This window comes from Manis pentadactyla, chromosome 4 (assembly GCF_030020395.1).
Source record: "Manis pentadactyla isolate mManPen7 chromosome 4, mManPen7.hap1, whole genome shotgun sequence".
NCBI classification, from domain to species: domain Eukaryota; kingdom Metazoa; phylum Chordata; class Mammalia; order Pholidota; family Manidae; genus Manis; species Manis pentadactyla.
The window spans coordinates 174,617,226-174,674,439 of record NC_080022.1 but is presented as its reverse complement, the minus strand read 5'-3'; the positions used below and the strand labels follow the sequence as shown (position 1 = coordinate 174,674,439).

General features: G+C 45.9%; 1 protein-coding gene and 1 long non-coding RNA gene across 3 annotated transcripts; one reads left to right on the top strand and one right to left on the bottom strand.

Moving 5' to 3' along the window:
- Nucleotides 1-4,885: 4,885 nt before the first annotated feature.
- Nucleotides 4,886-51,028, bottom strand: ITGB3 (integrin subunit beta 3). 2 transcript variants are annotated; one of them, XM_036899833.2, is made up of 15 exons: nucleotides 50,871-51,028; nucleotides 37,128-37,213; nucleotides 29,592-29,787; nucleotides 28,457-28,709; nucleotides 27,049-27,211; nucleotides 26,271-26,432; nucleotides 24,881-24,976; nucleotides 24,388-24,477; nucleotides 23,538-23,672; nucleotides 21,601-22,030; nucleotides 16,536-16,758; nucleotides 15,518-15,618; nucleotides 13,674-13,793; nucleotides 9,228-9,394; nucleotides 4,886-7,739 (listed from the first exon to the last, which is right to left on the bottom strand). In XM_036899833.2, the coding sequence occupies exons 1-15, from the start codon at nucleotides 50,935-50,937 to the stop codon at nucleotides 7,674-7,676; spliced, it is 2,355 nt and encodes a 784-aa protein (XP_036755728.2). In that variant the 5' UTR covers nucleotides 50,938-51,028; the 3' UTR covers nucleotides 4,886-7,673. The 2 variants fall into 2 exon arrangements, with proteins under 2 accessions (XP_036755728.2, XP_036755729.2); XM_036899834.2 differs by lacking the exon at nucleotides 9,228-9,394.
- On the top strand, nucleotides 29,809-36,026 carry LOC118919688 (uncharacterized). The gene is made up of 3 exons (XR_005027606.2): nucleotides 29,809-31,444; nucleotides 32,202-32,305; nucleotides 32,573-36,026. It is a non-coding gene; the product is annotated as an uncharacterized LOC118919688 (long non-coding RNA).
- Nucleotides 51,029-57,214: the final 6,186 nt, after the last annotated feature.

The window sequence follows — 57,214 nt, the reverse complement described above, 5'->3', positions numbered from 1 at the left end:
AGAAATTTGATTACATTAGCAAAGTCTTCTATTCCATGTAAGGTGACATGGTTCTATGACTGGTTCTGGGGATCAGGACATGGATATCTTTGGGTTGCAGGGAAGGGCAGGCAGTGATTTGTCTACCACACTGCGCCTCCATTCAAGAAGTGACATCTAGTCCCCTCCTCTTGGATATGGGCTGGATTTAGTGAGCTACTTACAATGAATAGAGTGTGGCAGGGGTGATGCTGTGCCGTGAAGGACCCTGCAGCTTCCTCCTTGCTCTCTCTTGGAGAACTCACTTGGGGAGGAGCCAGCTGCCATGCCACAGAACCTGCAAGATAATGTTGGTTGTGTTAAGCTGCTAACGTGTTGGGTACTTTGTTAGCAGTAATAGATAGGTCACGTCTTGATCCATGATGTCTGCTTAAAAGGGGAGGAGGCGTGCTCCCTCCCTTAAGTGACACTTGCTGGAAGTTGTCAGCACCTCCTTCATTTACACCTCACCGTCTATGAGATGGCCATGGCACACCTAGTTCAAGAGAGGCTAGAAAACAGTATTTATTCTGGGCAGCCATGTGCTCAACTAAAAATGAGAAGCTCTCATACTACGTGAGAAGGGGAAAGCAGATATGGGGGCTCAGTTAGCAATCTCTGTCACAGTGAGTGATTATAGAGGTCGGGAAAAGCAAAGTCTAGCATGCGTCCATCAATGTTTTCCCTTTCTCTTAACAAAGTATTTCCATGTGCCAGCAAATGGTATTTACACACCCATCTTTCTGACCTCTTCTAAGAATCATGACGATTGTATATGAGTCATGAGAAAACCCGACTGATATACTAGATAAAACACAATTAATTGTGAACCTTTTCCTTGCAAAGTTCTTCTTGATAAAGAGTAATTTACAATGGAATTTTTGTCTTAAATTTTCTGAATGTTGCTATCTAGATACTTATATTTTGTGTACATTGGTGGGTTTTCAGAAAACACACAACTTATGACACATGCTTCCCCCATGTGAGAGGTTGCAGAGACATTACTATGACAGCAGTTGCAAAGAACACAATCATGTTCTTGACCTATAATTTTCATTCTTGGGTAGTCACATTAAATGAATTATTAAAATTTTACTTAACAATATGGCTAACCCTGCTCACAAGCTCTTAAACTACCTGCTTGTGTGCTTTAGTCAATTTAAACAAAAATATATATTTCCAGAAATAGATTACAAAACCAAACAAATTATTTTTCAAGAGAAGTATTAAATAGCTTGTTTGCAAAGCATGATGTTGTTTCCTTACATCTGTGTGAAAAATGAGTGCATTGGAATTGCAAGAAAATCTGCTTATAATTGTTCCCAGTGGTCATTAGATGCCTGTTACTACAGAGTTCAGGCTATGGAGGCTGAGTTAAAGGATTACAAATATAATGTGACATATAGCTTTTCATTTTCCCATAAAGTGCTCCATTTAGTTATCAGTTACCATGATGTAAATAAAACAGTGTATGTCACAAAATTTTACCATAAAAGACCTCAGTGTTCACATAATCTTATGATGTCATGCACTGCACTGTGTTAAAAAAATGTACATTATGTAAGGAATGTAAGACTCAAAGGCAAAGACTATGTGTGTTCTATAAAGTACTTCAATCCTTACTGACGGTGCTCAAAAAATCTTAAATAGCAAAAAGCGAAGTGAAAAATTTTCAAATCTTATTCTGGCATCCTGTAAGATGATAATGTTAAAAATTAAAGATTTCAATCCCATCTTCCATGAATAATATTCTAAGAATATTGTCTTGCTTCAGCTTGGTACACATAAAAGGTTATCTTAAGTACCTGCCAAGTGTCATGTTAGTTGTTTTCTCCCTGTGATTCTCACCTGCTTCTTTTAGTTTTTCATTGGTATTTGTGGCTGTGAGTGAACCCAAGAAGCCTGTGATCACTTAACATGGAAAATGGATCAAAAGTAGATTTTCAATTTGTTTGTGGGTGGATGTTTGGTTTTCTTAATCTATCAGTCAAGGTTATGTTCTTAATCTTTTTTTTTTCCAAAACAACAGAAATTTATTTCTTACAGTTCTGGAGGCTGAAAGCTTAAGATCAGGTAGGGTGCCAGCATGGTAAAGGTCTGATGAAGATCCTCTTCTGGGTTGCAGATTCCCTGCTACTTGTTCTGTTCCCACATGGCCGAATGGGCTAGGGAGCTCTTTGAAACCTCCTTTAAAGGTGTACAATTCCAGTCCTGTGGGGTCATCGCTTCATGACCTAACAATCATTTCTAAGAGTTCTCACCTCCCAATGCCATCACCTTGGAGATTAGAATTCTAACATATGAATTATGGGGACACAAAAGCATTCAAATCATAGTATTTAAAGATCTGTGCCTTATTTTATTTGAGAGAGAAGGAATTGCTAACAGTAAAGCATGCCATTTTTTACTTTACTATCTAGGGTAAATAATCACCTTTTTATTTTTTTTATTTTGATATCATTAATGTACAATTACTTAAAGACCATTATGGTTACTAGACTCCTCCCATTATCAAGTCCACCCCACATACCCCATTATAGTCACTGTTCGCAGTGTAGTAAGATGCTATAGAATCATTACTTGTCTTCTCTGTGCTATACTGTCTTCCCCATGACCACCCCCCTACATTATGTGTGCTAATCATAATGCCCCATTTTCCCCCTTAGTCTTCCCCTCCCACCCATTCTCCCCAGTCCCTTTCCCTTTGGTAACTGTTAGTTCATTCTTGGGTTCTGTGAGTCTGCTGCTGTTTTGTTCCTTCAGTTTTTTTCTTTGTTCTTATACTCCACAGATGAGTGAAATCATTTGATACTTGTCTTTCTCTGCCTGGCTTATTTCACTGAGCATAATACCATCTAGCTCCATCCATGTTGTTGCAAATGGTAGGATTTGTTTTCTTCTTATGGCTGAATAATATTCCATTGTGTATATGTACCACATCTTCTTTATCCATTCATCTACCGATGGACACTTAGGTTGCTTCCATTTCTTGGCTATTGTAAATAGTGCAGCGATAAACATAGGGGTGCACATGTCTTTTTGAAACTGGGCTGCTGCATTCTTAGGGTAAATTCCTAGAAGTGGAATTCCTGGGTCAAATGGCATTTCTATTTTTAGTTTTTTGAGGAACCTCCATACTGCTTTCCACAGTGGTAGAACTAGTTCACATTCCCACCAGCAGTGTAGGAGGGTTCCCCTTTCTCCACATCCTTGCCAACATTTGTTGTTTGTCTTTTGGATGTTGGCCATCCTAACTGGTGTGAGGTGCTATCTCATTGTGGTTTTCATCTGCATTTCTCTGATGATTAGGATGTGGAGCATCTTTTCATGTGCCTGTTGACCATCTGAATTTCTTCTTTGGAGAAGTGTCTGTTCAGCTCCTCTGCCCATTTTTTAATTGGCTTATTTGCTTTTTGGTTGTTGAGGTGCATGAGCTCTTTATATAATTTGGATGTTAACCCCTTATCAGATATGTTATTTATGAATATATTCTCCCATACTGTAGGATGTCTTTTTGTTTTACTGATGGTGTCCTTTGCTGTACAGAAGCTTTTTAGTTTGATATAGTCCCACTTGTTCATGTTTGCTTTTGTTTCCCTTGCCTGGGGAGATATGTTCATAAAGAAGTTGCTCATGTCTATGTCAAGAGATTTTTGCCTATATTTTTTTCTAAGAGTTTTATGGTTTCATGTCTTACATTCAGGTCTTTGATCCATTCTGAGTTTACTTTTGTGTATGGGGTTAGACAATAATCCAGTTTCATTCTCTTACATGTAGCTGTCCAGTTTTGCCAACCCCAGCTGTTGAAGAGGCTGTCATTTCCCCCATTGTATATCCATGGCTCCTTTAGCATATATTAATTGACCATATATGCTTGAGTTTATATCTGGACTCTCTATTCTGTTCCACTGGTCTATGGGTCTGTTCTTGTGCCAGTACCAAATTGTCTTGATCACTGTGACTTTGTAGTAGAGCTTGAAGTCAGGGAGCATAATTCTGCCTGTTTTATTCTTCCTGTTCAGGATTGCTTTGGCTATTCGGGGTCTTTTGTCATTCCATATGAGTTTTAGCACTATTTGCTCTAGTTCATTCAAGAATGCTGTAGGTATTTTGATAGGAATTGCATTGAATCTGTAGATTGCTTTAGGCAGGATGGCCATTTTGACAATATTAATTCTTCCTAGCCATGAGTATAGGATGAATTTCCATTTATTCGTGTCCTCTTTAATTTCTCTTAATGTTCTTAATATTTTAAATAATTGAGCTGACTTACTGTAAAACTTCTTTCTAGGCCAGAAGGACAGGTGTGTGACTCTTTAAATTGGTTGTTCTCAAACTTGAGCATGCCATAGAACCTCCAGGAGGGCTTCTTAGAACAGAACACTGGACCCCACTCCCAGATTTCCTGATTCTGTAGTTCTGGAGTAAGGCCTGTGGATTTTCATTCCTAATAAGTTTCTCTGTGATACTGACACTGCTTGTCCTGGGGCCACACTTCTGAGATCCAATGACTTAAATAAAAGTTGGGCATTGAAATGGTCCTGTAAATAACTTCCCTTTGGGCCTTTATTGTCCCGATTTATGCTTCCTGCAAACAGACCCTCAGTGAAATCAGTAGTCTGTTCTATTGAGATTACTCCAATTTAAAAAAACAAAAAAAAACTCTAATCCTTAGAACAGTCATAACTTCCTCATTTTCGAATGTGATTAGAGTAAAGAAAAGCCCCAGGTTCAGGAGGTAACTTCGGTTCCCAGAGCGGTCAGCATTCTGTTACATTTGGAATTCTAAAATAATCATTTGTGAGGCAATGACTCTTATTCTTTTCACCCAAAGGAAACAGAAATAACTACACAGGAAGCACTGGGCAGCCTTAGGCCAAGTCTTTTTGGAAAGCATATTTAATTCACGGGTTGCACAAGTCCAACAGAGGAGATGGTTAGGAAATAAAAAGGCACTTAAGTAATTTCAACCAGGAATATTAAACAAGAAGTATCTTGAAATCATGGATAGTCTAGGCATATCTGAGAGGTAAAGAACAGACTCCTTATCGACAACTTGTCAGGGATGTTTCAGAGTTTCTCATTATTGTCCACAGACCCTGAGATTGAACATAAATTATCTCCAAAAGAACTGGGCACAAATAACCTCTTTGGGCTGTGTTGTCTAAAGCCAAAATACTATTTAGATGTCCACCCTACCTGATGCCAAAACTGACTGTCATTTGCTATCTCATGAACACAATTCCAGGTTCTCCCCACATGTAGACAAACAGTACTGGTCTTCAAGGCCTAGGAACCGCATTCCAGAAGTTCAGACAAGATTCTCACTGATTTTTTTCATCCTTTGGATTCAGGTTCTTCCTCCTTTGATATAGTTTCATCATATAAACCATCTTATTTCAGGAAAATATCCAGCTACTACTATAATGGATCCTTGTCTCATTATGTGAAGGTTATGGTTAGGGTCTAAACTTCTTGGATTCATTATCATCCCTCCTTCCTCCTTCTCCCATTTATTCCTCTCTGACATCACCATCCCCTACAGTAAAGGGCAATCCATGGCTGAGACAGGGCTTAGTCACTCATTAGTCTCCATCCCTAATTCCAAGGCTTATTCTCAGTGTTCACACATGAGTGCAGAACACACACTTCAGCTACTTGCATGGATTGACTCCCCTTCTCTAATACATGGATGCAAATATGTGCAAAATGAACTAAGAAATAATAACTAAGTGGAAGAAATAATAACTAAGTGGAACCTACATCAGAAGATGTAACTGCTCACAAACATTGGAGAAGGGATTCTGAGAGAGGACCAAATGAGGCTTTTTCACTGAGAAAGGTGATGGGGAATGACATTTTCTCCTGCCAAAGCCAGGATTCTCAGCGTTCCTGACTGAAAAAGTAAACAGTACCAGCATCCCATAGGACCCTGACTTCATGTGTGATACCAAAGGACACCCCATTACTTAGAATGTTGTTATTAAGAGAGACCTTCTAGACTGACTTGTCCATCATTTTTCAGACTAGAAAATTAAGCCCCAGGGAAAAGAAAGTGACTTGCCTTAGTTAAGGTTAAAGGTTCCTTAGCTTGCAACACTGAGGCCAGGACTTAGATTTTCTGATCATCTGACCATTGTCTATAGGTCCTTCCCTTTTTCTTGGGGAATGGGAAGTGGTTATTAATATTGGACTAATGTAAACACCAATGGAGTAACTGTTACGGCTAAGAAAAAGACAGCCCTTTCCCTCCTTCTCAGAAAAGGCTCAGCAGGCCCAGGGGTCCATCCCCACAGGATTTCAGGACGAGGCAGTCCTTGCAGACCCAGCAACTCAGCAGTAACTTGCTATGAATGGTGCCAAGTCGGGGTGTCTCTATTCAGCCTGAGTCAGTGTGGTTTTTTTTTACACTGTCCTTCTTCATCATCAAATAAAATTACAAATATAATGCCAGTGTGTTTATATATGTGTTCTTTAGATTAAGCAAGCCTCAAAAACAGTTTCAGGAGCCCCTATGAGAAAAATAAAATAAAATTGCACTTGTGGCCTCTCAGATTAAAGACTGAGTTAAAATGAGGTTGCACGGCCCATAGGAGAACAGACCTCCGGTACAGTTACGGCTGGCCCATCATTCCACCCAGCCACTCAGAGACCCATGGGAGTGACTCCTTCATGAAACACCCACGAGGTAGATAAATACAATCAGCCCCATGGATGGAATAGCACCCAGAAGCACAGAGATGGGCGTGTGGAGGTGCCTTGGACAAGGGGCAGGGAAGGTCTGGAGGGTGGGGCCAGACCTCTGCCTCTAACCACAACACTCCCTGGGAGGAAAAGCCTTTGGTCATTGGGGAAATTCCCGGTATGTAGCAAATACCTATAGCAGGGAGAGTGTGGAAGTAGGAGGTAAAGAGGTGGTGGTCTAAGGATGACACACTTCTTCTAAACGAACCTCTAGGGGAAGCTGCCAAAGAAGCAAATCTGAAGGGTCATGATCATGAACTGGTGAACCTGGCACATTCCTCCAGGCCATGCAAGACCACTGGGTGGCTGTGACATCTTCCCTCCCAACAGACCCAAGAATTAGGTGGCACGGCCTCCCCTCCTGAGAGAATCGTGCTGGGCTGAGGTGATGGCAAAAGGCCCAGGCAGCACTGATGGCCCAGCTCGCCCCTGACTTCCCCTCCCGCCTGAGGGAGGGGAGAGGAGATGAGGCCTAGAAGGCACAACAAGGCTGCAGTTCCTGCCACAGCAGCCGAGAGCCAGGCCCAAGAACCACAGACTCAGGGCAGGGTCACACTCCCTACCCTTCGCTCCAGGGAGGACGGCCCGAGAAGGAAAGCCAGCTGCCCACTGAGGTTCTGAACACCACCTGCTCAGCTACGCAGGCCACCTTTGGGTTAAGCAGGAAAGATCCCTGAAGGAGGCATGTTGAGGACAAAGGCTGAGGAACTCTGTTTATCTGGGACACATTCCCTGCCACGCAGCACACACACACACACAGGTGCACAGCGACCCACATACTGACATTCTTCCAACCCACCCACTCCCAGCCCCCAGCCCGCCCCACAGGTATCATTCCCTGTAAACACGACTGCAGAGACACCCACGGTCCTGGAAGAGTCTGACAGTGATCTGCAGGTGACTGCTCGTCATTAAGTGCCCCGGTAGGTGATGTTGGTGAAGGTGGACGTGGCCTCTTTATACAGTGGGTTGTTGGCCTGTGGAGAGAATGGAAAAGGCTCTTACAGTGAAGTCCCTCATTCTTGCCTACCCCCAAGGCTTGCATTTCATCTACGTTTACCCAAGACACCCTTCCCCTGGAGAGATCATCAGTGAACCACCTAATGCCCACTGTACTCACACACTCACTTTCAAGATGGGAAGGGATATGAAGTAAGAGGGCAGATAACGTGGAATGCCACCCTGCCACTGTTTCTAAGGGGTTAAATTCAGCCTGTCAACTTTCTGGTGATCTCAAAACATTTCAGAGTACCTTTTAGTCAATATCTCCTATTTTCTCTCTCTCCTGAATGCTCTCTTTTGCTCTTCTCCCCATTTCCCACACGGAGGGGTGTGGACAGGGAAGAGGAGTGTGGTAGGTGGTAGTTGGAACATATAGGACAACTTTTGCTCAAAAAATTCTTAAGTTGTTTTCATCTCTTCCCTTTAAGCACTACCCATAAACTGTCATGGCATTAGGAAAAAGCAAGACCCTCATTGTTTCCCACATTATTTCCTAACAAAAAGTGACAAATCCCATAAGATCTGGTAGTCCTTAGTGGTAGTTTCAAGAAATACAACACATTCTCATAAACCGCAGAGGTTCAGGATTTCTACATTGTATTAACAGAAACATCTCAGTTTCTTGGGACCCTTGGGTACAAAGGCTGAGTTCACCATCAAAGAGGAACAACTTTTCAGCCTACCCCTGGACATTCATAGAGTAAAACAGCCATTTGGGGGGGTCCAGAAAAAAGTGTTAAAATGTAAAAGATGAGCCGAAGGAGAATAGAGCAAAATTAAGTATATGAAAGTGTCTCAAAAAATGATTATTTGATTGAAGTTAATCAGAATAAACTGCAAGGAGTACATTTTTAAGAAGGTGATCTATCATAACCTAATTCCCTCCTACCCTCAGACAAGCTGCTTAACTTCTCTGGGCTCAGTTCCTTTATCTATAAAATGGGAATAAAAAAACCACATAGCATTGGTAGAGGGATGAAATAACTTAATACATAAAAGGCATTTAGAACAGTTCTTGGTACATGGTCAATTCTCAGTAAATATTAGCTAGCTATTATTATTTTTTCTGTATGTTTAATGCCTTGGACTTCATTAGTATATAGTGAATTCCATGCTCTCAGTGTAGGATTTCCACATTTGTCCCGTCTCCCTCAATTGGAAACTCCCTCAGTTTCGTTTTCACCTCTTCGCAGTGTTCAGAGCAAAGCTGGGCCCCCTCTGTGGTCTAGCAGTACTCACTGATGTGGCCTGTGCTCACCATGTGGTAGAGAGAGAATCGGGTAGTTTCCAGCAAGCATAAGGACAGTGGAATTGTTAGACTATCTCCCAATTTCCAGAACAGAGGCTAACTGGGAAACTATGGTACCGGCTGAACTTGGCCACCCTAAGCATCTGTTTCCGCTTCGGGCTCTTGAAACAATGTCTTAAGAAAATGCCCGGCCCTGCCTGGCCAAGCCTCTTACTGTGTCCCACTTTGCTCTGGCTCGCTCCTCCTCAAATTTAGCAAACTCCTTCCGGTCATGGATGGTGATGAGGAGCTTCCAGATGAGCAGGGTAGCAAGGCCGATGAGCAGAATGGCCCCCATCACCGAAAGCAGGACCACCAAGATATCAGGGCCCTTGGGACACTCTGTCAGGAGAGAGCACAGGGCAGGGTGCTTGTGAATGGAGTAGGACTCACTTGAACTGGCTATGAATAAGATCTTCTGGACAAAGTAATCAAGTTCTAGAAAATTCTCTGATGGAAACAGAACTTGGAAAATAAATCAATTAAATTTTAAAAGAAGGGAAGACCAATTTTTAGGACAGCAATAATCTGTCCTGAGTAGTTTAAATCAGTGGTTGTGAGCTGGTCTCCCACAGCAGAATCTAGCCTACTTGGTGTGAGTTCACACCAGTGTAAAAATTTGATTTTTTTGGAAACTTTGAATAAGGTGATTCTCTGCCCTAAAATTTCAGATTCATCTTCTTGTTTTAAAAACAAAAAAAGATCTAGAAACACTGAACCCATATTTCTACAGGGCAGCACCTGGCTCGTGGTGAGGAGCAGCCACCCCTTATAGATGGGATGTGTTTTCTAATTTCCTAAATTCTCATCACTCCCTCTTTTCTCCACTAAACAGAGGCAAAGTGTGGCTTGTCATTGAGTCTGTGTTACTTGGGGCTCTAGAGCCAGACTGCCTGCGTTTGAATCCTGGCTTACCACTTACTTTGCTATGAGACAAATTACTCAACCTTTCTGGGTGTCTGTTTCCTGCTTCTCCATCTTTAAAATGGAGAAAGTAATAGCACTGACTTAAAAAAAACTTGTTAGGAGAAATAGGTTAAATATGTTTAAAGATCTCAGTGCCCAGCACAGAGTCAGTGCTCAATAAATATCAGCTACCATTATTATTAATATTCTTGTTCTACTCCCTATTTTCACTAATTTATCTACCTAGCTCCAATAGGCATTTGAGTTTGTTACCCTGGTTCAGATCTTTATATCCCTAAGGACTGGGAACCTAATGATTTTTTTAGCATCCTAGAGACCAGGAGGTCTGCCAAACAAGACAATATTTAGGATTCCTTCCCAAAAAATTTAGTCATCTAAAATCCTAACCCTATGAGAGCCAACTTCCTGTTCAACTCCAGTCAACAACCAACACACACAGAGGTGCATCACCCCTCCGAGGGCCAAGCTGAATTTGCTGTGCAGAGCTCTGCTTCCCATAAAACACAGGGGCCTGATGGGTGACCTCACTCCAGTAACTTCTCAAGTGTTACGTAATTAGGTGTTTGTATATGTGAGTACTGATGAGTCTGGAGAGGAGGTCATATCTGCTTTCCACACTGTCTCCTACCTTCTTCTCTAAACATACACCCTATGCTTACCACACACTCCCCAAAAACAACAACCACCACCACAAACCCAAGCTGGCTATTTCCCAAACCACCAAATTATAACCTGTCTATAATAAAAAGAGTGTCTGGAGAGAGGCTGTGAGGTTTCAGTGTCTGAATTCCAAAGAGTGAAGAGCCCCAGTTCCTCTGGGAAAAGCAGTAAAGAATTGTCTGGAAGACTGAGGTAGGCCCACCCTCAAACCTCAAAGTGCAATCTCTTCAGCTTTGCACATCAGTATGGGCAGGACAGTTAGAATGCCAGGAGGTCTTCAGGGGGTAAAAATTGAAAGGGGTGGATGGCAGCCTTCTTGGAAGTGAAGGATAGGATCAGGTGGTCCCTAGAGAGCCTTCCCAGCCACAGTGATGAGGACCTATGGAAGGTGACCCAAGGTCAGGGGACACTGTGTAGGGTTAGCAGATTTGACAAAGAAAAGCACAGGAAGTCCAGATAAACAATGAATAACTTTCTAACATTAAGTATGTACTAAAGATTGCACAGGACATATTGTATTTTTTCAGGCAGCCCTATCAGGAACGATAAGGGGCCGGCTCGGGGGAACCCAGTCCTTGTGGGCTGAACCCCACTTAGGCAATGCCCAACCCTTTGGCAGTGCTCTCTTTACTGCCCTGCAGTGGCTCAGCCCTCCAAAAAGAGCATCTGCAAGTGCATGTGTTGCGGAAAAGAAAGAGAATAATCTCCTGCTGTACTCTGGAGCCCCATATGCTACATTCTACTCAAATCCACCACCCCTGAAAATGGTTGGGAGTCTGGGGTAAGAAGAGAGGGAAAACTTGGAATTCCAGGGCAATGAGATGGGAAATATGGATCTGGGTCTCCCCTCCCAGCGTGAAGCAAGAGGTCCATGGCCATAAGCGTGAGCCCTACCATGGGAGTATTCACACACCCCCAAGCTGCCATTGTCCTTGTTCCCCACAGCTTCAGGCAGTAGATTCCAGGCTCAGCACCCAGCCGAATGATCCAGCAAGGATTGTTGTAGCAAAGAGATGAAGTAATGCTAAACCCAAAAGCAAGACGCACCAGCCTTCTGAAATGAGGAAGGACAAAGGTATGGACAGGGGTGTGTAGACAAATCCATGAAATGTGTTGACACTGGTGAACGGGGAAGTGTGAGGAAGCCATAGCCAGGCAGCCAGCATCTGCTCGCCACAGAGACGCGCTCAGCCTCCTTGTTCTCCCCTCCCCATGTTGGCTTTCTTTTGAGTCCCTAAGTAAAGCTCAAGTGTTGCCCTTTTTTTACCTTCCTTCCCCCTTATAAAGGGTGAGGGCCCTGGCAAAGGCTGATGAACAGGTCCACAGATGGGGGCGCCGTGCCATCCCAATCCACAGAGACAGCAACACCTGGTGACAGATGTAGGAGCTCTCTTCCTGCCACCCCCTCCCTTCTCCAAGTAGCCAAAATTTCCCCTGCAGGTAAACCCACCTGTCTCCTAAGATTAATCAATCCTATTAATTCATTCAAAAACCATTTATTAAGTATCTTCTCTGTAGATGATTGAGCCAAGTTGGGGATATAACACAGATAAGACAGACACCATTCCTGTGTTCATGGAGCTTATGATCTACTGATTAAACAGTAGAGACATGAGTGATTAAACAGCAATTTAATAATAGATGAAGGCCCTTCTAAGGGAAGCAGAGCAGTTTGATGGGAATCAACAGGAGCACCAAACCTCATCGTGAAATGGAGGATGGAGGCGGTCTGAGAAGGTTCTTCAGGGCAAGTGGTGTGTCTAAAGCAGTGGCACTCAAATATTGGGGTGTATGACAATTACCAGCAGTGCTAACAAGGAACCAGAAGCATAGGCTTGTGGAAGGAGGACAGAGCTCAGGACTCTGGAGATTTTAACAGACGAACATACAAAACTTTAACAACCAGTGCCCTAAAGCAGGGACCAACAAACCATGGCCCAGGAACCAAATGCAGCTCACCACCTATTTTCGAAAATACAGCCAGGTCGTTCATTAAACATAGTCCCTGGCTGCTTTCCCGCTACAGTGGCAGAGTTGAATAGTCACAGCAGAAACCATATAGCCCACAAAAACTAAAATATTTAACGTCTGACCCTTTACAGAAAGTTTGCTGGACCCTGGTCTGAAGGAGGATTTGAAGAAATTCCTACAGCTATAAAATGTGTCAGGCAACCAACTGATTCAGCCTCTGCCTTTCAGATGTTGTTCCTTCACTCCCAACGTTCTTGTTTCACCCGCCTCCATACCAAAGCCCTTATCCCTCTGCAGTGTCATTATTGATCTACATGCCTCTCTCCCCCATGGCCTTGTCAGTGCCACATCTGCCTTTTTACTGTTACAGTCCAGCACCGAGCCCACTGTCTGATATACAATAAGTATTAAAAATGTTTTCCAACGATTCATATCTTAATCTATTGTTTAAGAGAAAAGAAGGAGACGAAGGTGACTGGGGAAGCAAGCCAGTGTCCTGTGTTGGATGGGGCAAACCTGCGATGGCCTGTGTAGGATGCGCTGAGCTCCTCCTGCTCCCAGAGGGCCCTGAGAGCAAGCGCTATTGTTTTGGTGTCCAGGGCACCTTGGGTTGGCGCCTCCAGCCCTTCACCATGTCTCATGGTGAACCTGGTAAGGACAGTGCCTTGAACTATCAGGCCTTCCTCTGAGGCAGCAAGCAGCTGCTCTTGGCAACCCTTTAACTTTTAGTAAAGCAAATGCCTTGTGTTGGAAAGTCCTAGATTTTAAATGTCTTTCCTTGCAACATTATCACCTCGAAAAATGCCATGATATATTTTGTTCCTTGATGGGATTCATATCTACTTGCTTCCTCTCCTCACTCACCTTATTTTTCTATCTCTTCTTTCTCTTTACTTTCTAATTTCTTGCTGATACTGCATTTAGATATCCCCCACACCCGGATGATAGGCCCTAACTGATCACTTGTAAGGTGAGGCTTAGCCTGGCTATTCTGTTTAAGAGGGGCGATGGGTGGGAGTTGCTGCCTACAGTGCAGAGCCAGAGGCTCTCCGGGTTCACCCACCTGGTTCTTCTACCACGCAGAGAACGGACTTCCCACTGGAGTCTTCATAGTACTGGAATCTGACGACACAGTCTTCCTCATTCTTATACGTACAATTGACCGCATTCTTGCCAGTGTCCCCTGGGGGAGAGGGGAGAAATAGGAAAATGAAGAACAAGTCAATTTCTGGAAGATGGAGACACCGCCAAAGACCAGCCATGGACTTCTGAGAAAGTATGCAACAGGAAGTGCTGACATTAGGCAAGGTGGCTGCACTTGAGGTGGCTGTCCTACCCGGCAATTGCCTCCAAATATATTTTATCCCTCATAGGCCCTTCCTGGTTCTTATCCTTCCTCTGCAAGGCACATGATATAACATATTACACAATCTGAACCAGCTGGCTCCACCACCTGCCTGCTGTGTGATCTTGGGATCTGCTGTGTGATCTTGGGTAAGTTACTTGACCTCACTGAATCTCCCTTTCTTCATCTATAAAAGGAAAATGATACCTCCATCTCACAAAGCAGGGAGAGAACTAAATGGTGCAAAGGAAACAGTACCTAACACAGAGTGGGTGTTCTCTCCCCTCTCTTTCTTTTCTCTCTTTGCTCAAAGATTCTCAATGGTTTGTTTACTCAGCTCTTAGATTTCTGCATCTGAGCCAGTGTTCCTCTCTAGAGTCAGGGCCTTCCTCTCTTCTTTTACTATGATCATTTTTTGTAGATCTCATCCTTTCTAATTCTAAAACCTGTTATTCTGACTGGAAAACTATGGATTACCCTCCTACACTGATGAAATCTGATGAATAAAACGGACTCACAGTGAGATTAAGCAAATATCCTAAGGTCACACAGGAAATAAGTGATGGAGCAGGTCTAGACGGTGAGTCCCAAAGCATATCCTACAGACTTGAACCCAATAAACCTTCAGGAAACGGTGGTACTGGAGTACAGTGGAAAGAGTAAGGATTTCCTTACTTATTGCTAATTTGCTTTAGCAAGTTATTTAACTTTCCTGAGATTCAATTTCCTCATCTGCAAAATGAAGGTAACAATAATACTATAGTTCTACTTCACTAGGTTGTTGGGAAAAGAATAAGATAATGTGTATGAAAAGATACTTTCATTACTTACAAAGTTCTGTACAAATATGCCTTCCTTTTTATGATTATCATGGCATGAGGAGGGGGATGGGGAGAAATACTTATCAACTAACTCATAATACCCTTCTGAGCTAGATAATAAAAACACCTCACATCTCTGCAGCCTGTCTCCCCCAAGCTAGTCATAGCAAACCCAGTCTCCTCCAGAAGACCACTGTATTTCTGTCTATCTTATTCTAGGAGGGGCCCCAGAGAGCCAAAAGGGATTCAGGATAATGGTTTTGATTACAGACCCCTAAGGGTGAATGAAGCTTTCCCTCCAAACCAGTAAAGCTGATTCCTGGGCATTGCTTAATACTCTCAGTTAAGTAAACTTAGTAAATGCTTACTAGCCTACTAAGCACAGACTGTCATGGGCAACTGCTTCCCCATTCTGTGCCTCAGTTTCTCCATCTGTAAAATGGGGTGCATTATCTTGCTTTCCTTGTGAAGTTAGGGTTACCTGATTTGAAAGTAACTTGCGGGATCTTGCTGAGTCTGTGGGCTCTGGGAAGCAGAAGTGGGAGGGACTGCAGAACAAATGAGTAGAGGGGCAGGAGGGCTCTCTTATTAAGTGCCTCCTGGGCGTTGGGCCTGCACAACATGTCTCTGAGGTAAGAATTACCCTTCCTTTTTTTAGAAATGAGAGAGGGATGGCTTCTGGAATTAAACCGGAAAAACTTAGAAGCTGGGTGTGTGCAACACTAAGACATGCTGACTTACTGAGTTCCTTCACAGACTCAATCTCATCACGACAGTAACGGTTGCAGGTATTTTCCTTGAAGAGGGCTCCCCGGTCAAACTTCTTACACTCCACACACTCCCTAAAGGAGAGAGGACACAGGGATTCAGGCAAGGGAGATGCACCACTGTTTCAGTCCAGCTCTGACCTCCCTGTACCCAGGAAGCTGCTCCACCACAGATGAACCAAAGGAAGCGTCTGTAAGGCAATTCTGGCGGCGCAGATAGTCGGGTCTGGAGGGCATGGGTGGGAGTGCCCTCCCCACCTATATAGGAAGGGGCTGGCAGGTAGAGGCCCCCATGTAACCTCTTTAAACTTCTTCATATCCCATCCAAGACTGTGAGGGGAGGGTGAATCCTTAGAGTCAGACCCTGTCATGTAATTTGGGGGCCCAGGGCAAAATGTTCTATTGGGTCTATTGTTCAAAAATTACTGAGAATTTCAAGATAGTAAAATCGTTAAACAAGTGTGGGGCCTCTGTGCAGGGCCCTGTGCATATGCACGGGTTGCGTGCCTGTGGATCCGGCCCTGCTTACTGTGGTAAGTGAAGTGACCGTGCGACGGGCTTGGGCTGAGGGGCTTCCTCTGACCCCCATGGAGTGAAGCTTGTATTAGTGAAATTTTATTTCATATAGTGTCCTTCACAACTTCACCTCTACATCGCCCGCAGAATCAGATCAGTACTGAACATTCCCCCAGAGCTGTCCAGTTTAGCCTTCCTCTGACCCTGGGATTCAGGATCTCACCCTAGAGGAGGGACTTCTCCAGCAGGAGTCTGACTTACTGCTGTGGCCCTGTAACAGCTGGCTCTGCCTCCAGCTTTCCTCCAAGCGTTCCAGGGAAAGAGGAAAGCTGACCATTTGCCTGACACAGACTCTTCTCCAAAAAGGTTTGATGTGTGAGAGGCAGAACCTGGAGAGTTTGGGATTCTAATCTGGGAGACCCTCTCCCCAATCCCAGACACCCAACTCTCCCCAGCTCACTTCTCTGCCCACTCACTTCTTAAAGGTGCAGGCGTCAGGGCAGGTGGGACACTTCTCACAGGTGTCCCCGTAGGAGCCTGGCTGGGTGCAGACACAGATGCCACATTCACAGTTGCCACGGCCGCTGCACAGCAGCCCGTTGCTGGACATGCAGGTGTCCGTGCGCGTGGTACAGTTGCAGTAGTAGCCGGTCCAGTCGGAATCACACAGGCAGTCCCCACAGCTGCACTGGCCGTGGCCTGGAAGCACACAGCCCCAGGGGCAGACAGCTGGTGAGGGCCCCACCCTGAGGCAGCAGCTCAGCCGGCTTTCCAGCTTCACCTCTCAGCCCCCTCCTCCCACCACCACCCATCAGCCACCATCCAGTGACGGCTACGAGCATGATCAGCAGGACTGGTCACCACCTTCCATGCCAGCCTTCTATCCTCATGCTTCTATTCACGCTGTAACCACTGCCTCGGTACCCTTTTGTCCTATGACTACTACAAAACTCTCACAGGTGAGTAGGGGCTTCCTGTGGCCTCAGCTCGAAGGTTCCTTCCTCTCTGTAACTTTTTCTGATCTCCCCAGGCCAAATCAACTGTCTGCCCCTGTGCTCTCCCAGCGTGTACAAATGTCTCTATTTCAACCCTCATGTTCAACCCATCTGCTTGCCTATCTAGTTTCTCTTTCTAGATTGTGAGCTTCTTAATGGGGGAATCACATATCATAATTAACTTTTCCATCACTAGTGATTAGCATAACATCTTAATGTTTGCTTATATCCATTCATTCAACAAATATTTCTTGAGTTCATACCACATGGTGGGCACTGGAGAACCAGCAGTGAACAAGACAGGCAAGGTTCCTCGTATCATGGAGCTTAAATCCTAGTTAAATTCCTGGCATGCACACATACATTAACCACCAGCATGTGCCCTGTGTTGTATTATCATAGAATTACATAAAGCCACCAGCCCAGGTAGGAAAGACGTATTCACTTTACTTCATGAGTATAGGAACGCAAGAGTAAGACTGGGGTGGGGGTTAGACTGTTTACAGTCTCAATGCTATAAACCCCTATTATTCACTTAACAGGGCTGTAAAACATGGCTTCTAACTCCTCAGAAAGGTGACTCATTCTCCAGGACTCTGAATCAGGAAGAAGAGGATGAATAATAAGAATCTGATTGTTAATCAGAGGAAAGGCAGGGAGCAAGGGGAAATAACCCAAAGTCTGAAAACCATGCTACTGTGTGAGCAGACGGTCTTTAAGATGATAGAGGAGAAGGAGGCAGGCACATGACAAGGCTCCAACTGCAGCAAGCAGGCACCCACTGCTCCCCAGTGGCCTCCGTGGGCCTGACCGGTGGCTCCTGGTCATGATGGGCCCATACATACAGCAGTGACCCCAGTACCATTCTCTAGTGAGTGCGTGGTATTCAAGGCTCAGACACACCTTCTCTGGCTCAAGAGAAATGTCTATTTCCCAGGAAGGATGGGACACTTCACATCTGCCCCAGCTGCCAAGTGTATCTGAAGAGTAACAATACTGGGCTGGCAGAAAGTGGAGACAGGAAAGACAGCGTTTTGAGGGTAAGCTCCCTAGAAGTATGGCTTGTGGCATGGGTTCTTGTTCAGGTAACTTACTGGGGAAGTGGAAGGGCCTGGGGGAGGCAGGACAGGGCAGGAGGCAAAAGCCGGCAGGAATGTAGTCTCGGCAGAGACTCCCTGGAGCCTGACCCCACGGTGGGCTCCAGGGCATGAATGGCACTGCAGACCTAGCCCCACCCTGGGGTCTTTTGTAGGCCCTTGTCCAGAAGTCACTGACCAAAGTCTGAGGGCAGGACAGCTCCTGTGAGCTGAACGTAATTCTCCAGAGAAGGGGCAGATGTAAGCCACTATCAGCAGCCCTAACAGCAGCTGGGGGATGGTTATGCTGGCCAGTAGAGCGGGACCCCACAGGGTCCACTATCCCCAGCTTTTTGCCACAGCTCCCGGACAGGGAAAGGCCGGCACCACAGAGGCCTGATCTTCCTCAGAAACCCTTGTCCCATAGTGTTTCCTTTGTGAGCCCAAACAAAGTGATCTTTGAGAAGACAGTCTGCCAGGCCAGCCAGGGAGGGAGGCTGGGAGGACAGAGGCAGGCTAAGCCCTGGCAGGTCAGCCCTTAAAAGGAAGCCACAGTGTGGTAATGTCACAGGACTGGCACCCCTCCAGCAAAAGGCTGGCTGAGCCTGGGTTCATAGGAGAGTTAGGGGAGCGGCGTGAGACAGGAAGAGAAAGTGTAAGAAAGAGGAGGAGGCAGGGAAGAGGGCAGCAAGGGGTGGGGGCGGGGGAGGAGGAGAGGAAAGAGAAGAATATGTATTTCAGGTCAGAGAGAATGCAGCCACTCTCCCTATATAGCTTGGCCTCCTGGGCTGATGCATCACTCTGCTCCTCTCCTGGGTGAGCCAGCCCTTCCTCTGACATCCCCCCTCCTCCATGAAGCCACCCTGGCCTCCCCCATCCATAGTTAAGTCTCTCTCCAGTGGACTCTTATAACACTCCCTGGGGATGGATACCTTACTTCCGGGGTCTGGCAGGTTCTGCCCCATGTTGTGAATTATCCTCAGGTAAGTTAATGAAGGATAAAACTGTCTTGTTCATGCCTCTCTACACCACAACACTAAGACACAGAGCCTGGTGTGTGGACTGCCTCATCAGTCTTGTTCATGGATGTCGCAGATGAAAGAATCCCTTGAGAACAGGGCACACTCTCTAATGGTGGAGGTGGGGATGCTGGCAATGAGGCACGCCTCTGGCAGGGAGGAAGGAGGGGGAAGCCAGGGGCTAAGGAAATGGCCAATCATGGTGCTCCTGCCTCCCGAGCGCCAGGTGTAGCAAAGAACAGACCACAGACCAGCAGCTCTGGAGAGAGACAACGGCCAGCTGGGCTCCAAGCTCTGAGAGGTCGGGAATCCCGCATGACCCCAGTTCACCCACATGGACCGCGTGCCTGGCACAGAGCAGGTCTTCAGTGAGTGTGTGTCCCTGAGAACCTGTCACTGGAGAACATATAAATGATGGCACCACACAATCCAGACCTGAGGGCTGTGGGCACCCAACACCCTGGCAGGAAGTGGTGGGGGCAGCCTGAGAGGCCACAGTGGCTGCGTGGGTTCCCCGGTGGATTAGACTGCAGCCCACTGAGGGCGAGCTGTTCTTGCACCAGTGCGCAGCGGGAACCGGGGCTGCTGACCCAGGCAACTTCGTTTTGTGACTTCAGTGGGGCCAGCAGCCAAAGGAAACACACTGTGGCTGGAATCCCTCCCACACCGCTTCACACCAGAGCAAGAACAACCAGGCCATGGGGGAGCAGTGGGCCTCGGTCCTTAGTGTCCCCAGTAGGCTATCTGTAGGCCTCTCCTAGGGCAACCTTGCCCCCCCAGCCCCCCTTGTGCCCATAGGTCTCCCACATCAAACTTACTTGTGCCCTTTGGAAATTTGAACATGATGCAAATGCTATTAACTTATAAGAAATTCCTGCTTCACCTTCTAAAACTGCTGTTTGTATGTGTACATCTGTGGGTACCTGATCTCTCTTTCCCCTAATCTGTCTGATAATGTTTTTCTCTAAGCTCTCAAATTTTGTTGGTCAGAGTAAAACAAACAATGTTGCACATAATCAAAAGGAGCCATTTTTATGTTATTTGGGAACGCTCTAGAATAACACATTTCTAATGAAAATTTTTAAAGGGTGATGTCAAAGTGAACATCTGGGTGGATCAGCTCACGTGGTCAGAACCCCAATGCAAATGAAGCCAATCTGTATTATGGATTTGATCACTATAGAAGCCAATTATAATAATCTCTGTTCCTGGGTTAATTGGCCATACAATACACCCATAAACCAGTCCCAACCAATTCACAAATGTCTTCAATCTGTCTTTCCCAAGGGGAATTAAGCCACAGTGATGACAGCCCAGCTCAGACCTATCCCCAGGGCCCCAGGAACAATTCAGCCTGCCTGTTTGCCACTGAGAGTACTGTCAGGGTCTGCACACAAAGACTACATCAACATTAGCTCAACTTTCCTAGCTGGGGAAGTGGTGTTTGGGGCAATGAAAAAACCTACTTGAGATTATTAGTGGGTCTCAAGATTTTGCTGAATTTCGTAATGAGAAAGACCAACTCAGTATCTTGGCAGGTAGAAGGACTCAAAATCCTAATCCCCAGTCTGAAGGCTGGGACTCTGTGCCCATGCTCCCCTCTGTAAATCTGTGCTGTCCAACGTGGCAGTCACAGGCCACACGTGCCTCCTGAGCAACAGAGGAACCACATTTTTTATTTTAAATGTAATTAATTTAATTTAAATGTATTTAAATGTTAATTGAATTTAATTAATTTAAATTTAAGTAGCCACAAGTGAAGTGGCAACCATATTGGTCACCTCAGATCTAGAATCCAAAAATAGTGTACCAACAGTGATAACAAAATAATGCCAACGTTTAATAACAGCTTACTGTTTTCCGGTCATCGTTCCAAGTATATTAATCCATTAAATGTGCTCCAATGTCTTGCATATATGCTACTATTTTCCAAGTCTTTTGTGATAAAAGATAAGTTCAAGTAAAGTACTTATTACTAATTTTACTATATATTCTGAAATCATGTATTTTCCAAATCTGTAACTATTAAAAATTTAATTACCATCAGTGAGTGACTTTTCTTTTTACCTTAGAAAGGGGTTGGTCCATATCCTCGAAAATCATAGGAATCAGTAACTTAAAATATTACAGAAGGTCAGGTGAAAGAAAAGAAAATGACTGTCTTCATATTCAAGTTTCCCCCTCCTTCCTACACTATTCTAGGAGAGAAGCCCCAGTGAGCAGAAGCTCATTTCTGCTTCCTTGTACCCCACAAGCAAGGACACAAGGAGCCAAGAGGAATTAAAACAGACCCTTGTTCCTGTTTCCTGCCGTTGGAGCAGAACGCCATCTACTCAGCTCCGCCCTCTGGGCCCTCTGGCGCCCACCTGAAGCCCTGGCCTGTTTCCAGGGGTCAGTGATGCGTGAGTGTGTAGTTGGGGATGGGGTGGAAGGGGTGTGCAGTTCACTCACCTGAGCACATCTCCCCCTTGTATCTGACACAGGAGAAGTCGTCACACTCACAGTACTTGCCCGTGATCTTGCCAAAGTCACTGGTGTGGCAGATGCACTGGCCACAGAGGCACTCGCCCCGCTGGCTGCAGATGGGCTGGCCATCCCGGGGGCTGCACTCGTCCTGCTGGGAGGGGCGGTAGTCCTCCTCCGAGCACTCGCACTGGGACCCCAGCCAGCCGGGTGCGCAGCGGCACACCCCACACTCAAACGTCCCGTTGCCGTTGTTGCAGTGGTGGCTGTACGGCTGGGCCTGGGCCTGGCAGGCACAGTCGCAGTCGAACGTGACCTGGACAGTAAGGCTGTCTTTGAAGCCCACGGGCTTGATGGTGAAGGACTTCTCCTTCTCCTGGGGGCAGCCGCGCACCTTGGCCTCAATGCTGAAGCTCACCTGGATGGAAAGTAAGATCACAGTCATACACAGGTGGACTCTGTTACTCTCCAGCCCTGGGGGAAAGAAGCCGTTTCCTTCCCTGCCCATGAATATCCACACTGGATGTCTCATCCTCAGCCGTCCCATTACCAAGGCCTGCGAATTGAAAATAAGAGCCCAGGGCTAGTTGTGCAGTTGTGACATACCTAGCCGGGTGCAGAGACATGATTTACAGTCATGACATAGGTTGTTGTTTATGTGGGTGTGGGGAAGTTGGGGTTCCTATGGCCAGGATCCTCACTGAACTTAAACCACTTGATGATGTAACTGGCCTGTGGCTAGGCTACCGCTTCCACACCCGTAGGCAATAAACTGTTATTGCGCTATATAGAGAGCTCGGCCCAATGCTCTGGGCGGAGGCAGAGATACTAGTGCTCGACCTACCGCCGGAAGAACAGGCTGGGTAATAAACCCTTTCACCCCAAAGAAACGTTCTACTGTCATTTCTTTGGTCACATTGAATCCATAGAGAACTTGCCCGGGGCTGAAACGCATTAGCAAGACAGTGGGTTTTTTTATTCCACGTATGAAATAAACTATCTCTAGCAGAACAGAACCTGTGATCTGGTGAACACCCTGCTCTGGAAAATGAAGCTTGCTGGACCGACCACATAATATCAGCAAGGCACATGGGCACCCTTTGTGTCACAAAATGCCACATAGTGGCCGACCACAGGCTCAGGAGCTACTGTTCAATTTCCATGTAACATTTCATCACTTATGCAATCAAACTTGTGCAAATCAAATCCAGGCCAATATTTCTCACATGGGGAATATGTACATGGGCCTAGACTATAGATAGGCAGACGGAAGGATGGATGGATGGATGGATGGACAGAGACAGATATGATATGGATATATACACATATATAGATGCATCTATAGATAGAGATACTCCCCTCTTTTCCTCCCTCCCCAGGCCCCTCGGCCCTTAGGCAGAAGCATAGGAGAACCAGCCACTAAGGAAGGAAGGCCCTGGAAGGACTGGAGGGGTAAAATGAACACTGGCATTCTAAAATTCTGTGAGAGGGTAGGTATTCTTGCCTATTCTGTTTGCTGTCGAATCTTTAGTAACTAGACAAGTGCCTGGCACAAAGTTAATGCTCAATAAATATTTATAGATGACACTGCCATTTGACATTGTGGAGGAAAGAAGACATTATCTTGGGGAAAGTTGGAGACTGGTTAGGGGCCAAAGGTAAGAAATATTTTCTTTGCAATCGACACTAACAAACTGAGGCAACCTCAATACAAGATTTTTAAAATCCTGATGCTGAAGTTCACTTAACAGATAGAGAAGGTTTAGGCAACAGAAGTCTCAGAGGAAAAGCTTGGCGGCTCCGTTACATCTAACTTCAGGAAGAAGGTACAGGCAGGGAGTGTGTGGGGTGCCCAGAGACGCTCCAGGGCACATGCCAGGCTCAGAATTGCAGCTTCAGCCCCTGCCCTGCCCAGCCCACCTCACCGTGTCTCCGATCTTGAGTCCTACACAAGACTTGAGACCTGGGATGACCTCGTTGTTGAGACAGGTGGCATTGAAGGATAGAGACAATTCCTCAGGGAGGTCACGCACTTCCAGCTCCACTTGAGAGCGGATTTTCTGAGCAGGAAAGGGCAAAAGAAGGTATGGAAATGGGCTGAGAGGAAATGGGTGGGAGCCAATTCCTTCTCAAGCCAAGTCTACCAGGTGGCCATGGACTCAGCCCGCCAGATGCTCAGGTTTGCCTGGAAGCTGCCAGAGGAGAACACTCCCAGGAGCCTGTTTCCCACTGTATTTCCTGCTTGGGACCTGCTCCCTCACTCCGTCCCCACTTATGTCTAGGTGACTCTGGGTAAAATCTAAGCCAGCTACACCCTCCTGCAGGCCCCATGGATGTGCACCAGGTAGGCTGATACTGGTCACCTTGGGTAGGAGCCCTTTCTACCTAATTTTTAATCAACACCCCCTTGCCTGGGGCTCAGTTCCCTCTTTTCTGTATCATTGGAGCCCACCTCTCCCTCATCCTGTCCCCCACACACCAATTTCAGGGCTCTGCTCCTTCCTTATCAACATCCCCGTCCTCTCTCCCCTTCCACCTGCTCTAAGCTCTTCACCCGTTGTTCCTACGCTCCCTGGCATTCCTCTTGGAGCCATTACTTCCTCAGAAGGCTGCACTCCTCCCAGCACTGGCCATCACCTGACCTCTGGAAGAACAAAAGGAAGGCAGTGAAGGCTGCATGGTAGCCTAGCAGCTAGGACCCCCCAGCCTAAACTCTACTGGGTAATATCAAGTGAGGGGGACTCTTAGCAGGCTCTTCAGACACAAAGCACTTACCCCATAAGCATCGACAATGAGCTGGAGGACATTACTGGAATCAGTAGACAGAACCCCCACTGTGGTCCCTGGGATAAGCTCACTGTAGTTCTAGAAAGGAAGACAAAGATTTCCATGGCTGACTGAATGTAGCTGATGGTCTCCAAAAGCCCTCCCCAAATCAGACTGAGGGTCTTGAAGTGAAGATTGAGGGAAGAATGGGATAGTCTATTTGTTAGGGAAAAATCTAGCAGCTTTTCGGCCCTGAGAAAAATTATAGAGAACTTCTGTTACCCCTTATCCCACGAAATTACTTCCCACCACCCCTGAAAACATCAGCACACCCATCCTGCTAGATCAAGACTGGAGCAGAGAGGGCACAGAAAGGAATCACCATCCTGGGAAGAGGTTGGAGGAGGGTCTTCCCTGGTTCAGGACCATGACCTGTGCCAGCACGGACCGTTCCCCTGAGCAGACCCACACCCACTCTAAGAAACCCCAAAGGCATAGTCACCTGGTAGAGTCTGACTACATTTTCAGTCACTGCAAAAATCAAATTGATGTTTTTCTGGGATAGCTTCTCAGTCATCAGCCCTAGGGATGGATAATCCTATAAAAAGGGGGCATGTGGCAGTTAGTTAAGAGGTTTATTCACATACATTCCTGGATTCTAAGCCTTAGAACTTGGCTGATTTGAGCCGTGGTCTGGATAGTGGTGCTTAAACCTTTTTATTCTATGATCAACGTGAGGAAAGGGGCTAAGCAGTAGCACAAACCCAGCTGTGAACTCCAGGGATAGTTAGAGAGGTACAGGCTGGTGATGTCAAAACAAGCACTTCTTTCTTCCTATTAGAATTCGATGCATTCCTACCAGGGAGAACCTCCCACGAGCCAGGTACTGTTAAGCTCTGTTGTTTTGAAGCTCCTTCCTGTTTTGCAGCTTTGGACAGGTTTCGCAGTCCCTCGCCGTGTGGTCTCAGCTTTCCTTTCCAATCACCATTCTCCCCTCCCCCTCTTCCACTTACCGCTGAGGCCCATCCCTTCCTCCCACATGGAGTGGTCTTCTTTTTGGTAATCCTCTTCTTTCCTTAGGACCCAGCTCAGGCCCCACCTTCTCCGGGTGGCCTTTCTTGACCATCCCAGCTCATGATGAGCTTAGGCTCCTGCCTTTACACAGGTGTGCCGTTAAGCCACCTAGACAAGGTAGTCGCTATTATTGTCTTTAAGATGAAGAGTTCACACCTCCCCCAAATACCAGATTAACAGCATTCTGAGGATCTGTACATGTCTTTTATGGCTTATAGCAATTTCTCCTGTTAATTTAAACCCCTTTCCTCTCATTTGACCTTCTCCAGCCATAGAAAACAACTTAAGAGAAGTCTTCTCATGCCTTATGTCTAAGTCATCCTTTGGCTTTCTTTCTTTCAGGCTAAGTGACTCTGAGCCCTTTAACCTTTCCTTACAGAGCTCATGGACTGGCTCTCCATGTGTCCAGTGATCTTTGCCTCGTTTCCCTCTGTCCTCTTCCAACAACCACAAGTGAGCATGGTATTCCAAGAAGGGGCTAATCTGTGCACAGTAGATAGGAAGGCCTGCCTTCCAGCTTTCCAAAAGGCACTGTGAAAGTCCTTTGGTCCGTTCTGGGGGCCATGCTGCTGGGGCTGGGACTGGAGGTGGCGGGGGTAGTGGTAACGCTGACCTCAGCCAGGGCCATTTCTCATGCTCGTGCGGGGTGTACCATGGATGAGGGTGTCCAGTTGGTGGGGGCTGAAGGCAGGCTGAAACAAGCCCTGCGCCCTGCCCCGAGGAAGGGCTGCCACCTTCATATTCGCAAAAAGACTCTGCCTGGGTCAGAGGATCCCTAGCTGCAGTAAACAGGGACCCAGTGGTACCAAGAATCTCACCATGGTAGTAGAGGCGGAGTAATGGTTGTCACTGCCAACATGACACTGCCCATCATTGGGCTGGACAATGCCTGCCAGCCTTCCATCCAGTGCTATATGGGTCTTGGCATCAGTGGTAAACACCAGCAAGTGGGAAGCATCATTCCTCCAGCCAATCTTCTCCTGTTTAAAAAAAAAAAAAAGGCAAAAGACAGAAAGCAACTTTAGCCACGTCATTGGTTGAAAACAGAGACTCAAGGACCTCCTTGCCTGAAGGACTGAGCAGGTCGTCTTGGAGAAGGGCCTCAGTCCCGGTCCTTGGAACACAAACTGGAGCTTTCCAACTCAGGGGTTCCTGCTATCTAGGAAAACAGTCTCAGAGCTGATTAGTTCAAGAGGCTCAAAGACACCTACCTCAACTCCAAATGTAATTTTTCCAATGATACTCACATGGCCCATCTAGAAACCCACCTACATCCTCAGAGCCGGGCTGGGCTAGAAGAAATAACATCTGAACATCTGCCCACTTTGTTGAAGTTAAGTTAACCCAGCCTTGACTCTGATACACTTCCAAAGAAGGTAGGAAAATGCTCTCCCCAGGAAACATCTGGAACTGCCAAGATTCAAAGAAATATCAGCTCTGGCCAGGGATACAAGCAGAGGTTACATTTCAGGAGGGACTTATTGCTCTGACTTTCTGAAGCTCTGCTTAGTTCCTATGTCTTATTTCACACAGAAATCCCCACAGGCGAGCCACCCCCTTCTCCATTTTGATCCGCATCAGCCACCCCAAACTCACATCACACACTGTGGCCTGCATGATGGCATCAAAGCCACCCTCTGGGGCATCTCGGTTCCGTGACACACTCTGCTTCTTCACCTCCTCATTGAAGCGGGTCACCTGGTCCGTTAGCGTCAGCACATGTTTGTAGCCAAACATGGGCAAACAGGTGGTCTTCATACTGGGGAGGGAGGGAGATAATTTAAACAAATACCCTGATGGAGAGCAGGAGGAAATGAGAGAGGGATGAATATGGCCAGTGGTATGCCCAGCCAGTTCCATGTAACCACAGTTACCCAGGCAGTTCAGACTCCAAACCCCTCAAATTACCTGAGGCATCACCTGACCTCCCCTCCCGCCAGCCTGAAGGGTATAGAGTGAGCTGTGGAAACAGACTGCCGGGGTTCAAGTCTCAGCTCCCCCACTTACTAGTCACAGGACCCTAGGCAAACTTCTCTGTAACAAACCTATAAAAATGCGGCATGACAGCACATATCTTATAAGAACTGTTGTGAAGCTTTAGTGAGTTAATATATGTAAAACACTTTGATCAGAGTGAGGCTGTAATTATTGTTGTTATCATCTTATACTGAACACATCTCTAAAGTAACTTTAACACAATAAAGCAAAAGTTCATCAATAATTTTATGTCCCTGGACCATCAACATATTGATACTTTTGTGCCAGACAGGAGCATTTCTGTCCCCAGCCCAGTGGTTTGTTTCATGGGTGGCTGACATATTTACTGGGGAACCTATGAACGCAGACAGAAGGTTTGAAAAGCATATCATATAACTTTAAAAGTGAAAAAGTAAACTCATACATTGTCAGGTTCAGTAAGCATCATTAAAAATATTATAACCAGTGAATTTGCATAGTCCCCACCAACTAAATAAACAAGCCACTCAGGTATAAGCCAAAGTGTCAACAGAGCACACTTATCAACCTACAGACTATTAGAGGGCTCAATAAATATTATGGCCACTTATTTATATTCTTCTAGGACTGAATTCCTTGCATTTTAATCCTGTAGGACTCATACTTTTGAGGAGAAGGAGGACAATGCTGACAATAACAATGGACTTAATCCTTCCGAAATCGTAATTCCTTTATACACTTATCTGCGAATTTAACTCTACATTTGATCTCATTTCACTTCCATTCTCTCTTATCTCCAATTATTTGTACCAAGGACAAGAAGCTGATGAATTTTTTTTCTAGGTCTCCAAACAGCCTCAGATTCTATTGACACAACACTCCAAATCAATTGGCTGGCCCGCTTGCCAGACAGGAAGACCAGCACAGAGCGGAAATTTGTCCAGAAGGCAGCAACAAAGCTACGTTAGAGCTAGAAGTGAAAACCCGGACTTGGACCTGGCTGGGGCAAACAGGAGGGATTCTGCTGGCTTCTAGAGAAGGGACTTACTCATAGCAGGGGTTTTTGACGGCCTCTTGGGGGGAGATGTACATGTATGGTGACACGGGCTTGTCCACAAAAGCCCCAAAGCCAATCCGCAGGTTACTGGTGAGCTCACGCATCTGGGAGGCCAGCTGGGTACCCAGGTTCTGGATGTTCCGCAGATCATCCTTCATGGAGTAAGACAAGTCCATCAAGTAATAGATGTCCACAGGGTAGTCCTCCACCTGCCGGACTTGGACGGAGAAATTCTTCGAGTCATCTGGAAGGCAGAAGGATGTTAGTTTTTCTCCTCTTTTCCCTCTAAAACTTCGTAAGTGGATTTGGGCACAGCTGGGATTAAGCAACTTCTTGATCAAACCAACTTTGAAAGCTCTGCTCCCTTCTCCACTCCCCTTACAATTCTATTCCTCTTCCAGTCTCTGGACCGTCCTATTTCTAACCTCTTCTTTTCCATTCTAAAATCCTCCACCCTCTCTAAATGTCCATCTATCTAACCCTCTGAGTTCCAAGGTCTACCACCCTGAGTCACAGAGGTTTGGGCAGGCACTACATTTCAGTTCCTGTAAAAGGCAGGAACTGTGTCCAAGCTTCTCTGAATCCCTAGCTCCTAACACACACCTTGCATGTAGAAGGAAATTTCTTAAATTCTGGATTTAATTGGAAAACTAAAATTAATGCTTCATAAAGCCTGTCTCTTAGCCTAATACTTCCTCCTTCTGAAGGTCTCTGTCCCCATGCCACTGCCCTAATCTCACATGGAAAGGGGGCTTACAAATTGCTTTCTCATCTTATCTCTCATTTGAGTCTCAACAAAAAGCTATGAGCTAAGTAAAACAGGCGTTAGGAGGGGAGAAGAAACAAACATTTTTTGAGTTCCTCCTCTGGTAGAAGGGTTAAGTAGCTTGCCCAAGGTCAAATAGCTAACACGGGAGAGTCAAGATTTAAACTCAGGACTTCTGACTTCAAGTCCCAACACCTTCCATTTTCTCCCATTCTCCTGCCCACACCTCCCACAACAACCTTCTTCTCCCACCCCTTTCCATTGTGAGCTGCCTCCCCCGTGGCTTCCTGCTTAGACTCCCACCTTGTGCCCCATGCCCATCTGTCTGAGGCCTCTCCCTGTGACGAACCCCATCCCTACCTGGCCGGAGCCGGAGCGCAATCCTCTGGGGACTGACTTGAGTAATCTGGGAGCTGTCTCCAGAGCCCTTGTCGCTGAGGGGCCTGGCCTCCAGGATGCTGGCCTCACTGATGGGGAACTCGATGGACTCCAGGGGACAGTTATCCTTCAGCAAACTCTCCTTCAGGTTACAGCGGGGCGACCCCACAGGCAGGGCCTGTAAGACAGGAGCCCAAGGGGAAGCCCTGTGATTGGAGGGGCCGCGGTGGTTCTCTGCCTCCCACAGGCTCTGTCACCTGCCGGGGGCCTGGAGCTTGTCCAGTGTTTCAGAGCTAAACCAGCACCAATGAACTCATGTTGGCCCTCCTAAAATAACCCCTAGGCCTTTTGTACAGAAGGGGAAAACTGAGGCATCAGAAGGGTTGGGTGAGTGCCTGCTCACAGATTGGTAGCTAGGAAGAGAGTCAGTACAGTAAGATGCCTGTTAGACCATTGTTCTTCAAACCGTGAAATGCAACACACTCGTGAATCTCAAAATCAATGTAGTGGGTCTCAACCATCAATTTATTAAATGAAATGCAATAGAATAGAATAGAAAATATCAATGTGTATAAATAGTAGAAGTAAATGTTTTGTGAAACTGTTTACAGATTGCAGATAATATGTACAACAAATAACGATATACAATGTATTTCTTTCTGCAGGTCAGGATCAAAACAGTTTGGAAGCCACTGTGTTAAGACCCTGGTTAGTGTGTGAGATCCATGATGGCAGGGACTGTTCCCTCCCTACCTGCAGCACCCACCAGGACTTCCCACACAGGTGATGGGGGAAGGAGGCTGGAGAGGCAGCCGAGAGAAGGGGCTGAGTGTACAGGAGCACATTGGCCGAGATGACTCAGCATCATCTCTGACTAGCTCGTTACTGTGGTGAGTCATCCAAACGCTCCACACCTGTTTCCTCACCTGTAACGTGAAGATAATAACAGCCCCACCCTCAGGGATGTTATGCAGGACTAAATAAGAGAATACATGTCAAATACATAGCATGGTGCCTGCCACAGGGTAAGTGCTCAGTAAATGTTAGCAATTATTATGGGATGCTCTATAAATCATTCCTAGATAAATAAATTATGAAAAACAAGCTTGGGCTAATCCCATGATGCCAGGCCACTGACCAGAGCCTGTCCTGTCACTTTAAGTTTCCTCCTCACCCTGTACAAAGGGCAAATTTAGTACTCTTCCCAAAACCCTGGTGTGTATCCCACTGTCCTCTGGTGCTCTGTATGTGTTCATACCTAGGTACTCAGTGGGGGACACAATGTACTGGAAAGAACACTGGAAATCAGGAAACAGGTTCAATTCTAGGTCAGCCACCAACTAGCCATGTGACCTCTGAGAGTCATTTCACTCATTTGAGCCTCAGTTTCCTCACCTGTCCAATTAGGGGGTTAGATGACAAGGGTGCTTTCAGTCCCTTCCTGCTCTGACGTTTGGCAAATTTATCCAGTGTTGTGTGGGCATAGCCCATGAGGCTTCGTGCCAGGCTGCAGGGACTGGCTGGAAAGCTGGAAAACCCCTCCCTGGACATATTTCATAATATCTAGGCTTTCAAGCCCTCAGGCCCCCACATCCCTGCCCACTCCCTCTCACAACCACTTCCAGAAGTCAGCTGAAAAACCCATACCAATATCCCAGAACAACTAGTGCCAACATTTATTGAGCACTGACAGCATGTCCGCATTGTGACAAAACACTTTACATGGATTATTGTAATCCTCCTGACACGGCTCTATAACGCTGGAACTACTATTGCTTTGTCAGTGAGGAACCTGAAGCTTGGAGGCCTCACAAGTAAGGAACCCGGTCTTAAAGGTAAGAAATCGAAGTAACTCACCCCAAGTTACAGCACTAGAAAGTGACAGAAGTGAGATGCTAACTAGATTGTCTGACTGTAATTATCCTCATAAGATGATAAGTTTATTACATTCTGTAGAGTGAGACCCAAAGTGGGGAACCAAGTGTGTAGAAGCAATGGTCCCAGGAAGAGCCACAGCTGAAAACGCCCCTGCAGGGAACAGGAGGCGAGATGGGGAGGTGTGGGGAGGAGGGAGAACACTGCCTCTCCGGCTCCCTCAGGTGCCTGGTCGCCATAGCTCCAGGAGAAGGGCTGGGCCACAAGGGACCATCGATACTCAAAGGATCAGAACTGTAGCCTGAATGAGGCTCCTGATGCTCGAAGTCTCTCCCTCTCTCCCACCTAGCCCTCTTCTGAGAGGCTGAAGGGCTTCCCCACATGGATGAGAACATGAGCAGTGTTATGGACTGAATGTCTGTATCCCTCCAGAATTCATATGTTAAACCCTACCCAGTGAAGTGGTGGTCTCAAGAGGCGGGGCCTAGGAGGTGATTAGGTCATGGGGTGGAGCCCTCATGAATGGGATTCGTGCCCTTATAAAAGAGGGCCCAGAGAGTTCCCTGGCCCTTCTGCCATGTGAGGACACAATGAGAAGATGGCCATCTGTGACAGAATTTGCTGGTACCTTGATCTTGGACTTCCCAGCCTCCAGAACTATGAGAAACAATTGTTAGTTGTCAAGCCACCTAGTCTATGGTGTTTTTGTTATAGCAGCCTGAATGAACTGTGACAAACAGCATGAGGACCACTTGGCCCAGGCGGAAAGTAGAAAGCTTCTAGAAGCCAGCAGCCTCCTTCTTTGTCTCTCAGCTTCACAGGTATGAAGTAGATCAGTAATGGGACACAGTGCATAAGACTTAATCTTCCTGGCTCAAAAGATTCCAACAGGGACACAATAAATCCTCCAAGTCCGAGAGAGCAAATCCCCTCCCACACCCAGCCCTGGCTGAGGACAGAAGTGCTGTGAGCCCTTGGCTGTTTTGTGCCCAAACTCCTCTTGCTGCCTCTGCCCATCTCTCCACCTTTCCTCCAGGAAGCAGTTTCTTTCTTGCTCAAAACACTCCCTACCATCTCTCTGACTCCAGCTGCCCACAAAGCCCCAAGGAGAAAGCCTTCCAAAAAAGGCAGTGACTTGGATAGAACAAGCCACGGGACAGCGCGGAGGAGCTGATCTTTTCCAGGACTGAGCCGCGTGCTGATGGAGAGAGGCAATGGGTACCGTGAGACTGGTGAGAACAGCAAGCTGTCGTGCATATTCAAGCTGCATCAGCAAAAGGAGAGGATGTTTTAGATGGGGCTTTCCTGACCCCCATTTTCTAACATGACAATGCTTATTAGAAGAAGGTTTGAAGTGCTAAGCCTCGATGACAGTCTTTATGGTTTGTTATGAATTTCCTTAGAAATATAAACACTTAGGAAACAACTGTCTCCCTCCCTCCTTTTGTGGTCACTGACATCAGAGGTCAGGAACATAACAGGCCTGCTGCTCATCCCTGTGCTCCCTGAGAGCCTCGTGGCCCAGCAGGTTACCACGGCAGTGCCCTCACACACTTGGGCAACATGCCCTAAGTTAATAGCCCAGGCTGAGAAGGTAGAAGGAATATCTCCAGGTTATTCAGAGAAAACCGGAAGGAGGGAGGAGGAATATTAAAGTTTCAGTTTCCAGTGAAACCGGATCTTACACAGAAAGGGCAAAAATAACCAAGACCCAGGGAACATTCTGAGCACAGAGGTGGGAGGTTCCAGCCCACGTGCTGTGTGAGCTGAATTCTCTTCCTCTCCTGAGAGAGTGACACATGCTATTAGTCCCATCCTCCATTAATCCCATTTTGGAAGTTGGGAAAGTACAGCAAGAATAACTGTCATTATCTTACCTAACTCACACAGTTGGTCAGGGGATAAAATAAGACCATGAACATGAAATGCTTTCAAAATATAAAAATCTCAATATAAGTCAAATACATTCAAATCTTTCTCATATGATATAAATAAATAAATGCAAATAGAAAGTGACTCTCTCCTTCTATTACTGTTATAACTACTACTATTATTTTATACTCTTTCCTTAAAGGACAAGGGACAATATGCCCTGGTATTTCATTTTCCCCAGAGAGCTACCAAATGCCTCCAATCCAAATAAATTAACATTGTTCTTTTGATTGGCATCTGGTGAGAACAAGATTTCACTTGGACATACAGAGACAGAAGTGTGGAGGGGACAGAAAGGAGAGGAAAAGGATCAGAAAGAAGAGGAAAAGGAAAGCATTTTAATTTGTGGTTCTTAGTATTCATATCCATTGTTTACAGGGGGTGGAACACTTAATATTATACTTTTTTTACAATAACAAGTTGGAGCAAAACACTCAAGATAAACATTCATCCTTCAGATTTAAAAAAGAAAAGAAAAGGCAGCAGAGAGGTAAGAATAAAATTATGTTAGAGACTAAATAGGAATTAACTAGTAGTCTGAAGTCAACATAGAAATGAATGGATAAAGATGTGGAGTGTGTGTGTGTGTGTGTGTGTGTGTGTGTAAATGGAATATTACTCAGCCATAAAAAAGAATGAAACTTTTGCCACTTGTGACAACATGGACAGACCTAGAGGGTATTATACCAAGTGATATAAGTCATAAAAAAAATACCATATGATTTCACTCATGTGGAAACTTAAAAAAGGAACAGAAGTAGACTCATAAATACAGAGAACAAACTGGTGGTTGCCACGGGGGAGTAAATGGGGGTACAGGCAAAATGGGTGAAGGGGATAAAGTGGTACAAATCTCCAATTATAAAATAAATAAGTCACAGAGATGAAAAATACAGCATAGGGAGAATAGTCTATAATTTTGTATTAACTTTGTATGGTGACAGATGGTAACTACACTTACAGTGGGGAGCATTTCATAATGTATATAATTGTTGAATCACTATGTTGTATACCTGAAACCAATATAATATTGTATATCATCTATACTTCAATTTAAAAAAATATATATATATATATACATATAGTGGCCCAAAATTTCCCTGCAGACCCAAACACATTCTTCTTTCATCCTTGGATGTCAGGCTGAGTATGAGATAGTATACCTTCTGAGGTATTAAAGAATTCCTAGTATTTCCCTCTACCTTAGGGTTGCCAAATTCAGCAAATATTTAGGACATACTTATATAAAAATTAATTGCTATTGAATTCAGATTTAACTGGGTGTCCTGTATTTTATCTGGCCAGACCTAGACCTAGAGGGTATTATACCAAGTGATATAAGTCATAAAAAAACTCCACCTCTAGCCACCATGACCCCAATGATCAGCCCCTTTGATTAACAGTATTTACCAAACATGCTATCATAACAACCCATTCTGATGCAATAGGTCCAGGGTCCATCCTGAGAACTTTTATATTTAATAAGCACTCCAAAGGATTCTCACCAGGCAAGTCTGGAAGATACTAGAGTCCAACATATCACCACTGAGGCCAAGACCACAAGTTGAATTTCTACGTGAGGCTGTCCTCTTTGCTAGATTCACAGTCCAGAGACAGCACACCACCCGTATCAGTATCCAACCCCCCAAGAACACACCCTTTGCTGATGGAACAAAACTCTGCACTCATCCATGTTGGCTATGTTTTCCTATTACCAGGCCAAGTGCTTGCTATACACACCCAGGACTGCTGTCCTCTAGCCTCAAGAGAAAGCTGAGCCCAACCAGTTGTTTTTCCAGGCACTGCCACCCCTGCCTGCAACAGTCAAGGTAGGGGAGGCAGAGGGCTCTCCAGGATCAAGTATTCAACAAATTACATACAAAAAGTCTCAGATGGTTCATTTTTGGTTTTTTAAGTCAACTGCCAAGACACTTTCAGCAGCTAAACTTGACCCGTGCAGGGGTAGCCCTGCACCTTCTCCCCTGCCCAACCCTGGACTGCCCCAGGGGACAAAAGTCACCACAGTTGTGCATAATATTCTACAATTGCATCTCTAAAATATAGTCATGGACCTAAGAGCTTATCTGGTCAGGCCTCAGCAGACCGCAGCTACATGGCTTGTCTCTACACAGAGGAAGACGTGTGACAGACACTCCAAGAGTGCATTTTCTCCCCCCACAAACTCCGACTTCTCTGGGCCACAGGTGCCTACATTTTTCTCTTGCTTTAGGTTGAAAAGGATGGAGGAGGAGCGGGGGGCATCCTGGGAGTGGCACCAGGCTTTCCCCCTGGCTTCCGTTCTGCTCCAGCCAGCTTCGGACCTGCCAATCCAATGAGGCCCCCTCTCCATGGCTCTCCCTTCTTCAAAACTCGGTTTCAGAATTGCAGCTCCCTTATAAGAGAAGCTTAATAATATTATGATAGCAAACTGGGAAGGAGGATATGGCAAATGCGAAGGGAGGAGGCCACATCACACTTGAGCGGCCAGCTCAGCCCAGAGGGTGGAGAACCTGTGGGGGTGGAGGGGCGAGGCCCACCCCTCTGCCTCCCCACTCCTAGCCCCAGGGAGTGTTTCATTTGCTAATGAGGTCAGTGGGGCCCAGATGTTGGGCAGCTGCCTTGGCAGGCAGTTCCCGTGTTTAACTGCATCGAGGCCGAAGCAGAGTGTTGGGCTGGTCCCTGCAGTCCTGGCAGTTCTCCTGTCTAGGGATAAACACAGCCTCGCAGCTCCCACACATACACACGCCCCTCCCGCAAGGCTGCCAGGGAGGATGCCTTTTTAGGAAACTCAGCAGATCAGGAAGAGACACTGAGAATGAGGGACTGGGTCAGAGCTATTATAAAACTGCAGAGGACAAAGACATGCTGTCGTGACAGAGGGGGCGCTTCAGGTGGCTGAGATGCGGCCAGGCCAGGAGTTCAGGTGAGCACCTGCTGGAGGCCCGGCGAATGACTCAGCCGCGGCCTCTGTAGTCACTGGAAGCTTTCCAGCCACACTCACCTCCCCCCGCCACCCAAGTCTTGCCAGCTCCAAATTCCCATCCCAGCCGCAAACGCAGCCATCCCCTCAGACACACTCACTCCCCAGGGCCCCAGACACAACAAACCCTTGCCTAGACACAGCTCACCCTTTCCTGTTGCTCCCCCATCCTCAGCAGATGGGCTCAGCAGCTTCCCTCATGGACCCCTAGGAGAGGGAAGGAAGGAGGGAAAGGAGAGAGAGGAGAAGGCAAGGCCGTGGGGCCCGATCAGAGGAAAGAGAGGAGAAGATGCTCTGACTACACATCCCCACTCAAGTCCAAGATTCCTCTTTTATTTATCTTTGAAAACTTCTCAGATGTTTGTAAGCCAGCATCCCCTCTGTACCTATGACCCTCTCCTGCCTTTCCTGCCTCTGTTTTGAAGATATGAGTCTCTGTTCAACCCCAACAAAAAGCAAGCAAAGTGTGGTAAAGGTGGCAATGGCTACAGGGAAACCAGGAGGTCAAACTGGCTAGAGCCAGGGCCACATGGTAGACTCTGACGGCATTCCCAGCAACAGTCTCATGACAGCTCACTTTGGCAGCCGTCAGTGAGAAGGCTTCACCCTAGTTTTGCTCAGAAGGGACAAGGGGCTTGTGTACTTAGGAGGGAGGAGACATCCCTATGGTCCATTCCTGCAGAAGGGCAGCCAAGTCTGGGGAAGAAGCAAGGTCAGATGTCTGTTCCTACCTCATCTGAGCACCAGGCACACATAGGACTCACAGCCAGACACTGCTGGCAGGAGCTCACTCCTCGTGTGGCACAGATGTTGGGCCCTGAAACAGAGAGACAAAGGTATTAGCACCAGATTTGGCCTGACAAGGCCGCTGCCTGCCCAATCCTTCCTAACATTCTCAAATGCCCGTGTTATCACCCTCAAGTGACACAAACACACCCTAACCATAACACACACATTTACCAAACCTGGACTGTCTGGGGGAGGCAGGAGAATGAGGACGGTTGGGAGAATGGGGGGAAGGTGCCTACCACAGCAGCATGCGCTGGCCTGCCAGGAGAAAACAGATCGGAAATCTTCTCAAGCTTCCCAATACATATATCTTGGGATCCAGTGCTCCAGGGAGAACCACAGGATCGTTAGCAAAGGCTGGCTGATAGAAGATGGAAGATCATGGTATTGGAAATGGAAGGCCTGTATTTGAACTCTGAATGTTCTTACTAGCCATGTCATGACCTTGAGCAACTCAGTTAACCTCTACGAAGTGACAGGTCTATCTCACAGTATTCATGCAAAGGAGAAGCACTTGATACATTACAACACACCATCCAAATGTGAACAGTCTTCATATTGCCAGAGAACAGAGAAAACCTGGGTAGAGGAGCACAACCAGTGAGACCAAATGGCCTGGCAAAGCCCAGCCAGAAAGCAAAACCCAGGCGTTTGCTTGGACAGAAGCCCACACCCTCCCTGCTGCCCCATCTCAGCCTTCCTGGCCTCCACCAGGTCAACCTCCTCTTCCTGCAGTGCCCCCAGGAAGGCTCTTGCCAGCACGAGCAGAATGGAGAAGACCCATTCCTGCCAGTGAGCCAGTGATCCTGACAATTCCTTTATCTGATTTCTAAAGTGATCCCTTTGCCTTCATCTAGGAAGATGGCTACATCTATTTTGGTGAAATTATCCTGATCATTGGGTGTTTTCCCAGTGTCTGCAAAACTTCTCATAGAGCTGTCACAGTCCATTTTATTACTGTGTGACTGAACTCCCTTCCAATACCTGAACAAAAACATACCCAGAAAATGTGTTGTGTGCACACACACACACACACACACACAGTATTGTTAGGAAAAATTATCCAAAATTTGGAAATGGGCCAATGAAATACTGGGTGTCCTTTCACTGCTATGCAGGGTGTAGATCAGTAGACTCACCATGCTTAGGGATTAACTGATTTTCCAGGGTGTATACCTTCATTTGACTTCTCATGATTAGGATATTTTATAACTCTAGGAGTTTCTACAACTTGCAGAAAACCAATAACAATGGACATGATTCTCAGTGAGAGCAATGTGTATGATTCTTATCTAACAGCAACACAACTGATTTCTGTCTGGTAGAAAAGATAACCCTGAAAGGTTAGAGTTTACTGCCTTGGAAAACATTAACCAATTTTGAATATATTAGATAACTGATTTCAGCATTCCTCTGACTGGCCAACTAGAAATCTCCCTTCCTTGAATTCTCTTTTGAATTAGTCAGAACATCTTATGGGTTCCCTCATTAATTAAGTTGAATAACAATCTCTGACATGTGTTCACTTTATATTTGTATTGAGGGTCATACTTTCAACTCTTTGAAAATTAGATTTTAACAATCTCCATCTTAGGGCTTCACAATGGGCTTGGGGGATCTAACAGAAAGGGTACACACACATCAATACACTGTGGTCCTAATTTAGTTACCCACAAATAATAATGGGGCCTTGGGTAAGTCATTTAGGTCCTCTCAGCCTCAGTTTCAACTCCAATATTCCCAATGTATTATAATTATTCATGTATCTGCCTTAACAACACTGACACACAATAGATTTTAAGCCCCATGAGACCTACCCTGCCCAGCCCAGGCCTGCCTCAGTCCTAGCTCAAAAGAGATGCTCAATAAATATACACTGAAGCAAACTGTGAAGTATTGGACTAGATCAGTTTTATTTTTTAAGCAACTAAGCTCACATCTCCAAATTATGCCTATAATTTCAATATAAAACATGCAAATGGGTTGAAACAGTGCCTCAGACAATTTAAACTTTCACTGCTCTCCTAAAAACACTTGATTATATGTGGAATCCTTGAAATACCTCTGAAAGCCCCAAGTTTCCTCAAGCTTGAGTCTGTCTAAAATTTCCCAACTCTAAATTTCTGTACATGGAAGACCACTGCAAGTCCATGAGTAATCTCTGAGACTCCATCCTCCAACCTGACTACAGCCTTACCCTGCGAGATGAGGACGTGAGATAGAAATTATGGCAGTGGTTCCAGGCCCGGCCCTAAGGCAGGCCACGTCTGAGTTGGGGCAGCCCTCAGCCATGCACTGTCCATAATGGAAGAAAGGTGGCCACTCTTCCCAGAGCTGCCAGATTCAGGAGTGTGGGTGCTGTCAAATTGTTTTTGAGAGCATTTCTCAGTCTATCCCTTTGAGTCCCCGACTTGTAGCCACAAAAGGAAGCCTTTCCAGATGTGAAATAAATGACCATGGGTGCCCTCTCAGTGACTGGGCGGACCTCAGCCCCAGAGGATGAGAGAAGCTGCTGAGATTTTTCCTGTGGGAAATCATGCCTGGGAGTCATGGTTACCCCCCTTCCCCATACCTCTTCTTTTTAATGAATTACAGGTTGAGTCCGTGAGAAGCAACGATCCCCCACAACACCCCCCACCAAGACCTGCCACCAGGGCAAATTCCTCGGAATGCAGAGGCTGAAAGTGGCTGACTCCGCAGGAGTCTCTGTGCCCAGGCCAGGCTGATTCAATGAACTGCTGCTCCGAGGCCACCCCCACCTCCTGAACATGTGGAGGGAGTTTGGGCCTCTGTACCCTGTCGTTCAGAAGGCTTATGTTCCCCAGACTCAGCCCTTCTGGACAAGTGGGGATGTCATCAGATCTTTGTCATTAAAAAGAATTAACAACCCTTACCACCCACTTCCTCTGACAGTACAGCAAGGAAGACTGGCCCTGGTCCTCACAGGCTGGTTGTAAAGGTTAAATGAACCAGTCCTGGTCAAACGCTGAATACAACAGCTGCATACAGACAGTACTCAATAACGGCAGCTGCTACAGTGGCTATTGTTTTGTTGTTTCTGTTTTTATACTGAATCCCAAACTATTTAAGGCAGGCAAATATTTTACTTTTCTTTTCCCCCTGAAGCCACCATTCTCCAGGACTATACACACAGCTGAGTACACCCAGAGTGTGGAGTGTGGAGCCAGAAAGCATCAACTAGGGTAAAATGATCAGCTGTCAGATCTAACATTAAATGGAATTAGGAATACTAGTGTTCAAAAACCCAATCTAGGAGAGAGAGCCAAGAAGAGAAGGCCAATTATAAAAGATAGATAAGACCGGCCAGGAAGTTTGCCTGGAAAGTACAAGTAGAAGGCTGTGGTTTGGCACATCAGCTCAATTCACAGAACCAGAGACAAAGGGTGGGAAAAACGAAGAAAAAAAGGGGAACAGGGAAGGGAATTGCAAAAGTGGAAGTCATAATGCGTCAACGAGAGCTATTTTGAGGACATGTTGTCCAATGAAACAGGATGTCAGAATGCAGGGACAGGCCCCTCCAATGAGGCCAGGGGACCTCAGGCTAAGTCACAGAGAGAGGTGTTAGTCAGAAGGGAGGACGGTCCTACTGCAAGAACTATGGACATCTCTCTTATTATCTGCCAGAAAGGAGTTCTGGCCTGGATCCCCAGCTCCGCCACTGACCTTTGACTGGTCACTTCCCGATTTGGTCCATGGGGACAGCGGGTGACCCAGGTGGTGCCTGGTCTTCCACTGCAGTTACCTAGCTGAGTGAGTCATCCAAGAACAAAAGATCCCATGCTAACCGCCCTGTGGATGCACCAGCAGCTTCTCAGGGGCAGGCTGCTAAAAAAGTTTCTTTTTTTTTTCTGCCTTTTTTACAGGTAGAAGCAGCTCAGTACTCTAAGGAAGGGGAAGGAGACATGAGGGTGCAGTTCAAGGTAGCATGTACCTCTGTGCTCTGAGCAAAAAGCTCCAGGAAGCATCACCCAGAGCAGCAGGAAATCCAAACTACCATGTTTCAGCAAATCTAAGACTATGGATGTAGGATGCATCCTGATTTCAGAGATTTGAAAATGCTAAAAATTAAAAAGTGCATCAGAGCCAATTAAATATGGTATGTAACATCAGAAGGTATTTGTGTATAATTTGCATCTACCAACAGTACAATGTGTTATGGGTTGAACTGTGTCCTCCCACAAGATAAGGTGACGTCCTGAAGTCCTAACCCCCAGTGCCTTTACATAGGTCTTTACAGATGTAATCAAGATAAGGCCACAAGGATGGGCCCTGATCCAAAAAGACCAATGTCCTTACCAGAGGAAAACACCACGGGAAGACAGACACACAGGGAGAACGCACGTGAGGACAGACGCCCCCAGAAGCTGGGAGGCTTCTGTCCAGAGTCTCAGAGGGAGCACAGCCCTGTGACACCTTGATTTCAGATCTAACCTCCAGAGAGGATAAGTTCTGTTGTTTTAAAACACCCAGTTACAGCAGCCCTAAGAAGCTAGTACAGAATATATTTCTATTTCCATAACATGGGATGTGACTTTGAGGAGCATGGCCCTGAAATATTCAGCACGATTGAGGAAATCCAGCCTGGAATGAAAACTTTGCTATGGTTAATCTGCCTATAGATAATGGCAAGGGGTTGCTTTAGCTTTGCATTTTTCTACTAACATATATCAATGGTATCAGCATTCATTCAGCATATACTCAACAAATATTCATTAAGCACCTATACCTGTGCCCAGCACTTTTCTAAGTACTGGAGCCACACTAATGAACTAAACAAACCCCCTACGCTTGTGGAACTTAAATTTTAGTGGGAAGATGAAAAGAAAAACATACACCACAAAAATGTACAATTTCAAAATGTGGCAAATACTGAAAAAAAAATAAACCAGGATAAAGGAGTCGCATGAATGAGGGGAGGAGGCCTTTAGAGAAGGTGGTCAAAAAAGGCCTCCTGTGCTGATATTTCAAAATATCACAAAGGCATGAGTCATGGAAAGATCTAAGGGATGAGCACTGCAGAAAAAAGAACTCCCAGACGATAGCTAGACGGACCTCAGCCTCTTAAGGAAGTTGTAGGAAGAGAGAGAGAGAGAGGGCTGGAGAAGCAGTCAGAACACTAGGAGGCACAGCACTCAGGAACTGCAGCCGTGGTGGGGAGTGTGGCTTCCCTTCTCCATGGGGCAAGAAGCCCCTAGAGCAATGTGAGTAGAGGTGAGCAGATAAAAGATCATTCTGGCTATTGTAGGGAAGCAAGATGAGAAAGAGACCAATGAGGAAGAATTACAATAGTCCAGGCAACAGATGGCAGGGGTTTGGATTCAGATGGTAGTGGTGTTAATACTGTGGTCAGGCTGTGGATACATTCTGAGGACCTGCTGATGGATGATGGCCTGTGGGGCTTGATGGAAAGACAGGAAGGATTTTGCCCTGAGCAAGTAGATCCCCTTAGACAAAGTTCACATGTTTTGACCACTGGCCAATCCTTCCACTGACCCTTCAGCCAGCAGGCCCTGTCCTTGTAAGTGAAGCCAGGATATGTCTGGTTATCATCTCCAACTGAGTTCATTATGTAGCCATGTGCAGGAACACTGCATAAAGCCCATCCTCAGACAGTCTTGTCTTCTGTATGGTTGTAATCTAAAATGAACACCCAGCCCCTGAGAAACACCATAAAGGCAGGGGTAGTAAAACAACGAACACATTACTGTGTAACAGCAGGTGTGGTTGGGAAGGCACACGCCGCAGTGGGCAGGAGACCTCAGGTCCAAAGCCACCTCTGCCACTGCACTGGCTGTGTGACCTCAGGCATGTCCCTTCTCTCTGGTGTTCTCTCCAAGGTCCAGTGACTCTTTGAATCTCTGTCAGATCCTTATTCAAGAACTTATCGTTGCTCCCCTGAATCTAACAGGTCTAACCCAGCCACATCAGCCGAACCCTGGAGGCCTGACACAGCTACTTCCTTTCCCCCGTGCTCCCAGGCGTGGGTATACTTACCTCACGGGTTGTTAGCATTAAATGAGATACATATGTGAAAGAACCATCTATAGTGGATGATTAATAAATGTTGGCTTCCTTCCTTGTTACCTACCCTCCAATCACTTCCTGCACTAAGAATACCCTTCCTCACTCCCTCCACCTCGGGGTCAGACTCCAGAGGGTCCTTTGTCTCTAACAGGATATAGTGACTGAATCCCTGGCCAGAAGACAGGAGCCCCCAAGGCTAGACCCCACCAATGCCACTAAACTGGTGTGATCTTGGGCAAGTCACTTCACCTCTCAGGGCTTCCCTTTTGGCTTCTCTGTAAAACAAAGGGTATTGGATAAGCTAACCTGCAAGGTGCTGCCACCCCTGGAAGTACATATGCCAGCCAGAATGCATAAACAGGGAGACTAAGAGTGTAGAAGGCCTACCTTCCCAGGACCCAAGACCCCTTCAACAATGCACAAGTGTGTCCAAGACCCAGGACCCAAGTCCATTTCTTCCTAATGGCCTAATATTTGATTCAATGCTGCATCTCAAATCCTGGAAAATTTTACCAGCATGGGCCCCACCTCCCATCTGATTCATTCAGTACAGAGCAGAGACAAGCCCGTACCAAGCTCTGTCTGAGGCCCAGCCCAGCAGCACCCTGAAGGTGACCTCCTCGGCATCCAGTTGTCAGCTCTATGACTTTCCTCCTCCAGCTCATGTCTGATGGATATGGACACAGTCCTCACTGCCGGCCTCTCTTGGTAGAAAGGCAAATTGATCCCACCATCTTGGAGGACAATTTGGCAAAACCTAGTAAAATCTCAATTTAAAATATTCATGTCTTTTGACCCAGAAACTTAAGTTCAAGAAATTTAGCCTGTAGAAACACTTGAACAAAGGTGCATAATAATAAGCAAGATATTCCCTGCAGCTTTATTTTTAGTAGTAAATAAATGGGAATGATCCTAATGTATGTCAACAGGGAACTGGTTAAGTAAATCTGGTATATCCATATAAAAGCATGCCTTTTGGCTAGAATTATAGGTCTTGGAATAAATAAAGGAAAGACATAAATTAACATAAAAAGATGCTTTAGGACATATTATTAGTTGACAATGATCCTATTGTGGATGATTTTTTGTGGATTTATTGTGGATCCTATTTGAGAAATAACAATAATTATAAATAATTACAAATAGTGACATATATATTAAGAAAAAAAAGCTCTGGAGTAACTCAACAGCAGTTACCTTCAAGGACAAGACTACAAGGAACTTGTATTTTCTACATTATTCAATTTCCATACTGCTTGGCTTTTTTATTTTTTACAATCTGAATTACTTTTATAACCTAAAAGAAAATGAAAGCTAATTTTAAGTGTCCTCTGTTCTGCCTGCCTTTCTGCACTTGCATACATTTTAATGTAGACTTCCCAGAGCAGGCCAGGCTTTCTACAAACTGGAGCAACTTCAGCATCAAGACCCCATAGCCTGCTGAACCATTGTGTTGTATATTTGAAACCAACATAAGAAACAATACTTTTAAAAAAACACAACTGGTCATGAAAAAAACAAAACAAAACATAGTCTAGTCTCTTGGAACCCCAAAGCTCAAGAATAAATGTTGCCTGACCCACTCCCACAGTCTTCAGGAGGGGCCCAGGAGAGAGCACGGTCTCTTCTCACCTTGAAGTCCCAGAAGAGAGACACTGAGCCAGGGACCACAGGCTTAGACAGAGTAGGGTGAGCGCCTCCGGGGGGAGGGGGGTCCAAAGCAAGATAATCCACTGGGGATTTGCTTTGGCCTGCTGGGACCCCAGCTTGTTTTTCTGACTTTACCCAGGTGCTGCTTTTCTTTCCCCAGCCCTAAACAAATGATTTGCAACATGGGCAATGTAGCAAGCAAGCCCAAAACTATGTAGTAAAAACAGGAAGGATGCCATCTTGAAAATTAGATTGCATTTTAAAACCCAATTTGTTAAAAAGAGTATGTTACTCTTTAACAAACAGACCATAACTCAGCCCACCTTGGGAGCAAAGCAGACAGTCTTGAGTGATATGCTCCCAGACCAGGTAGCTGCTATCCTGGGAGGAAATCAGAACAGTAAAATTATTGTAAATAACCAGGAAGACTAGTAAGAGACTTAATGTCTCTTCAAAGATAAACATTTTGGGACCCCTTAGCAGGTATACATCCCTAGCCCTTTGTCTCTTAACTGCTTACAAAACCCCTAGACAACGCACCACCCAGGGGCTCTCTTGTCCCCTCCTGGCCTGAGCCAGGAGCTCTGTCCTCTCCCTTTCTCTCTAAATAAAAGCCTCTGCCTTACTCTCCTACCTTGAGTGTTTGCGAGGTTCATTCTTCGACTCCGTGAACAAGAACCCCGGCATCAACACCACACACCCCTCCACTTCTGCGGCATTGGTCAAACCTACCCCTTGCAGACAGCTCTGGCAATGGTTTGACCTGGGGGTGTTTACTGTGTATAGTGGCTAGAGTAGGGGCTTGGGACCATACAAGAGTCTCTTAGGCCCTGGTTTTCTCTGTCTAAGAACCCCAATAGCAAAGGAATTCAGGGTTGGCTATGGGAACCTTTAATGTGGCTACCAAATGTGCCCTTTGCCAAACTCCTGGAGCTTTCTTCTAGTGTAAAGCTTTTCAGGCCTGTTTTTAACTACAGATCTCCCTATTTTTCCCCAAAGGAAATCCTTACATGGAATTCCATGTTATTAGTCAGTTAAAGGAAAAACTCCAGCTGACAGTGGGGAGGGCAGGAGCAAACTGAAGTCTCTCCCTTCATCTCCTTCACCCACTTTGCAGCCCTGGAGACTCCAAGAGCCTGAGGTCCAGAGGTGAGATGACTTGTTCAAAGTCACCCAGCAGATTGATGAGAAGGCCTGCAGAGGTGTGAATCAACAGAGCTTCCCCAATTCCAGATCCACAGTTCACATGGAAGTTTGGGGGCTTTTTTTCTGTATGAAAGGAAGTGGCTTTTGCAAGTTTAAAAAACATAACACAAATGTAGATAGAGGAATATGTACACATGAGAATTACTGTATGTGCAAGGGAAAACAATCTGGCTAGAACACTCCACCTAATTAACAGTGTACGTTAAGGGAGGATAGAATTGGAAGGGAATCAGCCATTTTACTCTCCAATGTTTGACTTTCTTAAAATGAGCATATATCACCCCATTCTCTCCTCAAATGTTTGGATGTCTCACTAGGTGAACTAAGAAATGCTGGGGCGGAGGGGAATAATAGTCTTTATGTGCAAACATGATAGAAAAACAGAGGGGAGACTTAACAGCAGGCTGTTTTTCTGAGAGATGTTCCCCAGAATGTTTAAAGGTAGGAAAGCCCCAGGTTTACTCAATGGTTTCTGGCTCCAAGGATTGTGACACACCATATTTGGCCACAAAATTTTAGGACCAAGAATAATAAAATTGCTGGTTGTTGCAAAATCCTCTCCAATATCCCAAAGATATTACTACTTAGCACTGAGGAAATCTAACAGCTTATACGTGGCCCAAATGCATCTACCCAATTAGATAATGTAGAAATTCAAAGTTGGGTCTGGTTTAACACACATCGCCCCCTGCTTTCAGTGTAACTGTCTCATCACCAGCAGAAGATGAGTAGGTAGCCCCAGGTAACCTCTGAGCATTCTGCTACATGCAACATGGATGAATCTCAAATGTGTTAGGGGAAGTGAAAGAAGCCAGACTTGAAAGTCTACACACACCATATGATTTCATTTATATGACATTCTGTAGAAGTTAGAACTCTAGGGACAGGAAACAAATCAGTGGTTTCCAGGAACTAAAGGTGCAGATAGGGAATTGATGACAAAGGAGCTCAAGGGAACTTTTTAGGGTGATGGAAATATTCACTATCTTGACTATGGCGATGATTACTTGACAGTAGACATATCAAAATTCAAAGAACTGTACACCTAAAAAGGATGGATTTTATTGCACATAAATCATATGTCAATAAACCTAACTTTAAAGAAGAGTGTTCCTGGAGATGCTGTGTGCATGGAGAGAAAGGAAGACTTCGTAAGCTGTTTGCTGGAGAGTTTCACACTTAAATAAATGCCAGCAATTTACACAGAGAATATAGGCAATATCATCTCCCTGTTCCCACCTGCATTTCCACTGGTGGCCTGAGCTCCATCCCACTCAGGAAGGGTCTGGGTTCAAGAGAAAGAGGAAGAGGTGATGAGGTGAAGTAGCAGGCCAGCTCTGTGGGCATCGGTGGGAGCTAGGTCAAGCCATGTGGCTTACCCCCAAAGCTGCTCAGTCACTCCCCCAGTTAATTATCTGTCTGCTGATTCATGAGTTGTGGTTCCTGTGGGCATGCTTGCTGGCTATTCCTGACAACAAGCGCAGAAGGATTCTTAGGGCTGGGAAGGGATGATAACCAGAGATCCCCAATGTGGTGGGGAGCTGCAGAGGAGGAATTTCTACTAGGAAATTCCAGAGTCATATCCAGATGCCCCCTTTTCCCCTTTGCCTCCTCGCCCCATCTTATGCTGACCCCAGGAGACCTCTGCCACCCACACTCACCATGTTGAGGAGGGTAAAGGGAGAATGCTGCCCTTCCATGTGTCTCCTCCCAGGAGGGGGAAAAGGGAAGACAATTCACAGGGGTTCCTCTGAGTTTCCAGCACCCTCAGATCAGAGATCTAAATGGCACAGTAGTGCAGAGACCCAAATGCCCAAAGAATTCATGGTCTCGGTTACATTCTAACGTCATCCAGAATGCCCAGATGGGGCACAAGAGATCCTCTGTAAATGAATGCAGATATTCAAACACTGGGTTTCTTAAAGTGAGGCGCATCACTTCTAGATCCCTTCCCAGAGCACTCTGTAGATACTTATTTGGGCTGCCAATGTGCCAAGTGCTGGGCATAGAGTGTAACAAAATAGACACGTCCTTCTCCTCATGCAACCTGAAATCTTGTGAATGTCCTTTACTTTCCTCTTCTCCCAGAGCCAGAACTTAAGGTTTTCTCACAGATAAAGTAAATGAGCATCTCTCCTCCTCGGCCCTTCTGTGGGTTCTTGCTGGGTGAGAGTGGCTGGGATACTCCAAGCCACCAATGGGAGTGAGTTGAAACAAGATGGGACCCTGTCCTACAGATGTGAGACATCAGTCTCATTCTGGCCCGGCCTGCACTCATGCATGAAGCAGTAACAGCTCTTGCCTCCAATACACAACAGATACCATGGACAGGAGGCATGGCGACAGTAGTAGTTGCCATTTATTGAATATTTATTTTGTGCCTTTATCTCATCTACTTGGCATAATCATAGAAAGATTGTTTTGTCCACTTTACATATGAGGAAACCGTGGACATGAGAGATTAAGTAATTTACCCAAGGTCACACAACCAATAAGAGGCAAAATCAAGAATTAAACCCACATCTGACTGGCTTTAAACCACAGCTACCTCTTTCCCCAGCCAACGAGCCTTTCTCCCCTGTGTCTCCAGGCCCTGAGGGTTCCTTCAGAGAGCTTCAGTTAGAAAGCTTCCATTAAAAACCTCAGGAAGAGAAAGTAGCACTTGAACTCAAAACCAACAACTGAGATAATAAAAGCAAACAAAACATGTCATCCATTAGGTCCCAGTTTAAAATAAGGGCCTATGTATGGGGAAGCCACAAAACCCAATAGTTCTTGGGTGAAGCTAAAAAGATCTCTGTACATAAATTCCAAAACTCAATTCTACACTCAAACAACCTCTTGTCTGCCCATACCAGACTCTCCCATCCAGCTCTTTCTGTGTCCCTTCGACCCTGTGTCCCAGCACAACTCTCTTACTCTCTTCCTACCAACTGCTTCCCCAAGGATCTGATAACACCTGCAACCCAGCCAAGAGGGTGGGGGATTCAAATATAATCGAAACTGCTTTTACTGAGGGCTTATTACTCTGGAAGTCTGACTCTAGAACCTATGCTCTTAAACTCCTCTAACCTGCCTCTCACAGAGGGTCTGGGGCTATCTCACAACCCATCCCCACTGCTGGAATCGCCCCAGTCACAGAAACCAATCTATGACCAGATCTCCTAGAGGATATTTAATGCAAACTTAGCTATGTCAATGCCGTGGAATCCCATATGGATCACTACAACTGTGCAAACCAGATCAACAAAATATATACTAGGAGTAAGGGGTGGAGGGAGAGACATCAAAATAACACTCTTCATCTTAGCTAATATTGAACCAAGCACCACTCTAGGTTCTGCCTTATGCTACCTTACTTACTTTTAAAACTGCAAGAAAATACAATGATTAGACTCGGAAATCATTCAGAACTCACAAACTTGAAGATGTCAAAAGAAAGTAAAAATTAAGTTCAAAGAAGTAGGCATCCCCACAGGAGAGAGCTGAGTTGCCCTTCCGGATTTCTCCACTGCCCCCATCAAAGCAGGCAGCCTCCCAACCAAGGCTCCGACATCTCCCAGGGCAGAATGCTCAAGATTTCGTGTCTCTGTGTCACGGTCATCACCAACAGCGTGGTCATCAGGCTGTTTGCTACAGACTAAAGACATCAGCGGTCTGTTGGAGCATCTACCACATGGGAAGCATCAGCAATAACAACTTAAACAGCCCCCCATATACATTAAACATATACAGTTTTTTGTGTGTCAATCATATCTCAATAAAGAGATTTTTAAAAAAGATTTTTGTTGCTCAGTCCTGTATCTCTTAGATACAGATATGCACAAGTCTAGAAGGCAGTCATCAAAATATTTCTGAACTGCTAACTTTGAAATGGACTTACCAATAAATCTTACTTTTAAAAAATACCTTCTGCAGTTATCTAAATTGTCTTTCAATGAGCACTACTCTTTTTCATTGAAAGTACGCATATGCACATGTTTCCTCTACAGAGGAACGCCCCAGCGGACTAGGAGCCGGTTCCCCCCGGGGAGGGTCCCAGGGCTCCGGAAGGGCACGGGCAGCGCCGGTGGGCTGTGCTCCGCTCTGCACTCCACCCGCTCCCCAGCACCAATGAAGCCTAATGCCAAGTGCCTCGGCAGCTGACAGTGCTGTGCTGCAGCAAGAAAGACAGAGCCAGGGACCCACGCCGGCTCCGGGACCCTTGATGGCGTGGTTCCTCACGTACACTGGACATTTTTCGGTTGTGGGATCCCGCAAACCTCTGCCTCCCGGGGACCCTGTAGGAGACAGAGCCCTCATTCCCCTCCGAATCGCTTTGGTAGGGAGCCACCAAGTTTAAACTTAAAAAAAGGAAAGAAGGAAAGAAAAAAAAACTTGGGAGAAAATTTAACACAAGAGAAAAGAGGAGGAATGTCGAGTAGCTGGCAAACCCGCGCGCGCGCACACACTCTCACCGAGGGGCTACAACCACGACCCTGTGCCCCTGCCCGCCTTGGCCCCGGGGCGCCCTCCTCCGCGCCGCGCAGACCACCTGCGACGCGCGCAGCCCCGGTTGATCGCCCGGCTAAGGGCCTCGGCGCCCGGGAGGACCCGCCCCTAGTCAGCCTGTTACCCCCGCCACCGCGGGGCCGGAGGGTCCCCAGCTCCAGGCTCCGACGGCCCCCGCCTGGCCCGCACACTCCGAGCGCAGACGCGCGGGACGGGCCCGGCCGCCCTCGCCGCTCCACGTCTGCAAACTGGCGGCCGCAGGATGCGCGGCGCGGCACGGGAGCCTCGCTCACCTCCGACGGCCTCGCCCGTCAGCGCCGCCAGCACCAGCGCCGCGGTCCAGAGCGGCCGCGCTCGCATCTCGTCGCCCGCCGCGCCTCGGCCGCGCCCGCCCGCCCCACACTGAGCAGCGGCGCCCGCGGCCACTTTTCCCGCAGCCGGAGGGGAGGGCCCGCGGGGGCTGGGACGGAACGGGGCGGGCCGCGGGCGCGCGCTTCCTCCCCGGGGCCCTTCCCTGGACCCTGCGCCGGCGAGGGGGCGGCGGGAGACCGCGGCTCCTCTCTCCCCGCGGGCGAGAGTCCGCCCCGATCCGCAGGTCAGGCGGGCCAGGGGCGTGAATGGGTGGTGGGCGCATCCTCCGCAGACATCCTGGCCCCCGGGTTCGCGCCCAGCGTTTGGTAGCTTAGAAAGGCCAGGAGCACCGGGCCCCTCTCCTGACGTAGCCCCACCGCCTAGGGGACACCCACAAGGCTTTCTCTGCCATCTGAATTCCTGGGGTTCTGTGCCTCTGTATCTTTAGTTTCATCCATTTAATTGACAAACCTGTTGTATGCTTACACTGTATCGGGCACCGCTTTAGTCCTTCATTATTCACTAATCTTTTTCTTGGGTTTGATTTTCTGGTAGACTGTAAGCCTGTTGAGGACAAGACCACATCTCAAGCTTGTGTAGGTGATGTCCATAACGGCCTTTCTCTACAGATGCTTCCACGGAGCACAGTATCTACTACACGTTTCAAGACACAGTCAATTACTGCCTCCAAACTCAAATTCGCAGGCTTTGGAGTTTTATTGTATTTTCCTCAGAGGCCTCCCGCCTTCCCCCCAGTCCTTCCTCTAGGTGTCTAGAAACCTCGATTCTCGAAGGGCCGAAGTGCTAGGACTGTGAGGAAGAGGCCACACGTGTCTGGGGCTGGTGCAGGCTGCCACAATAGTAGTTCTAATGATGATTAAAAGCAAGGCCCAATGTGTCAGAGAGAATCTAGAGGTCTCTGCAGCTCCTGGGCACCCCAAAGGGCTGTCAAGCTGCCCCTGGGCTTCCCTAAACCCTCTCCTAAGACAGTCTAGATGCCTGAACACTGGTCTTGACTCAGTTTTCCCGCTTTATCTCCTACCCTACCATGGGAAGATATTTAGCATTCCTCAATATTCTGACTGCCTGACTGATCTTCCTTCCTTTTTCCACCTGAAAAATTCCACATATCTTTCAAAACATCTCAGATGTAATCTCTTCCACTAAGCTTGTCTGATTTCTCCATTTCTCCAGCCCCACACTCTACAGAGGTGGGCACCTCTCCTCTGACCTCACAAACACTGAAATAAGCCAAAAGAGTAGCACGCAAAAGCAGAAGAGTCACTTGCAGTCTGTAAGTGGGCAGGGGCGGAGCGAGCCCACAGAGGGGAGCTGGGCATCCTGACTGGGCTTTGAGACTCCAGTTCCATACACCTCCCCTAGCTGGTGGAGGGCCTGGAGGCCAGAAGCCATTTTAATAGCACTGTCATTGCCCTAGCACAAAAACCCAGGTCACGCAGCCTGATTACATCTCAGCCTTGAAATTTATTTATTTGCTCAGTTCCCATATGTAGAACCAATCTCCCAGTCACCTAGGTGTGTCCTCAGCCTGGGTCTGCTGCCACTGACCGCTTGGGGTGGATGCTGGCCTGGCAAACATGCTGCCCCTTCAGCCTGAAGAACTTTCTCCAGCAAATCTTGTCATTAAGATCTCCTGGCAACAAATATGCTCAACTTTCATTTGTTTCTCCTCATTTTTAATGATAGTTCTTAGACACAGATTTCTAGGTTCACAGAGTTTTTTTTTCTTCCAGTACTTTAAAGATGTTGTTCCACTGTTTTCTGGGCTCCACTGTTTTGATGAGAGAGACATCAACCATCATTTACACTCTTGTTTCCCTGTCATTTCCCTCTAGCTTTTTAAAAACTTATTTTTAAATCATTTATACTTATTCAAATGTTGCAAAATACTAAAGAGAGTTCCCTTGTATCCTTCACCCAATTTCTCCTAATGTTGACATCATACCATATCATAATCATCAAACACAGGAAATTAACACTGATACAATACTATTAACTAATCTAGATACAGTAGTTGAATATTGCCAGTCTTCCCACTAATGTTCTTTTTCTGGTCCAGACTCCAACCCAGGATCCCATATTGTATTGTCATCATGTCTTCTTATTCTCCTTCAATCTATGACATTTTCTCAGCCTTTCTTTTCTCATCACCTTGACACTTTGGTGTCAGTTATTAGGCCAGTTATTTTGTAGTATGTCCTTCAGCTTGAGTTTGATGTTTTCTCATAATTGTATTGAGGTATTGGAGACAAGAATACCAAAAAAAAAAAAAAAAAAGATGTGCTTCATCGAAACATCATTTCAGGGGGTACATGACAACCATGTATCTTACTACTTATGATATTAACTTTGATCGCAGTGGTTAAGGTGGTGTTTGTCAGGTGTCTTCACTATAAAGTTAGCATTTTACTCTTTGTAATTAATAAATGTTTTATGGAAAGATATTTCAACTCTAGGCAAGTATCCTGTTCTCTTCATACCTTCATCCACTAATTTTAGCATCCATTAGTGGTTCTTGACTGCAATTAGTTTCTGTGGTGTTTGAGTAATAGTGATTTTCTGTTGCCTTTGTCCTTCTACAGCTACCGCTTGGTACTCCACAGTGAGGAAGCACAATTGCTTATATGTATCAGTATGAATTTATGGATATTTATTTATTCAGTAAGTTACAATCCAATGCTATCATTATGTTTCTCAAATTATCTGAGGTTTGTCTCTGACCACCTTTAAGTCTTCTGTTTGTCTTTGGTTTCTTAACAGGCTGGTGAAGGTGAATAGGTGTGGTTTTCCTTATATTTATCCTGCTTGGGGTTGGTGAGACTCTTGGATATATAAATATTTATTTTTCACCAAATATAGGAAGTTTTTCATGCTTATTTCTTCAAATATTTTTTCTGCTCATTCTCGCTCTTCTTACTTTGTGAAGCTCCATTATACATATTCTGGATATTATTTAAATATTTATAATTTAACATCTTAAATATTTTTAAATTATTTATAATTTTATAAATTATATTTTAATGTAAATTATATTAATACTTAATATAATTTAATATTTGGATTATTATCCCACAGTCTACTGAGGCTCCATTTATTTTAAATCCTTTTTCTGTTCGTTTTTCAGATTAAATAGTCTATTGATCTCTAAGTTTCCCAATCTCTTCTTTTGCAGTTTCTAATATACTGTTAATCTTATCCAGGGAATTTTTCAGACATTGTTTTTAAGTTCTAGAATTGCCCTTTATTTTTCTTATAGTTTCAATCTCTCTGCTGATATTCCCCATATCCCAAGCATTATGTCTATATTTTCCTTTAAGTCCTTAAATGTGTTTACAACCACTGTTTTAAAATTCCAGTCTGCTAATTCCAACTCATCCCACAGTCAATTTCTCTTTCTTTTTTAAAAATTGTGGATCCCAAATTTACTTTTTCACATGTATATTAATATTAGATTGCATACTAAAACATTGTGAATTATTCATTTTAGAGTTTATGTTGTCTTCCCTTGAAGGGTATTGAATTTTATTCTATTAGGCAGTTGATTACTGGCAGATTATCTTTATCTAGATAGAACACAGTCCTTACTCATAAGATGTGGACATTCCGTATCATCTGAGTACCAGTGTTGTTCGGTGAGATCTCTCCACTCTGACTAGAATGAAACTCCAACATCTCTAAGCCACGCACAGCCTTTTGTGTTCTGTTCAGCTCTCTGCTGCTCTGCTAAGCCTTACACAGTGTCACCACCTGCATGTGCAGCCCGTCCCTCATCCAAAGACCCTGGAGAACAACTCTGCTGACTTAAGGGGCATCTCTCCGTTCAGCTCCTTCCTCTCTAAAAGTCTTCCCCACACATTACAGCTTCCTCAGCAGCCCTGAACTCTGTGCTCCTAAGCTCAGTGAGACCATCTTGCACTTCCTAGGTTCCCCTTCTTGCGCTGCCGTCCAGAAAGTTCCCCGGCAGAAAGCTGTGCAGATGTAAGGCTCAGCTCATGTGTTTCCCTTCCCTTGAGGGTTATATTCTGTTGCCTGTGTTCAGTGTCTAAAGCATCTCCTCAAATATTTTGTCTACATTTGTTGTTCACTGTGGGAGCAAATCCTGTACCAGTCACTCTGTCACAGTCAGAAGTAGAATTTCTGTGATTCATGATTGATTTACTTACGCCTCTTCTGCCACTACCGGACAGTGAGATTTTTGGAAGCAGGGACTGTAATTTATTACCTTTGTATTCCCTAGTAGGCCCTTAGTAAACAAAATAATTTCTTTTATTTTTTGACCTTCTTGGCATCCCTTGAAAATTAATTTTAATAAAATATTAATCGAGCAAAGATGTTGGGGGACCTGAGCCATCCATTCTATGATTTTTCTCCAGGGCCGTGCAGCCCAGCTGACAGGACATGGAGGAGTAGCCAACTCAGGACAGGTAGAAGATCCTCCCCAGGACCCATGTCAGAGGCAAAATTGGGATCTTTTCCCTGGGTTCTCACCAATAGTCTGCTCCCTTGGAAAGCCCACTTCTATTTCAGTTCCTCATTTGTCACCACTATAAGTTGAGGGACCCACATCTGTGGTTATTTCCTGAACCTCTTGCCTACAAGGCCATCCTTAATTCTCCCTTGTAGTAAGGGTCAGAGGTCTCTGGATTCAGGTCCTTGCCCCAACTCCTACTAGTAGCATGATCCAAATCCTCTCTATACTCATTTCTCTTATCTGTAAAAAAAACAACTATCCATTCCCTGCCCTTTTCTGCACCCCCAGTCCCACTCTACCCCCTCCCAACACACACACACACACACACACACACACACACACACACACTCACAATTATGAGATTCTATGAGACCTTGGATATGAAAGCCCTTTGGAATCTGAAAAGCACTGAGGAATGTGTTCGTATTATTGTTCTTATTTGTGGAGAGACTGTAGATCTTCCAGTGTAAATCTCCTCCTCTACTTAATGAGACTAAGTGTGGAATGCCATATTGTCTCAGAATCTTCTCCTCCTGCACATTTGGCAAAGGCTCTTCTGATCATGGAGAGAGAGATGACCCAGCTGTTTCTTTGGCTGGAAGGAAATAGGCTTTTCCGAGTCTACACTGACTAAAAATGGTTAGCTTGGAATTTCTGGGCTCTGGGGAGTTATCTGAGAAGGTACTCCTAGATTTTTATCAAGGTAGTTGTGAAGAGAGGAGCTCAGCCTTGGCATTTAACATTCATTCACAAGCACGTATCAGGGGCCTGCCGTTCCAAGTGCTTCTCAGGATACTGAGGATGCAGTAGTGAGGAACACCACGCCCTGCCCTCCCAAGGCTTGAGCCCAGCTGGGCCTGAGACAATTCACTTCCGTCTTGGAATGCATCTTCACGTGAAGCAGACCTTCCTGTGCTGAGCAGAAAAAGTGAGAGCCCCAGGACTTTCCATTCCAGCTCAGCTACAAAGCACCAGGTGGCCAAGCCTGGATTCAAGCTCTGTGCCCCCAGAGGGCATCATATAACTGCTCACACTGCATCTCTGACCAATTCAGACCCCTTCCCAACCCAACACTCAAGCCAGGGTGATGCCTCCTTCAGATAATGGAACTGTTGCTTGGCTTCTGGCCCCTAATTCCTGTACTGGTATCTTTCTAAACCTCCATTCATCCTACTTTTGGCCCTGCTCCAGGGAATCCAAATTTTCAGCTGGACTCTAGACATATATTTAGACCTCTCAGGTCCTCCTAACCTTCTGGAGAGACAGAGTAATGTAAGTTTGACCAGCCCATAGTCAGGTGGTCAAGATTTGAAAGTAGATCCACCATTTGTTACCTCAATGACCCTGGGCAAATTACTTAACTGCACTGAGCCTTAGTTTCCCCAGTGGTATAATGGGGTTGAATGGAAAAAGATTAATGTATGCCATTTAGCACAGTAACTGTCATGTAGTAAGTACTTAATAAATGTGAGCTAGTTTTTCCATCTTCAGACCAACTCATGTATCTATGCTCAATTCCCAGTCTATCCCCAAATTCTGTCTATAAGTCAAGACACCCACTACTTCATTATTACTGCCTGTCATTAGCCCCCTGGGCACTGGTGCCCAAATTGAGGCTGGAGGACATTAGAGGCTATGGGCAGGGTCCAAGTTGGTCAACAGCCCATCCTCTGACAGCTCCCAGGTCAGGTCCCTGGCCCTGTATGAATCCATGGCTGATCTTTCACATATATATAATGTATGGTATATCGTTTATATCCCCTCTTCTTTTATACACCACCTTCTTCACAAATA

What these genes read in the sequence shown, in the direction of transcription:
- ITGB3 (XM_036899833.2), bottom strand. Translation starts at nt 50,937, where the DNA reads ATGCGAGCGCGGCCGCTCTGGACCGCGGCGCTGGTGCTGGCGGCGCTG. An exon ending in GTCAAAAACCCCTGCTATGA is followed by an intron (nt 27,212 to 28,456) that starts GTAAGTCCCTTC and finishes CTCCCTCCCCAG; the next exon opens with TATGAAGACCACCTGTTTGC. An exon ending in TGAGTCTGTGAAGGAACTCA is followed by an intron (nt 13,794 to 15,517) that starts GTAAGTCAGCAT and finishes CCTCTCCCCCAG; the next exon opens with GGGACACTGGCAAGAATGCG.